Source organism: Elaeis guineensis, chromosome 10 (genome assembly GCF_000442705.2).
Source record: "Elaeis guineensis isolate ETL-2024a chromosome 10, EG11, whole genome shotgun sequence".
Lineage (NCBI taxonomy): Eukaryota > Viridiplantae > Streptophyta > Magnoliopsida > Arecales > Arecaceae > Elaeis > Elaeis guineensis.
Genome location: NC_026002.2, coordinates 4,092,060 through 4,164,148, shown reverse-complemented (window position 1 = coordinate 4,164,148; position 72,089 = coordinate 4,092,060). Strand labels below are relative to the sequence as shown.

Below are 72,089 nucleotides of genomic sequence, written 5' to 3'. Positions count from 1 at the left end.
TGATGAGATCATCCGAATCGTGCTCAACTCAATTAGTCCTGTGACTCCTCACTAGGACTACCCTGGCCAAGGTTTTGCTAAATTGAAACACGACTGTACACAGCTCCTGAACTGGAGTGGTCAATCCCATCTTGACACACGCACCGACAAGTCAAGTACTTGACTACACCCAGCAGCCTTCCATCACTGAATTAAAAATTCAGGTAGTCCAGTGCCTAAGTGTAGTGAGTTGCCTGCAAGTCACCGTGGCGGTCTCAGGTCGGAGGGACAGTTATACCCATATCCCATCGGAGCAAATCTTGACAGCAGAAATAGCTTCGGAGTCGGTCACGTTCGGTACAGATGTACCATTACATCTCACCTGTATGCCATACCAGTGTCTCCACACTCCTTGATTATGAGGACAACCAACCCATATGGCACACAACGACCTATGCTCGATAAACGTTGTCGTCCTTGGTAACAACGTATCATTTGGTCGCGAACAGGTTTAAGGACTAAGCGACAAATCCTCCTTTGTCGAGTCTAAATAGTCCTAAGGACTTCACCACAACACAGGAGTTCATTAGAAGATGAAATATTTTTGATGAAAAAATACCAAAATAATTTTTATTTATTTATAATTCATGTACTAATACAAAACGAGCACAACCGTCAACAGGCTGACGATTGGCTTTGGGACACTATTCCCAACAGCTTCACCACTCCTCAAAAATCCAATATGTCTAGAATTAATTTGAGTTAACCTTCGATTTACCTTATAATCATTTAGACAACTTTCAAACCAACCTTTCTTTGAAAAAAAATAACATCAAAATCAGCAAAGTTATCATGTCCTTTATCCATATAGGTTTAGCATTCTAATATCATCGAATATACCCAACATAATATATCAATACCTCCCACTTCATTCTAGGATCAATCCTGCTAATTGAAATCCAAGATATAACTCGTCAATTCTATTATAGACATCATATGCTACTTATGCATAAATTTCATCATAATACCTATTGATTCGAAACCAAATTATTGAATCCTTTCTTTTATATCTATCATGTTCCTCATGATCTTGGTCTCAAGTTCAAATATCACTAAAGTCACAATCTCGAATAATGATAACCTTAAGCTCAAATACCACTTAAATCATATTCTCTGGTGATCATAACCTAAACTTTATATCATTCTATCATGTCCTTAATGATCATAATCTTAAGCTCTGATATTATCCATTATACTCCACTCTGTCACATCCTATTGATCATGCATAAAATTTTGATATCACTTCATAATCTCAATGATCTTAAACCTAAGCTCTATTATTATTCTATCATATTCTAATCACTTATATCATAATCCCAATTGATCATAACATAAGCTCTGATATCATAAAATGTCACGCCCCAAATTCGAGACATAACACGGCCATACTACTGAGAGATGGAGCCCACGATAACACGAAGCCCATCCATCATAATCATCTAAAATCCATCAAATAAAAGATTCAATTTCTTTATTCATCAGATAATTAAACCAATATTGATTCAGAGCATCTAAATCCAAAATCAAATACAAATCCATATCTCAAAATCCATAATTATTTACTATAAGTTCGTGATCATCATATATCTAAACCTCATCTATAAAATTTTCAAGCTTGCATCGCAGATCTCCAAATCTGAATTCCTTTTGCCAGTTTTAATCTTATTCTTCTGTTCAAACAAAAAGAAAATAAAAAGAATATGAGCTACACTAGCCCAGTAAGTAAAACTTGCGCTTCTTTATCGGATCAAGCATAAGTTTTTCATGATAATGTAATATTTAAAAAATAATAGATAATATAAAATAAAGTATTTCATAGAGCATATAATAAAATGAGTCATAAATTAATCATGTATGCATAAAATCATGTATATTTCACAATCATGAATCATAAATCATTTTTGTTATGTATTCATATCAAGTTTCAAAATATTGCTCCCAGATATTCGTACTAAGATCACTATTATACTCGTGACAGGATCATATTTCTTAATCGACAAAGTTTTTATTTCGTGTGCCAACTTTATACTCGTTGATGGGATCATGTTTCGTGTGGATGCTAGCTCCGGATATCGACCTTCCCGAAAAATTCATTCATAGCTATTCGAGAGCCTTTGAAATTCTTATATCTTTTTCTTAAAACATACATATATATAAATAAAAAATAATAAAATTCATGCTTCATAATATGTTATTTTCATGAGACATATTCATGAAATCAATGTTCATAACAAAATATACTTTTTCATATCACATATGCTGATCCTTATTTTCTGAAAAATATGATTTCATCAACAATAATCTTTGCATGAAAATATGATTATTTAAAAATAAATAAGGAGCGTAAGATCCACTTACCTCATTCATCTTAGATCTTCAGACTTCGTTAGAAGAATCAGCTAATCCTATTTAAAATATCAAATCATCATCAATTTTTGTTTCATGAATATAATAAGATTAAATCATAAGGAAAGATGACTATTGATCAGATGTGTCGGACCATCCAGATACCAGGGTAATTCAGGGTCTCTGATCTAAGGGTCAGATTTAAGTGACTTCATCAAGAAATTGTGAAGCACAGATTAGATCAAGATCAATCAATAGAGTTCATTAATAATGAATTTGAAAGATACTTGATATGATCAAATGAGGTTGACATATAGCACGGATATCCAAGTAATTTTGGATCATCTTGTTAGAGTCAATATGAGCCCCTAAAAGATGAAGGCATGACTCAGTACAAGATTTATAAACCTTCTTAGAGAGAAAAAGTCGGTTATGAGAGAGAAAATAGAAAGAGAAAGTGGAGAGAGAATCTTTGTATCCTTCAAAAATGGTAATCATGATTGAAATCATCAGAGGTCATATCAAGGTAACTTAATATAGATTAACCATGATCGATGTTATCAATTTCGAATAGGGATCGGATCGGAATCCAATCTACTGCATGAATTTCAGAGCAATCTCAGGTCATCATATTTTCATCACAAGTTTATCCTAAGGTCTATGATGCAATCAGAGAGAGAGAATGATCCTAGAGAGATAAAATTCATAAAAAAAAAAGATAAAAGGTCTAGAAAGAGAAAATAAAGAGAATTTAGAGAGAGAAACTGGAGAGAGAGGATAAAGAGAGGAGAGAGAAAAGAGAGAGAAAATTCTCTCTTTTCTTTTTTTCTATTTTTTTCTTTTTCTTTTCTTTTTCTTTTCTTTTTCTTTTTCCTTCCTTTTTCTTTTCTTTTCTTCCCGTGGTCTTCCCTGGCCGAAACAGGGAACCGACACGTCCCCTCCCTTTGATCGGCCGTCCAGGCCACAGTCGACACGGCGAAGGCCGGCGGCAGGAGGCAACCCTCTCGAGTTCGGAGAAGCCAAGGTCGGTGGTCAGCAGTGATCATCGACGTCGAAAAATCAAAGAGAAGAAGAGATCAAACAGGGGGTCCCTTCTTCGATGAAATCCGACGACACCCATCGCCGACAGTTGTGCACAGAGGCACAGGAAAAAGAAGAGAGGAAGAGGAAGAGGAAGAATGGCTTACCTCAGCCTTTGATGACCCCGTCCGCGAGAAATTGCGACGAGCACGAATCGAGGGGCCGCATCTTTAATCGAAGAAATTGGAGAGGAAATACCGGTGATCGTCGATGATTGCTATGTCCTCTCACAGAGGAGAGGAGGGGGGTTCTTATAGGGCTCATCCTAAGGTCCTTCAATGGTCCTAGGACTCCGATTTTCAATCGAAATTGGGAAAGAAGAAGACTCCGATCGAGAGTCTTCTTCCCCTTTTTTTTTTTCTAGATGGGATTAATGGGCTTTAGGCCCAACAGGCCGGGTTATCACAGTAGCAGATGTGCACGTTATTGCACGAGATGAAGGTTTAAAAAAAGATACTGAAAATTTGTTCCTTACACTGTACAGAACAAGGGGGAGCTTAAAAAACAAAAATCTGTTCTCTCTCTCTCTCTCTCTATTTATTATTGTTATTATGGTCGTCATTGTCATTGTTATCTTTTATATATATATATATATATATATATATTTTTTTTTATATATATATATATATATATATAGTGTTGTCGGAGGCTTTTAGAGTCAAAACTGCTGAGAGTTTTCATCATTACATAACTTAGATGTATTTGTAAATTAATGATCATATTAATTTGATGGTAGCTTAATTTCCCGTTTCAACTAATGCAACATCTACTATGATCAAACTTATAAACTCCATGAAACACTTCAAAAGTCAAATATGACCCGTAGACCCCAACAAGATTCTTCTAATGTCTATTCTTGATCCTCAATTTAATGTTACTTTGTTTCCATAATGCTGCATTATCTCCACTCGAAGAAAAATATAATGTTATATTATCTTTTGCCAGTCATACAACCTTCCTTGGGAACTTTTGATTTAACGACCACACTATTCTTGTTAACAGGGGTTTATGGGCTGGAATAACTGGCTTATTCTGTACCTATTCCACCATTTATGGTGTTTGGACGGAATAGGACGGAATAACTGGCTTATTCTGTCCCTATTCTGTCGCTAAGCAGTCCCCACATACTTGCAATGAGCAACCTAATATTTAAGAAAATTGGAATGTCCATTTTAGAGGTGAAAATGGTCATGGAACAACCTAGGCTTGTCAGGCTGCCTGGGTTGCGACATTCCAGGGCCTGGCTCATGGCAACGAAGTTGAAAGAGTTAAAGTTGAACATGGCCATCTTCGGTTAGCATTTGCTATTAAACCAAAATTGTGGTCATCTGCAATAAAAAAATTTTTAAAAAAAAACCTACACTAAAGTGGTTTTTTATGGATATCTATGCCTTGGATTTAATTTTTACCAAGGATGATTAAAATATTAACTGAATATCATTTAACCAAACTTGGAAGATTATCTGCAAAAACTACAAAATAGTTGTTTATGAATATCTATGCCATCGATTCGATTTTACCAAGAATGATTAAAACATGACCTAACAAATGTTCATGCATCAAAGGGACCATTTCTTATTTTGTGCCAAAGCCTTTTTTTTTTTTTTTTTTTTAATTTGATAGTTAACCAAGAAGTTGTAAAAAAGAAATGGAGAGTTAACCAAAAACATCTGACATAAAGAACATTGCTTGAATGCTATTGCAGGTTTTTAGGATGGGGTTTGGGCTGTTTTTTTTCGTGACGTGAACTATTGGATAGTATCTTACATAGCTTAAAGCACTCTTGTTTGTTTCTTCCATCTATCCGCAGAGCTCTTGAAGTGGCATTGTATAATTTCCATGGCTGATGTCATGAAAGAAGATGAATTATTCTTTCACACCAAAGATACAACATAATCCGTTCAGGTTGAAGCCCCCAAAATGCATTTGAGTTTAGATGGAATAAAATGTTCCAATGCTACTAAATATTTCCTCTGCTCTCTCTCACCATCTGTGATGTGATTTCAAGTCTTCCAACAATAGGCTTTTACCACATCCATCTTTCCAACAATTGCTCCTTTCTACTGCTGCCTCCACTGTTCTTACCAATGCATAAATAATTTTTTTCTGCCTCTTTTTATCAATGGACAAAGACACCTAAAGCTAGAGTTTGTTTTAGAAATTTTTGCCAAAAAAATATAGACCATTTCAAAAGAAGCAACATTTCCTACTTGTTCTGAAACCTAATGCAACCTAAGGTCTTCGTTTCCAGTCTTAATTATCAACAATAAAATTATCCCATCATTTTCTGAACGTAATAGTAATAATTCAAATTCCAACTTGTGTCCAGCCACAATAAGCCATCCTTCTGACCCATTAACTATCTTGCTAAATGCTATTGCTGCAAACGACTAATCTCAAAATCAAACTAGTTATCAATCATGTAGCATTAGATATTTTTATGTATTTTTTCTGCAACTCACAACCTATCCACATGTTTAATCCTCATGAGTCTTAAAATAGAAACCTCGGGAAAAGAGGACAGTATATGCAATCTCCTTTAGGAGCAAGTTATCTATATTAAATTAACAAAATTTGTTAAATAAAACGTTACTGATCATAATTTGGTCATTTGTGGGCAAACTGCTACCATCAAAGCTAATACTTCCAATCCGAACACGCATTTGGATCATTTGACAGATAGTCCTTTTTGACATAACAAGTACCATTTCAGCATACCATGGATACAGTGTCACCACTTATTCAAAATTTTCAATTCTTTATCTTCAATACCAACCTGCATCACATTATCTCCTACCAAAATATTTCCATGTAATCACAACCCACATGTGTTGCCTCCTAAAGCGCAAACAAAAAAGGTTACGACTTGTTCTTCTTATTCTTTTATATTTTACTTTTTCTTCTATAAGATTAGACCTATAGGCAATAGATTATATGATGAGCAGTAATTATCTACCAAACATTTTGGACCGCTCAAACACTAGAAGTGGCGACATCACTTGTACAATCACTAAAAACTTTACCAGCTCGACAAACTAGCACTTTCTCAAGTCTTTCTCAAGACTAAACTTCAAAAATTTAATTAATAAACTTTATCACATAAAATATTAAGGATCCTACGTTGCTAAATTGCACTCAAGTCCTGCTAACATGATAGTTTATATCGGGCATGCATTTTGAACTTGATAAATCCCTTCTTTGGACTTGTCAGCTTCCACATTATCATAACACCATTGCTACAAATTATTTGATGGCCGCAAATTATTGGGTGAATTTATCTTGAGAACCAAATATAATCATCGACAAACAGCATCATCATCATCATAATAATATAAAGAATAGAAGAATCATATGTGTCCTTAGATGCAATTTGCTTTCTTACAATCAACCATTATAGAGTGAAATGATCTTTTCATTTTGAAAACTTCATCAATTCCTATTTACCAAAACGAAAACTTCATCAATTCCCATGTGCAATTGTCTAACACCTAGATTAATTTTGTTCTATAGGTTCAAAAAGAAAGTAACCAAGGGGGCTAACTCTATGGCCTTTGCTACCAAACGACGAGTACCGCCTTGAAGCCAACAGGGTTTGGATGCCGAGAGACAGAGCCTAAGACCACGGGTGTCAGCTTAGATCCTTCGGATAAATCATTCCGGACGATTGTGTCGGCTACCGACCCGGCCTGTGGACCACTCAAATGGAACTCCTTTCAGACATTCCACGTGTCACCTTATTCCGTCGTACATCGTCAGAAACGTTCTTATGGGTCCCGCAGAAAACGGAGCATTACCATGCGGTCCCGTTATACAGGGTCCACGTTTAGGTCTGAGGAACAAGAGAAAGGTGGGGGACAAGGCGGGACCCACCACCGGGAACACAAAAGAAAGCAGGAACAGAATAAAGGAGCACGGGCCCATTCCTTACACCTCTCATTATGGCAATTCGTGCCATCCAGCACGAATCACGAGGCATCCCATCTGGGAACGCATCCACAGCAAGCCACCAGCCATCCATCCACTGCGGAGACGTGGCGTCCCGAAGCAAGTGTACTCCGAGGAGCCCTGTGATGTGGAGCCTACGGTTGAGATTTGACGGCACTCGAGCGGGGCTCGCCGTCTGTCAAATGTGACAGACGGCGGGCCCCGCTCGAGTGGACCACGGTTTGTCCATGTCTACATTAGTCTCCACCATAATCGGGTGGCTCTCGCTACGTGCAAAAGATCAGATCGAAGATCGGACGGTCCAGGTTGTGAAAAGCTCCTCGATGTCATAACCGGGCTAGCAGAGGAACAGTGGTGGAAAACCGATTGAGATGCTGCCACGTCACTTTTCCGGGGCCGTAGGCCACCAATTCAAAAGCGGGGCCCACCGCTAGAGAAATTTTTTGAAAAGGCAGGCAGGACAACGGCGCTTTGGGGACAACCAAAGATTTTAAAGCCCATCTTGTCGTGCGCTTGATTTGGGACCACGGAATCGATGGTCCACAATTAAAGGGTCCCCAAGGGCCAAGGTTACCTTGATTATCATTACAGTCATATGATGGGTGGGCTTTGGGGAGAGCTTTCGCTTTTGGGCTTTTGTAAAAGGCCGACACGAATCGTCTGATTTAATGGCCGGGATTATGAGACAGCGATGGGGTCCACAGGACAATGACGGCCGAAGAAGGGCTGTCGTTGGCTGGATTTTGTGCTGGACCATCGAATGGTACGAGTTTTCTGGAGCCGTTGGGGAACCCGGGTACAGGTCTGTTGAAGAGAAGGAAGGGCAGTTGTTAATTTGGAACATGCAAGGAAAAGGCCAGAATAGGCTGGTATTGCTGCTTGGAAACAAAGCAACACATAAAGAAGAACATTTTATTTTGTTAAATAATATTTTTAAAAAATGTAAGAGAGGAGCAGGAAAAAAATCTCGATTATTAAATATGATAGGATTTAAACTATGTAGTTGATTTTGTATAAAAATACTACTTAATCATCATTCTATAGAAAAAGAATAGATTAGCTTTCTAGGAAAATGATTCGTGTTTAAGGATCGCCGGTAATTTACCTCTGAATTAGACGAGTAATACATACAGAGCGCTTATTACATATTTAATTACTGAACAACACATCCTATATATATATTTTTAATATCAAATAGGCATTTGTCTAAACTATCATCTATGCATGTCATACTTAGACTTAGGGATGAAATTATTCAGGGGTTTCTAAATATGTATTGTTTTGCAATGAAAATCAGCCCAACATCTTCTCGTAAAGTTGATAACTCAATAAATTTTTATACAAAATTCATATTATAAAACATAATTTTTTCTGTCAATGTTTAAGTATTAATTAGCACAAGCTTTTACAATTCTTAGGGCACGAAAGACGCCTCCAATCTACCTCTACTAGCTACTATAGAAAATTTTACATGTACAATGTTGTCCAATTAAAGAGAAGACCAAATGCTATCCCGTTTTAAAAAATTGATATAAATGAAGAGCCAATTAGTTTACCTTGTTGATAAATTTTTTTGATGATTTTACAAAATACTTAAGTTCAAAACTCAACTTCTTTGAGGTTTAAGAGATTAGGCGTATTTTGAGAAGGGATACCCCATATGGTGTAGCTCATAGTCTATGTGTCTCATTCATCTAATATACTTGTGTATATATCTCATTAAACCTTCTAATATATTTAACAATATCAAATTTAACAATAGATCAGTCAAATTGAAGAATCATATCATTGAACATCTACAACTACAAAAATATCTAGAACTTAAAATCATACTGAAAATCTCTAACCTATGCATCAAGAGATTGTGACAAAGAAAGGTACCAATTTCATTAAATGCTAAAATACATGATAGAATATATAAATTGAAAATCAACTTTATTGGTCATAATCTAAACATCTTAAAATATGGGTATGTTTAAATTCACTAATTTTGATGATTAGATCCTAGTAAATTTTCATGCTTCTTTGATGCTTGTATTAGAGACCATCTTAATACATAAAGTTTGTTTTTTACATTTTTTTTGTAATATAGGTTATGTTCAATGGTATAAAGTTTAAATTGAATGATCCACCATTAATTTTGAATTGTTTAATCTTTTAACTTTTCATACAAAATCAATTAGATGAGTTCATAGCTCACCGCATCTTGATTTTTTTGGTTTCACAGTGGTACCATAGCTTCATAGAATGATTATTAACTAAGGTGACTCAATGCAGATTAGCATGATTTGAACTCAAGTTCCAAACCATCGTGGGTGTGTCCTAAGTTGGTTTTATCCTTTCTTTAAAGGAGGTCATGATCTAGGATAGTGTTAGACGTGCTCATGATGCTAGGCGCACAGTGCTCTCATGGAGCCAATTAAATCAGATCTAGTGCCTATAAAAAGCTATTAGACCAAGAGGCCTTTATATCGTCCTTTAATGCTCCTACCCATATTTACCATAGTCTCAAGTGAATGTGCAATGACTTACCTTCAAAGGTGCTTTTACAATAATGTTATTGTTAATCAAGTTAAAGTGATAGAAAATGGTACAAGAATGTATATCAAACTTAATAGCTTTTTTATTGTAGGCTTGATCATGCTCTACAGAGATTGAAACTAGGACAAGATAACAACCAAATTAACTAAAAGGGAGCTTGGATCATCTTGGAAGGGGATCTAGCAACAACAGTAGCTTGGATCATTAGAGAAAGCTCTTCCTTACATACGGCAGTTCAAAATATCAAAGCAATAACAACTAGATTTTGAAGCTTCTTGTGTAACCACGTATTAAGAGAACCCAACGAGGTCTCTAATTTCCTGGCAAAGGAAACCTCTACTACTCAAAGATAGATTATTATAGGGTTTTTACATGTATATCCTCCTAAACATTCAAATTTACATAAATATTCTTTCAAAATTGATATCTGCATATATACCCGCATAAAATAACTTTTTTTTTTTGCATACGTACTCATATCATCTAACACCATTAAAAATTAACGGTTTAAAATTAAAATGACTAAAATATTCTTATGGATAGATGTGCAAAAAAAAAAATTATGAGGATATATATGTAAATAGTAATTTTATGAGAATATTCACATAAATTTAAATATTTAGAAGGATATACACACAATAAACCCTTAACATAAATACACCTCTCTTCGTTTATTAATTCTTTTCTTATTCTAATAAAAAAAATTAATATATATAATTAAAATAATAAATTTACTTAATTTATTAATTTATATAGATGAAATAATTTTTTTATCAAATGATAGATCAAAATTATTTTATCTAAAAATTAAATAGATCATAACCATCCATGTTTCCTCTAATGTATAATAATATACTTCTAAGAAAAATATCTAAATCTGATTTTAGATGAATAGCTTGTACATTTGCATAGAATAGATATAATTATAGATTTAGACATTATATAATAATAAAAATTTATAATCTTATTATATTTTATTTTAAAAATTTTTATCAAAAATATCTTTGTAAAGTGTATAAGGTATATTATGTTATTATAAGATAGTCATAATTATCTTATCTTGCATAAAAATAAAATATAATATAGTATTCTAATATATAAAATATTATATAATATCATCATCGTATTGTTATATTATGTAATATATTACTACATTATAGAATAAGAGGGTCTGAATCCATCTAGATAAAATAGATAAAAATTAAATTAAATTTTTTTACATGTATATCCTTCTAAGCATTCAAATTTACATGAATACCCTCATAAAATTGCTATTTATATATATATCCTTATAATTTTTTTTACATATCTATCCATAAAGATATTTTAATCATTTAAATTTTAAATCATTAATTTTTTAATGATATTAAATAATATAGGTACACATGCAAAAAAAATTTAAAAAAAAAGATATACATACAAAACCAGTATTTTATGAGGGTATACATACAAATATCAATTTTGAAAGGATATTTACATAAATTTAAATATTTAGGAAGGTATACATGCAAAAAATCCATTATTATAATTAGTCATTTATACCTCTAGCCCTTGGTCTTTTGGTGATGGTAGATGCTTCTAATACTGTTTTTCATTGTTTCTAAGCCATGTTGTCCTTTCAACAAAAGAAAAAGATATAAAGAAAAATTTAACTCAGCTTCTAGAAATCTTAATTGTTAACACTATGTTAAATAAATATTAGTCCCAAAAACATAAACAAATAGGAGATTGGACAATAAGAGGTAGACTAATTGACTATATTTGAGTGGATCTCCACATGAATTCAATTAGATTTATATCAAACTTTTATATAGATTCTATTTTAATAATCCAAATCATTGGATATGATCTATTACTTCTAAACTACTTATACACCAATAATTATATAATTTGAAGGCTCTTAGCTTATAAATTAAATGATTAAAAAATTTGACAGTCTAAATAATATAAAAATATATATCTTTTTGACCACTTGATATATAGGCGATGGATCTTTAAATCATAAGATTTTTTATATGGAGATAATTTAAAAATATTAGATCACGTCTAATGACTTGGCTCATTAACGTGGAATCCTATCTCTAACCTAGAGTTAACTAGATTTGAATGGACATCTACTCAAGTGTAGTCAAGTCTACTTAAGACAATAATGTATATTAGATCTAACAATTGTTAACTCCTCAAGTTTAGTCTTAAATAAACTTTTGGAACTAGTGATAAATGATTAATTGATTAGCAATCATCCTCTCCAAAGATAATAACTCATTGGCAAGGGCAGAAGAATATCAACATTTGAAAGAATTTGTAACACTAATTAAAGATAACACAATGGAAGATATATTTTATCATTTCTAATTAATATAGAGCTGTAGAATTCATAACTAAGTTATAATTAATAATTTTGAACATATAATTTATACCTAAATTATCATTGAAGATTTGGCTCATAAGACATCATTAATTAAGTACATAAATAAAAAATAGCTCCCTAGAAATTACCTTAGCATTGTGGTGAATGTGTATAGCTTGCATGGGCTAATAACGCAAACAGCAAAAGTGTCAGTTATAGAGACCACTTGTGTGGCTCCTACAATCCATCATGGAAATTCATAATAAAACTATAATTTTGAATATATAACTTTATGACTTTTTATATCTCTGACATTATAATAGAAATTTTTTTTAGTATCTTATAATAAGTGTTGTGGCCAAGGATTTATGGTTTGGTATGTGAGGTATTATCCGCTTTAACCCATAGATCTTATAGTTTTGTCCTTTAAAAGGCACCTCACATGGAAAAGATGGTCCCTTCCTATATACATCAAGATTTCTCTTGATTCATAACCAATGTGGGACTAATGATGCTCTCCCTTCTAACTATACATAACCCCCAGTCAAGAAAGAGCATGTGCATGGATAGAAAGTGTCCTCCTTCTTATTTTTACTACAGACTATATACGGACGGAGGAGCCCTATATTGTATGGATAGTGCCCTTCCTAGGGCACTACTATGGTGGCCAAGGGCTCATAGCTTGACATGTAAGATATTGTCCACTCTGATCCATAAGCTCTACAGTTTTGTCCTTCAAAAAGTACTTTACGTAGGAAGGATAATCCCTATCTATATAAATCAGAATTTCTCTTAACTCACAACTAATATGAGACTAATGATGTCCTTCTTTCACCCTTCTACACAATAAGAACTTTTTGCATAGGACTCTCTCCCTCTTGACTTCACTTAATATTTTTTTAAATAACCCTTATAAGATGGACTCCACCGACAATTTTTCTCCATTGTTTTAAAAAATAAATCCATTTGCCTTTCCTTTTATTATTTTGGCTTAGCTTCCTTTTATCCACTCTACTTTTTCATTGAAGACATGCAATTGCACAAGCGAAATACTGATATATGTTGACCAACTAAAATAGTTCTTAAGCAAACTAAAACACTTCAAATATTTTTCAAACTCAAAGTATTAAAAATCAGTGCTCCTTTAATCTCAAAATAACTAAAGATATTTTCTATTTTGATCCAAAAATAATCTCAAAACACTTTTAAACCATTTTCGTAATGACTAAACTAGTTGACCCAATATACGAAACTTGTAAAGTGGAAGTCAACTTTGAAGTAAACACTCGTACATCCAAAAAAAAGAAAATACTATTTAAATCATACCTATGGATGCATTCAAATAACAAAATGTCACACCTGTGGAAAAGTACTCAACTCATGTGAATCTCGATATCACTTGGAATTCTTGGTTGCCAAGCAATGCCCACAAGAAGATCAAATCATAATCCTCTTAACCATACCATTTGAGCCAAGTCCTGCATACTCTCAAAAAGTGTCGTGATTGAATGATTAAAAAAAAATTATCATGTGTCCGAGAACTTCAAAATCGTCTTATCTTGAGGAATTGAGACATGACTTGCACTTTAGGATATAATAAGTGACAAACCATCGTGCAGGAGTAGTTGGTGGCTGCTATTGCAAAAATTTTAGTAATTTTAGAATATTGGAACTTTAGGCATGCTAAAGTAAGTTAGGAGGTGGATCTGCAAGAGAACTCCAACTTATAAGTTTGTTGTGCAAACAATTATATATTACATTTATAAATATTTTAGGAAAATACTTCAAGGCACCTGTTATATGCTCAAAAAATGTTTATCAAGTCCACGGCTGCTGATTTGGTAACTTCATAATCAGCCAATGGCAAAAGAAGTGCTGATTTGGCAATTACTCCTGCAAGTTATACCAATATCTCCCAATATCTCATGTGGAAAGAGAATTGTTTGTTCCTATAGCATTGCTGAACTTTTTATCTCTCATGTGGTAACAAACTAATCTCCAATGTTCTTATCCTATAGAGATTAAACAAAAAAAAAAAAAAAAGAAAAGAAAACTTGAGTAGGCCTCAAAGGCAGAGAACAAGTTGACATTATCCAAGTCCGATGAAATGCATGACATCACTAAGCTTTGCTCATGTCCTGGGGCTTTTCTTTTGTTTTCCGTTCTTCCTCCTCCTCTCCTTCTTCTTCTTTGGCATCACCTCTATCTCCCTCTATCAAAAATTTTTCTGAAATGTTAGAATTGGTGTTGCTGGTTTCCTTACCTAAATTTTACATAAATAGCAGTGGAATATCAAACCTTACTCCCCTACCAGCTATAACCTACATAACTGCTTCTTGAGATGATGGAATTGTCCTTCATAATTTCTGCAACTACAATATTCCTTTGTCTGCTATCAGCTATGAAGAGTGGCAGGTTCAAAATTAGAAGCATTTTAGCATCAGACAACGAGGACCACCGAACCAAACTCTTGAACTAGCCAAGTCATTTTGTCAACTCATTGTGGGTCCATGACCCACTGATTATTTCTGGGGTGTCCCCTACGTTACTGGATTATTGTTTATGATGTGGAGCCCGTCCCTTGAATATAAAACACATCATGGCAACAATAGCAATAATTTAACCCCTCCACCCAAAAATGTAACAACTTTATTTATCGCAGTAAAAATCAGGAAAAAAAAAAAGGAAAGATCACCCTCCAAAAGGATTTTCTACCACAATGAGAAAAAGAAGGATAAAAGGTATCAGCATAGCGAATCACGAGAAAGAACCAACCAACCACCTTTCTTTTGGTGGTTCTTTTGACTGAGTGCTCCTCAATCATCCAAGAGGCCAAACCTTTTTCCAAAGGCTTCCTATTTAAGCACACACCCCCATGGAGACAGCATGTGGGAGAGACAGCAGCAGGCTTGGTCTAGAGACATGATGGCCTTGGACAACCGTTTTCTTTTCCCATTCCAACCCTCCTTGGATTGGGATCTACAAACCTTTGAACTTGGAGATCACCATGAATTCATACCTCTGGGTACACACAACAATACTCCCTTATCCCTTCTACCTCTTTCCATGGTATCCTTCGTTGCTTAGTTTTACCTTGGTTTAATTTTTTGAGCTTGAGTTGTGCTTTGGTGATAGCTATGGAGTCTCCTATGTCATCGGAGGCCTCCACCGGGTATTTGCAAGATGCGGTGGCCGCCTGGAGTGATGGGTGCAAGCGGAGACGAATGACTTCAAATTGTGATGATGATCCGATCTCGATGACAAATGACCTCCAAGATCTTCTTCAAGTATTCCTTTTTTTTTTTAGTGGGGGCGGTGTGGGCGGGGAATTATCGTGCTCTTAATCATCACCAGAATTGTAATGTCTTGATGTAGTTAATTATTCTTTCTTTTTTATGTTTCTTGATAACTTTTTTGTTTGTAGGAGTTTTGGGATTCAAATTGCCATGTAGATCCCTTGGATGATTTGAATTACATGCTTCAAGATAACAGTACTGTCTCAGGTAAATCTAAGGGCTTTTCCTGTATGTCAATCTACACCTACTTCATAGGGTGCTCCCCTCTAGTGAACCTTGCTAGCACAATGACCATCTTTGCAAGTTATTCGGTTCAAAGTGCAGTAACTTAAGGAAGGTGTGGGGGAGAGGAAGGGGTGGGGGGAGGAAGGGAGAGAGAGAGAGAGAGAGAGAGAGAATTCGCCATGCGTTAGTTCCATGGGCCACGACTTGTGGGCCCCACTAGCTACTAACTGTTGTATGTTTGGGCCCAACACCATATCGTAGCTTGCACTGATAGCTTAAAGCCTTAACCATAATTGGCACATAAACTTGTACTGAATTAATTTGTAATATTAATACTAGCCTGAGTGCCTTACTTTTTAAATTGTAGTTGTGATTACTGTATAATTGCTAGGATGATTAGAGTCAAAAGTGTTAACCATTGGAGGTTCTTTATCTATTGTTTACAGAAGATCTTCTGAATTCCTCCATGCCCATGAAAGAACCCAGCACACAAGAAGCAATTGCATCACAACACCAACAGGAGCCCCACTCTTCTCTTTCCTCTCAAGAGGAACCCTTATCAACAGACACAAGTGAGAAAGTTACCAAGGAATCAAGAGACACCAAGGCTTCTCATCCTTCCCTTAGACTGATCAAAAGTTTCTCTCTCAAAGGTAGTGATAACTCACAACCAAGAGCATGCATCATCCTTTCTCTCATTTCTTACCAAAATTTCTCATTGACATGGTAAGTGATCTCTAGAAACCGAGAGCTGGCGTGGTAAGAAGAAGAAGGAGGCAATGGGGGTGGTGTATCCCTTTGCAGTGGTGAAGCCAGGAGGGATGGAGGGGGACGTGACGCTCGACGACATCAACGCAAGGATTCTCATGCGCCCGGCCCGCCCTGTGCGCCATCCCGTCGGGGAGTTCGCCGGCGGTCCATGCGTGTCGGCCGACGGGCCAGGCCTTTCTGGGAAGGCAGTGGTGAGCCTCACAAGGATCCACACTAAAGGGAGGGGAACTATCACTATCATAAGAACAAAAGGATGAAGGTTTTAGAGTTTGCTCTTGGTACAAGATCAACAAGGCTAAAGTAATTCTGTATGTATAGCTATCGCATCCTTGTAAATGTAACGTTTCTACTGGTAATATATATAGTATATATTTGCTCAGTGGTAATAGACATTTTAAACAATATTGTATAGTTATAAATCAAACTCATTTGGCTAAATACCAGTTTCATGGTAACCATATATATATGCACTAAGGGAGTCCAGTTAAGCCAGGCAAAGTATATAGTGACTTTTTCATGAGAGCCCACACTAGTCTAACCTCCATTTTCTTCATGCGTTACTCCTACTCATGTTAACGCAGGGTTTAAGTACCGTAAATTTTAAAAGACTAGAAAGAACTTAAAAGAACTCGAAGGTAAAAAGAGAGACCTCTTGGGGGCTCACTTCCTGTTGGAGTTCAATGGTAATGTTCTCCCACTGGCCTTTGTTCTCATATATATTACAAGTTTGGGAGAACAAAGCGTCTTGAATCTGATTACCTAGTGATGGGAAGTTGATGGAAGTAAGAAATGACGCCAAGAAGAAATCTTTAGAAAAAAAAATAAAATCGAAGGGACTGAACCCCTTGGAAGATGGATTGGCAAACAATGTTTTACATGTTATATATATATATATAATATATATATATATATATTAGATTTGACATAAAGCAAATTAGATCTATTGGACAAGAAATAATAAAACCCAAATGTCTTATCTAGCCTAAAAAGTTCGAACTTAACGTGAAGCTAATGAGCAATTACCTCTTCTTTTCCGAGGACAAGGGTGGGAATGTGGGAGTAGTGAATAATAATTAATTAGTTCACTCAAACATCTAAAGGAGGGACGCCGCCGCTGGCCTATGGTGCAACTTGTACGTTGGAGCTAGGCAGGTTTGTATCTTTCATGCGGCAGAAGGATTTATCTTTATTCACAAGCATCCATCTTTGGATCATACATCATGCATATCTCAAAAGCACTCCAACCTTCGTCGTTCATCCATCTGCACGATAATTAAGGGACCAGTGGATGATTCAACGATGGATTTATATGAACGAAACGTGAATCTTTTTCATGTGATAGATACACTCCCAATCTATTGCATAAGCAACCTAGATGTAGATATTTCTTCATCGAGTTATATATTCTAGAAGTAACAAACCACCTAATGATATATATATACCATGCATGCTCACTTGTTTATATTTAAGACAATTGTTCTTGAATTGCATTCTTACACCAATATTCTTGCATGATAAGAACATTACAAAGCTTCGAGTGACACTGCAAAATTTTCAAATCAAAGTGAACGTCAGAAAGTTGCCTTACCTGACAATGCGACTATGGGTTGGCAGGAAGCCAAGGCACCCAAGTCAATTCATCAACTGTTGTTTATAGTGATGAACAGTACTGTAAAAAAAAAAAAAAAAAAATCCACTCAAGCCATCTAACAAAGAAATGAGGGGAATGGCTATCCCATACGGGGAGTTGGTGCCAAAAGTTGGACCCTGCCATCCTCCCCAAAGTCAAATTGATTTGAACTAAAACGGGAATGACCCGGCCCGTTCCATCCTTTCCGCCCTCTCTCTCTCTCTCTCTCTCTTCCTTTCCTGCGTGTCTTGACCTTCCCCACCAACGAATCGTAGTTACCGTTGCATGCACTCGTTCCGACCGTAACCCCACACACTGGCCTGATGGATGTGTGAAAGGTGGTGGGAGTTTCATGGAAACTGATGATGGCAGTGGCCCCCACGTTGCATGTGGGCGCATGCACGAGCCAACCAACAAGGCGTGGTGGAATGGGCCCCACCGACGTGGCAGGTGATCATCGCTCTGACCGTCTGATCCCGATTTGATAGATTATTGCTGCTATAAAAATTTGGCTGCCCAACGACAACGATGCTTCGAAGAAATGAGAACTAAATAGAATTGTATACTAATTTTCCTGTCAAACTTTTTAAGATATTATAAGATAGTTGGCCCCTTTGCTTGGCTTTTCCTAACCTTTGTACCAAAAAAAAAAAAAAAAACTCATGTCTATTAATTATGTGGGTCACGCCCTACGTTCACTAACCATCCACCATGCATGCATCTTGCTGTACTAATCTAGGCTTACCTCTGCATGTTAAAGGTAACATAATCTTTGGCCTCGCACTGGGATACAAAGCTTGAGTCAATAGTCATGCGTAGATAAACATGATTGTCGCATCAAATTTAGCATAGGAATAATGATTCATCAAATGTCTAGAATATGGGCCCTTCCATCACAATAGCAATACCTTAGAGTAGGTACTTCTTTAAAAAAATAATAATTAATATATGGTATGCATGTGCTAAGTCTAAATAATAATTAGAAAAATAGTGCAGAATAAAGTGAGTATATCCTGTAAAATAGAATTACTATCTAATATCATTTATTATCTTTAGTTACGTTTGAAGCTAAATTTGAAAGGGAAAAGAGAGCAACTCCCTTGCGGTTGTCGAGCTGCAGCTGTCCAAGATTTTTAGTTATGGTTTGGATTGGAGCTAATTCAGGGAAGCAAAAGATGAGGCTTAGCAAAATATAAAAGCACTCATGGCATATGTCCAAATAAAAATTGCGGAAGTTGGCAGGTTTGATGTAGATACAAATTATAGTTTCAACTAAACTTAGAGAGATAATATACAAGAGATTAATGCTTGTATCGTGATCTAAATTGACCCTATTAGATCAAATGCTAGAGCAAATTGCTATGCATATTTTACTAATGTTGCTCAAAGAGCTATTACCTCATGGATGTGCTTGACTCCAATTTGAGCTGTAGCATATATGGATATGGTATACCAGACAACTTTACTTTCCCTTCAAAATTTATCATTGCTGCTGATGGTTTATAAGTTGCATTTAGCTAGCATAACTTCATATGGAACGCACCCACCAAACTTCAAGTTTTATTATTGTTTAAGAAAAAATAACTTAAATGGACTAATTTTTTATTAATATTTTGTAATTGCTTCAATATATTATTAACAAAAATACTAATATCATCATATTAGCTGGCTGGCAAAAAGTAACAGCAAATCTCCAAGCAACATGCAATTCTTTATTCTTTTTTTTTTTTTATTTTTTTCATCTTGCTTTAAATAGATATTATGAGACCTAATCTTTTTTGAATTGGTAGGGGCTAAGGCCATTTAACTTGGATAATATTGGAAGGTCAAATATTCATTTTAAGAACAACTTTAGTCCAAATATTATTTTAGCATTAACTTAACTTTTTACAATCCCTAAAACGGACATCTTTGGTACTTTTGTCTTCGCCACCCACTACTATCATGGTGAGGCCAGAATCTAGGTTGAAAAAATAATACTTAATCATAAGCCAAAATATCAAGGTATATAAAATAATATAATTAGAGTGAACTCTTCCGCTTAGTTTTTCCTGTTTGTCCAAATCTTTAGACATTTTCTTTGACGAAAATCTTCTTAGATTATATGGGAGGTAAAATATTCATCTTAAGAACAACTTTAGTTAAAATATTATTTTAGCATTAGCAACTTTTTATAATCCCCAAAACTGACATCTTTTGTGCTTTTGTCTTGTCACGCACTACCATCATGGTGAGGCCGGAATCTAGATTGAAAAAAAAAAAAAATACTCAATCATATGCCAAAATATTGAGGTACGTAAAATAATGTAATTAGAGTGAACTTTTCCACATTTTTCCAGTTTGTTTGATACTTCAGATATGTTTTTTTTTTTTTGATAACACTTCAGATATGTTCTTTGACGAAAACGTTAATGCTTTCAATCACCTTGATATGTTGCTTAAAAAGACAAGTACCTACATGCAATCTAATTCACCTAAAAATAATGCTGTGATGAACACTTAATGAGACTACAAACATCCAAAAGCTTAAAAACAAATAACTTCCACTCATCAACGAGGACTGCTACAATGCTTGGCAATCGAAGATTTGTGTCAGTCTCTCTCTCCCTCTTCCAAATCTTTCCAGAAGTAACCACACGTGCTAAGTAGCCAGGAGAAATCCAAAACATCATCTTTTGAAATCAAGCATGCACTCTTCTTTTTCAAATGCGTTGAAGATTTGGCACGATATGCTTGCAGAAAAAAAGGCAAACCAAAGCTCTTGGTAGCTCCCACGTACCACTGACACAGTCTCGGAGCTCGGACAAGGCCATGCCCACACTTCCAACTCCAGTTGTGAGAGCCCTAAGCTTGCCAACTTGTCCAAAACTATCCATGCAAGGACTTAAGTGGGTGAATGATTAGCCTCGCCGTACTAGCTATCGCTGTGCGTGCTAGTGGAAAATAAAAGTATATACTGTAGCACAAGGTATGGGTCATGCGGCCATAGGACATAAGGACGCATGACGCGAGAGATCCGCCTTGTGGAAGTCCCTCTCTTCTCCCATTGGTGTCACAGGAATTCTCATTTTTTATCAACCAGAGAACAAAAAAATAAAAATAAAAGGAGCAGCTCTAGCCTGTGACCTCATGGGTGTAGTGACACAGGATCTGGCGTCTGCTCTGATTATTTTGTTCGAGGCCTTGGGGTATGGGTGAGTTGGGACAGTGGCTATATATGCTTTATTTAATAAAGTGTGGAAGTCTCAACTCTATGGCCCTGAATTAGCGGTCGGCATGCTAGCCCCTATGTACCAGTGCATCCTTTTCAGCTGTTGATAGCCAAAAGAGAGTGGTCTATATTCACCTGATGAATAGTTCAAAAGGTATAATGGTACGTACAAGAACACTACCTGTGCGGAACAATTTGATTGTGTTCAAAATGTTTGGGTGTCACTAAGTACTTTTGTAAGTTATATTATATCTATACATTTTAACGTGATATAATGAGACATCATTAAAAATAACACTAAAAATATGTAGGAAAGGAGATTAAAATACATTATCTATAGTTTATTAACCCACAGTATCCTCAGCATTTCTCCCGATGGTCAGAGGTGATACGTTGCTCATTTCTGTGATAGACAAATGTCACTTGAGCCACACAGCCATCCATTTCCCAGATGAATCATAGCCGTCCGCCTCCGAGATGGGCAAGGTCTCACCCATCCAAGCATGCACCATTCTCTACAATATAAAGCATACACCGCAAAGGATCTGAACTCTTTATTGACGCCATATTGAGCAAGCATATCCTAGCCGTTTTGATAATTCTTCAGTAGTTTTACATGCAATCAAGTTAAAGGTACAAAATTTTTTTAATAAAAAAAGGATCTTTTCTGCAGGCAGAGACCCTAGATTGCTCGCTACAATTTATGCACTAGCATAATGGTATATTCTGTATTTATCACAGACTAGCAAATTACTGCATGACTCTAGTTATTTATTTGAGCTAACGAAATCAACTCCTGATTTAGAAATTGCATCATAAGTTTTCATAAAAGAAATAAAACAAGACCCTTCAATCTACAAGCAAAAGATGGTGCACAAAAATACCTGATCCAAAAATGAATGAGGATAAAAAATGTTGAGGACCTTGTGCAACCTATCAGCATAGAATTTCTATGGTTAATGGTGGTAAGATTTATTACTTATAATCATGACAAGGAGTCATGGGGCTGCACTTATTTATTCAATAACTTAGGTATCAGGTATCACTCTCTGTCCACAAACATCCACCAAGATAAACCAAGATTATCACACCTCAAGCAACATGTTCATATTCCTGCAGGACATAAAGAAAACAATCTTCCAAAGTACCGACAAGAATAAGGGTTCACTTTGTCCTCTTCAGCTCCTGATTCTTCACTCATCACTTTAAATATCTTCAGCATGACAAGCCTTTTCATCCAGCACAGAAAATATCTCCCTCTCGGAGTACTGTTTCGGATTTCATTCAGAGTCGGTCCTTTTCTTTATAAGCTTGAAATAAGGAGATCAGGGTGATACATCCTTCATGATAACTGTGAAATACTGCCAGACCTGTTAGCATAGCTGTTGGAGTACACCTATCAAAAGTCCTTGATGGTTCAAAATTGTATTTCATTCAGAGTCGGTCCTTTTCTTTATAAGCTTGAAATAAGGAGATCAGGGTGATACATCCTTCATGATAACTGTGAAATACTGCCAGACCTGTTAGCATAGCTGTTGGAGTACACCTATCAAAAGTCCTTGATGGTTCAAATAAACCTTATCCACTGCAGTTTCCTAATTCAGTAAAAAGTTAACATACATGCGATACAATTGGAGGAAACAAAACCATGACTTCACAAAATACAAACAGTCATGGATTCCGAAAATATGGACACTTAAGAAACAATGCTGTGGAGATGCTCAGTGGCATTCCTTCAGGAAGAAATTTCACTTGTGTAGCTGATAGATGTCATCATTTGCTGAAATGACCTGCCAAGTCCCAATACCTTTATGTTACCTGCTTTAGTTTTTTGGATCTTCAGTGGAATAAGAGACTGGTAAATAATGCCTTCAAAAAGTTGTATTTGAATAAACTGATATCAATGAGCATTACCCTAGCTGTCTTCAACCGTGTAACAGGATCCCTGATGACAAAAGCTTGCCGGACATGCTGGTGCCTGCTAACGGTGATGGGTGGCAGGTATGAGTTGGGAAATAAAAGAATGCTACTAACTTGATAAAAGAAACTCACAGTTTCATAACTAGCACAGAAATTTCAAGCCATTATTAGGAGCTGTTTTCGGTAGACCTGGGTTAATTGACAACTGAAAAACCACTATTTTGGATTCCTATAATTGGAAGACCTCTGAAAATCATTGTTTTGGTGTCTGAGAGTAATTGATCTTTTAGTCAATATGAATCACAAGATTAGGGAGAAAACATCTCAACTTCTTTCTTGTTATAAGTTATGTTCATTTCCAAAATACTTGCATCGTTCTTTGTTTTGCCTCCATACGTGTGCATCAGAATATACTTCAAGTGCACTAATGTTGTAAAAACCTCCTCAACTAGAATGGAAAGAACTTACATTGACATCAGCAGCCTCAAGATATGAGCAAGTTGTGAGACTTCAACAACTCCTAGCTGATAATGGGAGAAATTGGTTTCATACTTTCAAAGAGACATTGACACTAACTTAGCTGCTAGTACAACTTCAAGGATTACTTCATGATGATGGCCAGGATAGAAGCTACATTGGGTACTCTTTCCATGCGTGTGCTTTGGTGCTGGTACTTATCAGTCTCACCGGACAGCTATATCAGTGTGTGGTTTGAAAATTGGTTTCAGTTTCAGTTTTGGTTGGAGCAAATGAGTTTTCAGTTTCAGTATTTCTGCTCTGGTTTTTGGCAGTTTGAACAGAAAATTGTTAGAAATTCAGAAATGTCAAATAGAAATTTAAAAACACAGAAGAAAAATAAAACAAATCAAGAATAATGGAGGCATTTCATGGGGTCAGGTCATAATAGTTCGTAATGAAGTATGAACAGCTACTCCAAGTGTCTTTTTGCCCATGCACATGACAGCCTTAGAGATTGCAGTGAATAGGTTTTATTATTTCACAAGCTTGGACAGTCGTAACTTACTTTCACACTTTGTGCACTAGCATCTTGAGCAACTATACCAAGTTGTGTTGTAAAACTATACATCCTCTAATTTATTTTCACGCAATCAAGATTTACTTTAAAGAAAATATACTACAATTTCATGTACATGAAACATATATATTATTTAGTACATCAAAAATTTCCTTAGTTTTATGCTTGTGTCATATATTTTGAATCAATTTTTTTTACATGAGATGTTGGGTATTTAACAGCCAAACATATTTTTTGGACATGGCATAAAATTTTAGCCTCCATGTCTGTCATGCAACTTTGGCGGAGATATGCCATGCAAAATTTCAAGGAAAATCAAAATAATAATGATATGAGTGATTTCCTTCAGTTTGAAAAGTGGGGAGATATTGCAAACAAGATACTGTAAATTCATGTTAGCAATTTGCTTGTCCTAAAATTAAGGCAATCAAAGTACTTTTAGCTGAAGAATCAAAGAATGCCCCTAACTTTGCTAATTACTAATGTGGGCAAATCTAGAATAGCTGGATTCTTGAAGTATCAGGCTAGTGACAAGAGAATGCTAGCTCATGTTCTTCAGAGAGATTTAATTTTCCAAACCTGTTATTTGCTTCCAAAGAATTGTTTGTTTAAGGATATCAAATGCAAACAATATCAAGAGGCAGAAGTAGTTGTTATTGAAGAAGTTGAAAAATAGAACTTGGAAAACAGAAAGACTTAAAATTCTCAAATGATAATGATCCATCATAATGTCTGGGAGGTCAGCAAAACAGTAGTTTAGGCAGTTAATTGCAGATGAATTATTTCTTATTTAAGACTTTGTTTGTTGCAGGAATGGAAGATTAATACGTCAGTGTCAAGAAATTTATCAAAATTTACACGTAAATTAGAATAATACTACTTCCAATTCTGAAATCTTCTGATTCAGATTGTTCCATTGTCCTTCTGCTTCAATCTTGTTGATTTTTCTTAAAAAGCTTTGTTCTTGTCGATGAATTGTCATATAAGGTGTATAATCTAATTCTTAAAAGATCAACTTCTTTCGGTAAGTCGATAGCTGTGTGGAGATGGATAGTTTAGCTGTATGTAACAGTTACATTTTTTTTACTATTAGCTGCAGGCATCAACCACATCTATTATTTGACGACTCCTTGCTGCTGTCTTACAATTTATGGTGTGGAAATCTGCATCATGTGTTCAATATTAGCATATTCAAAATTAGCTTTTGTTTTGCAGAATATAAACAATGTAATTAAATATGAAAAAACTAATTCAAGAGAACAAAGTTTCCTATATCTGGTTAATGATGATATTCAAGAAAATTTGATATATAAAAAGCAACAAAGTTGTTTTCTAAAACTAAATTACTGGCAAGTAAGATTACCTGAAGAGCTTAAATCAAGAAAATCTAATTCAGCAGAACAAGGAACCAATGCTGCTGGAGATGTGACATAGCCTCTTAGGGCATTCTGCTCCATTAAAACTCCTTCCAATAGAATAAAAATGAAATATTTCTGTGCTTTTATAATTTCACCATTCATGTAAAAGTTCATTGTTGACTTTTCAGCAAGAACACCTCTGAATTTTTGAATTAGTATTCTTCCAAAAACTTGAGGGAGCAAGATTTTGGCTATCATTACTACGCCCTCCTTTGAACAGAATATTGTAAAAAAATAAAAATAATAAACGTATAATAATAATCAAGTCCAAAATTTGTAAGGCCATGGCATGCAATATATCATTTACTCAATGAAAATTTAGAAAGCAACAGAAATTCTAGTATGTTTAAGTGACCTAATGGGCAGTGAATATGTCACAAGATGCAACTCAAATCATGCATGTACAGAAATATATTACAAACTTACGGGTATAACAATAAAGACATGATAATGCAAATGTTTTTTTTCTACAAGAGGGCATAAGCATTTACATAATCAGAAAGCCCTTACTCTGCAAAGTGGAAGAACAAATAATATCTGAATGGATTAAAACTAAAGAACAAAATAGGGAAAACAACAAGATACCATTATAAAGTCATAAACGAATTAGTTGTCTTTCTGCTAGAAAGATCATTAGTGAGAGCTTGCTTAATAAAACTGGAAGCAAATGCAAGCCATGATTTATTTACAAGTGACCTACTCAACCAATAGGAAAGAAGGAAGAAGAGAAACCATACACAAGGGAGTTGGCTCAGGGGGTGTGGGGGTCATTTTTGTTGCACACATGATGATGCGAGAGACTTTCTGAATCCCTTTGGGGCTATGGCCCCCTGTTCCTCTTTGTTGTACTCGACACTGTTTCCACTCATAACACAGAAAGTGGACTATCTTAGTTTGTGACAAAGAAGGAACTAGTACATTATGTGTCTGCAAAATGACTACTAGTTTTCAAGAAATGTTCGATTAAGGTTGCTATTTAGAGTAAACATAATGTGGGATTCAACCTTCCTAGAAGAATTCGTGGTCATCTTACCATGAGATGACAGCAATTGTAGTTCCCTCTGATAAATAGAGATAGTCATGCTACTTGACCATTGTCAAACATAGATTGACAGCTGGTTGGATGACAGAATGTACTGGGAATTTATGTTGTTTGTTAAGCAAATGGTCCGAAAGCAGCTCATCTAATGTCTACCATAATAAGAGTTTACTCAATGTGTAGCACAATAAAGCCCACTCAGTTAGTAATAAAGCTGAGCTTGAGCCTGAGAATTGAGCTTGAAATAGTTTCCCACTGAACTTGAGAAGGTTCAGCTAGATTAAACCCTCTACACACACAGAAGCATGGACATGAACCCACATATGTATTCATCAATAAAAACTAACATTCATTATTAATTTATTTGTTTAATATCAATGTCAATATATTGGGAGAAATATTTACTAATAAATGAACAATCAGACATTGGATTGAGATTTAATGACTACGAAAAGCTTAGTGTCAGAATAAGAGAGAGAGAGAGAGAGAGAGAGAGAGATCAATGAACACATGAATACACACAATGAGTGAATATGCGCAGGAGCACATGCATGGATGTACATACATAATGTATTATATACGTTAAGTACATAGATATGTTGATCGCTGTCGTAGGCGGTCAAGAATAAAAACCAACTCAAACTATATAGATAGAGTAAGTAGGGATTGTTTCACGGAGATCTAGGGCGATTACCTCTTTTTTTTTAAGAAGAAAGAGAATTGATTGTAGAAGGATTAAAAGAAATAAAATAGCAAGAATTCAATTAAAAGTGTAATCAATGAAAAAAATAAGTCAGAGAAATAATCCAGAAATTCTGAATCCACCATGCAAATTAGATTTATTTTCTTCTTTTTTTATGTTGCAATATTATTTCTTGTGATTAAGATATTAGCATAGCTTATCTCTAAGGGGTAAGGACTGTATCAGTAGATTAAAGCTCGTCCTGTTGGAGTATAAACTATCTAAATTTAATTACAAGATATAAGATTCAATCTAACATACTACGATCTATCTCTCCAAAGCACGTACCGTATCCAGAGATCACGGCACGTCAATAGAGGATATAGGCCGTGTAGGCTGGATCAATATCTCAAAAGAAAATAAAAAGATATGAAATAAAAGCATAATTTTATTGCATAAAAATTAAATACAAAGGAAGAAAATAAAAATCGTTTACAGGCTTCATCGTATTCCTGGATTGAAGGGATTTAGCCATGCATCAAGCTCTCTAGCTCCATAATCTCTCAATAATTGATCCCTAAAGCTCTTTGAATTTTTTTTTATTTTTTTCTTGCTTTTTCTCTAATTTTTTCTCTTCTCAAGGTTATTCCCGATCCCCTATTTATAGATAAATTTTTCATAATTTTTTGGTAGGAAAAGGAGTCATAAAACCCTTAGAAAACGTATTGATCTCTTAGGAATATTCCTGACCGTCGGATCTGGATTGGACCGCTCAAATCAGCCCAAAAATCAGCCTTTTACTCCTTATCAGGGTCGGATTCGATTCTGACCGTCCGATCTGGATTCGGATTGGTTCTGGACTGTAGATCGCGTCATATATCTTCTTTTATAAACCGACAGCAAATGTGGACCGTCGGATCTGGGTCGGATGGATGTTAGCCGTTGGATCGCACAAAAGAGACTTCCACCGCCCATAGACCGTGCCTGTGGACTGCGTATTATTTCTGGTGGACCGCTCCTGGCTCTGTGGACCGACCGACTGGTCTACCATGCACCGGAGGCTATTTTTAAGATTTTTTAGATATTTTGGCTCTATTTTTGCTCCGATTTTCATCTGAAAAATTGAAAAAAATATGCATTAAATTTCTCAAATTTTTTTTTCATTTTGGTGCTTAAATTGCTCAATTAAATTAACATATTATTTTTCATAAATATATCTAATTTCATATTTTTTTTAAAATTACTTATTTTTCAAAAAATTTAATAAATTCATGAAATTAGGTTTTTAAGAAGATGTTAACACCATAAATTATCAAAAATACCTATAATAAATATAAAAATATACCACTTATCACACCTCCAATTTAAACTTTGCTCGTCCTCGAGTAAAGAAAGAATTTAGATTTAAGTACAGTTTAACTTAAAGTCTCAAATTTTACCAAATAATTTTAAAAAGACCACTGATATACAGTAGAGCGTGAGTGAGGTATGTCATTGGAGTATTAATACTAATCAATATAAGAATTAAACTAAGAACACTAAATTTTTTTTTGAATTTTTTCTAAATTATTCCTACCTTTATCTCCAAATCATTAACCTCATATGGACAAGTATATTGTTACTTCCGTCTTTCATTTATTGTTATTTTTTTTTTTTTTTTAACGTTGTATCGCTATTAAGTGTCTTAACCCCTTAAGCTTTCTGTTTAACCATATAGCAAGTTTTCAGCCAATGACTCCCAAACCAGATGGCTTTAGGACACTAGGTATAGAATATCCCTCGGACCTATTTACTCGAATTAAACAGGCTACGAGTTAAAACTAGCTTTACAACAAAGTTTCTTTGCCCTTCATACCTTTTGACGCGAAACTCAATGCTTGCTTAGGCAAAGAGGCCCGATTACTCAGCATGAAGTACTTGAAAATTTTTTTTTCTTTTAAATATGAAGAAACGTATAGTTACCCTACACAAGTCCATAAGAAGTAAACTCTTCTTTGATGCTGGTAAAAAATTTAGAAATGCTCAAAGAAAACTATTTAAGTTCTAAATTTAACTCCTTATTGAGTTTTCTTAATACTTGATCCCTCAATATCTCACAAACTCTCTAATTTGTACATCAATTTTTTTAAAAAATATTTGATTTAACTCAATTCTTAAATATAATCAGGTGCTTAATGCTAAATACTAACTTACTTGAGGACTTAAATTTTTTTTTTTTATTCTTCCCCCCAACTTAATCGACATTGTCTTCAATGGAGTAAAATAAAGGGTGCATAAAAAGAGAAAGAAAAGGAGAGATATCACCTGATCCAGAAGCTTTTTTCAAAATTGATGCTTCCCCTATCTTAGCCAATATTACTTTCAAATCCGTACAAAGCAAGTCTTGATTAACCTAACATAATGCAAAAGAAAATAAAAGCAAAAACTGAAAACTGGGTTGCCTTCCACAAAGCACTAAGTTTTAAGTCTTCAGCCAGACCAAATTATTGACAGCTCTTCCATACAGAGTGGTCCTTTATTCCTAAAAAAAATTAAGATTAGTTAAAACAAAATAAAAAAAATTTGGGTTGCCTCCAAAAAATACTAAGTTTAACATCTTCAGTCAGACGCTAAAAGAATGTCTATCCTATTTCTGCCCGAATCTTAACATAAGTCTGTAATTCTCTACGTGATTCAGGCTCTTTCTCAAGATATTTTCTACTTGGGACCATTATATGACTCATTCTTCTGATAACTAACAATTCTTCCTTTATAATTAGATCTAGGTATAACTTAAGTACTAGTCGGAGTTTTAAGAGATCTAGATCTATATACTCGATGTGCTGAGGAAGTATTTCTGGATCTCCTATTGTTGCCTCTTTCTTTTTAAGCAGAGGTTCAATCAGTATCATGAGGGGTTCAACAATTAATTTTCGATTTAGCTGAGTGTAATAGTCACTAGGTGTGGATACCTCATTATTATCAACTTCGGATATCTCCTCCAGTTCTTCAGACCTAAATGTTCTCAACTGATTGAACTGGTCTTTAAGTTCTAGACCATTCTGAGCTCTAGGATCATCCTCTAGTTAGCTTGATAATTTACCCTCTTCTAATTTACTAACTGCTATAGTTGATTGGCCCAATTGTTTAAATAATTGGTCAGTAGTTTGCATGAAATTATTGAGGGTATTTTTAATGTTTGAGGTTGATTGCACTAAGATATTTAGACTCTTTTCTAATGTGTTGACTCCTTCCTCAGGATCTAAACCTGATTGATCATTCAGTGTTTGGTTGAGCCTTAGATAGGGTTGATAAAAATTATGGGCTCCTTATGTTTCATCTTGTGACCATGTAAAATTGGGATGATTTTCCGACTCTGGATTATAGATTGGTGCATAAGGTTCATTTATGTAGCTTTCATTGAATGCACTCTCCTGTATGAGCTCAGTTTGGATTGGGTTCATCAAATAAGGACACTCCTCCACAACATGATCTAGTACATCACATCCAATGCACATGGGTGCTAGCACTTGATTAAATTGGATATTCTTTTGAATTCTAAGGCTTCAATTCTATTGGTCAAAGTTGCAACTCTAGTGTCTTCAAACTCTCTTGAATAAAGGTATGCATTTTCAATTTCAGTGAATGCAGGATGCATGTTAATAATTTAAGAACCAATTGTAAAATTGTTAGTTGATGATCTAATTCTAGACGGTTGAACAGAACTAATCGAATAACATAGGTCCAGCAGGGTTCTAGGTTGTCTATTGGAATCCATTTCTTCCTCAGTAACCTTATAGGCTTGTAGGCTTTAGATTGTGTCTGGCAATCATCGTTTTGTCCCAGTAGAATTTTTTTTAATTTTTTAATTTTTTAATTTTTTAATTTTTAATTTTAATATATGAGAAAAAAAGAGAAGAAGAAGAGTTCTAGAGATGAGATTCCTAAGAAGTCCTAAATCTAGAGACGATAGAGAAGAATGTTTTTATTAGGATTAAAGTTTGTAGGTTAGTAATCACATTATACAATCAATCCTAGCTAAGGATAATCATAGATCTAGACAGCTCCTAACTACCAAGGTCACCTTTGAGCACTCCAGATAAAAAACTAGCCACTCAACTGCAAGTAAGTGTAAGGTTGGTGGGGGTCCCTCCGTTGCTTTTCTTAGATACCAACTGAATTGGTCAGGTAAGCGAACGAAACCAATTAAATAACACCTTCCTTCAGGACGTAGTCTTGAACCACTTTCCTAGACATCAGTCAAATGACTAATCCTAATCCGATCTTACTCTTAGTATCCCTTATCCTATTGAGCTCGAAAGTCCTTAAGGTCAACGTCTAATTGATTTTAAGTTAAGTTTAGATCAATGCAATATGCAGGATGGTGGCTTGTGGGCCAAGGAAGGGTAATGAAATCCCCACTTTATCTTTTTAGGGTTTGTGCTCTTAACATATTTTATGGAATTATGCAATGCAAGAAAAAAAGATGATCAGATTTGGTAGTTAGTCAAAAGTAAATTGATTTGTTTCACTTTTTAGATTTTGTGATTAAGTATCTAATTCTCTAAGTAGATTATGAGGTGTCAATGTAGAATTTTTTTTTTTGAAAGAAAATAAGTTTGACTAAGAAACTAGGTCAGTTAAAAAGTAATTAAAAAAAAATTAAAAAAAAAATTTAAATAATCATGTCTAGATCTCCGACAACGGCGTCAAAATTTGATCGCTATCGTAGGCGATCAAGAATAAAAATCAACTCAAACTATATAGATAGGGTGAGTATAGATCGTTTCCACGGAGATCTAGGACGATTACCTCTTTTTTTTTTAAGAAGAAAGAGAATTGATTGTAGAAGGATTAAAAGAAATAAAATAGCAAGAATTCAATTAAAAGTGTAATCAATGAAAGAAAATAAGTCAGAGAAATAATCCAGAAATTCTGAATCCACCATGCAAATTAGATTTTTTTTTTTATATTACAATATTATTTCTTATGATTAAGATATTAGCATAGCTTATCTCTAAGGGATACGGACTGTATCAGTAGATCACAGCTCATCTTTTTGGAGTATAAACTATCTAAACTTAATTACAAGATATAAGATTCAATCTAACATACTACGATCTATCTCTCCAAAGCACGTACCGTATCCAGGGATCACGGCACGTCAATAGAGGGTATAGGCTGTGTAGGCTGGATCAATACCTCAAAAGAAAATAAAAAGATATGAAATAAAAGTATAATTTTATTGCATAAAAATTAAATACAAAAAGAAGAAAATAAAAACCGTTTACAGGCTTCATCGTATTCTTGGATTGAAGAATTTAGCCACGCATCAAGCTCTCTAGCTCCATAATCTCCCAATAATTGATCCCTAAAGCTCTTTGATTTTTTTTTCTATTTTTTCCTTGCTTTTTCTCTGATTTTTTCTCTTCCTCAAGCTTATTCCCGGATCTCCTATTTATAGATGAATTTTTCATAATTTTTTGGTAGAAAAAAGAATCCTAAAATCTTTAGAAAAGTATTGATCTCCTAAGAATATTGCTGACCGTCGGATCTGGATTGGACCACTCAGATAAGTCCAAAAATCAGCCTTTTACTCCTTATCAGGTCGGATTCGATTCTGACTATCCGATCTGAATTCAGATTGGTTCTGAGCCGTCAGATCGCGCCATATATCTTCTCTTATAAACCGGTAGCAAACGTGGACCGTCGGATCTGGGTCGGGATGGATGTCAGCCGTTGGATCGTGCAAAAGAGGCTTCCACCGCCCGTAGACTGTGCTTGTGGACCGCGTATTGTTTCTGGTGGACCGTGCCCTGCTCTGTGGACCGACCGACTGGTCCACCATGCATCAGAGGCTATTTTTAAGATTTTTTAGGATATTTTGCTTCCGTTTTTACTCCGATTTTTATCTGAAAAATTAAAAAAAATATGCATTATATTTTTCAAAAATTTTCTTCATTTTGGTACTTAAATTGCTCAATTAAATTAACATCTTATTTTTTATAAATATATCTAATTTCATATTTTTTTTAAAATTACTTATTTTTCAAAAAAATTTAATAAATTCATGAAATTAGTTTTTAAGAAGATGTTAACACCATAAATTACTAAAAATATCTATAATAAATATAAAAATATACCACTTATCATATGTGCATGCATAGAAATATGTATAGAAATACATTACCCTCAAAGGGTTATTAGGTAGTTGCCAATTTCTTTTCTCTTACTTTATTGGGACAAAGATGACCAATCCCTTGAATAATTAAATCCCCAAAAATTTGAATCTGGCTAAAAATTGGTTTAGTTGAAGTTCAAGTGGGTGAACTTGTGATGTGTCACAATGATAGAGAGCCCATTTTTGGTAGGGTCCAAAACCTAGCCAAACTGAGAACCCAATCAACATATACAAATCCAATTATGTGATCAATATTGTCACATTTACTTTTGCAGTACACAAATCTGGCTCAGTATGTACAAATCCACAATGATAGATCAGTATATTTCAACAATTGATATGCAAACATGATTTTCAAATCAATATATTTCAATACATCAATATACAAATTTCTAGGTTCATGCAGAAGTTTCCAAAACTTAAATTAATTGGAATAATTTTAGTAAAATCTCGTGAATATGAAAAATGCATGGATACCATGGATATTCAAAGGCTAACAATACAATAGATTCATGCTTAATCCAATTTTTAAAAGTACATAAAACAGACATGCAATAGATTCATGCTTGTCAAGGTATTTTACAATAATTAATACAAAGTATATTTCCAACTCTCTCTCTCTCTCTCTCTCTCTCTCTCTCTCTCTTCTTCTCTCTATATATATATATATATATACACACACACTTACTTTCTCGCGCTAATCAAACATCTTGGAAATTCGCGAACACTTCAAAATCAACTTAAAACAAGATGATTGAGAGTTAACGCAACCTTTCCATCTATTTCCAAAAATTCCCAAATTTTGCAGATTAATTGATCGATGAGTTAACAATTTCCAGTTAAAATTTCAGATTAAAATACTCACCCAATTTCATGTTATAATTTTTGGATTAGAATAGGGCAGCACCTGTTACCATGAGATCACCTCCAAAACAAACAAAAGCCTTATTCTTCCCTAATCGGCGGCTGCCCACTATTTCTAAAATTTCAGAAAATAAATCTTACCCTAAACCATTTAAGATTTAGCCCTCTAACGTCAAAAATCTAATGTAAAAAAAAGATTCGGTCTTACCTTGATGATGGCTTCAATAACTTAGCTTTTCCTCCGTCTTATTCTCGTCCAAAGCACCCACCAGCGACGTCGAGGCGGCGACTGACGAGGCTCGGTTGAGAGAAGGAGAAGAGGGAGACAGTAGGAGGAGGCGGAGAATGAGTAAAGAGAGAAATAGAGGGGATAGGAGGCGCCAGTGTGGAGTGGTCGGAGAGCAGAGAGGCGGCAGGGGAAAAGGGAGCGGGAGAGAGAGCGTGGGATGGAGGCGGCGACGGGCACAGGTTGCGGGGAGAGAGGAGGCGGTGGCGGGGGGGGGGGGGGGGGGAGAGAGGGAGGCGGTGGCGAGGGAGGCGGAGGCGGTCGCGGATGGGGGGTGAAAGTACGGATGTTATCAACCCATTGTCGTATCCGAGTAATTCGAATGTGGATAAAGATTTAATCTATATCTATATTTATATTTATTAAATAAAATAAATATAAATATAAATAGATAATCATCTGATTCGTATCCCAATATTTGGTTAGGTATATAATTTTATATAATATTTATTAATTTAAAAAAATATAATTATGTAAATAACTTATTAATTTAAATTATCATTTATTTAATAATATTTTTAATTTTATAGTCATAAAAATTGATTATTTAAATTATATTTATAATTATATATTATATTATATATTTTTTTTTTTTTTTTTTTTTTTTTTTTTTTTTTTTTTTTTTTTTTTTTTTTTTTTTTTTTTTTATATTATATATTATATATATTATATATATATATATAATATATATATATATATATATAAATATAAAATTTATTTATATTTATTGTTTAAATATAAATATAAATTTATAATATATTTTATATTTATATTTATGTTTATTAAAATAATATATATATATATATATATGGATATGCTGGTATCTAATTCGGTTCCAGCCCTAACCACGGTACTTTTGAAGCTAGAAACACAGGGTTCGCTTGCAGGCAGGCCCGATTGCGTCTGGACCAAGCTCTGGATCCAGGCCAGAGCGTCGTAGAAATGTCCGTGCAGTAGCCAAGGCGGTTCGCTTGCAGGCGGGCCCGATTGTATCCGGGCCAGGCCCTGGATCTGGGCCAGAGCATCATTGGAACCTCCCTGCAGTTGACACTAGTAAGTTATATACGAGATTTGGTCAAAACCAAACATTCGCAAAGCACATGTCGAGAGATTGGCCTCGTTGAAGGGTGATTATATCTATGGCCCATGCCAAGCTGCTAGTTAATCCTTTAATTTTTTTTTTTTCCCGATACAAAAGGGGTCAAAGGCCAGAATAAAAACACAAACAAAAATAGAAAAATTCGTGAAAAAAACTGAAACTCCAGCCTTATTAGCCTATACCAGAGCTCTTATTCTTTCAGTTAATATAGTAGCCTAGGTGAATCCAGAAGAAATATCAAGAGCTGCTGAGGCACAAGCATGCTGATTTGCCTCCTTGAAAGATAAGTAGGCATTTTACTCACATGGGTCCAAGAGTTCAAGTGCTGGCCCATGGGCCGCAGTCCATGCCGAGCTGCTTATTATATTTCGTTGTTAAATATTTTTAATTTAAATCGGTGAACCAGACCTCTGGCTGACCGACTTCCCAATAGGACCAGGTAGAAACCGCCGATTTGGGGAAGAACCGGTCGGCTGCCCTAGTTTCCTCAAAGACTTCTTTGCCCCCAATTTTGAACCGAAATAGTTAAGGATGAGGGGTACTTTGGTCAAAAAAATAGAAATAACATCCCCATTCGACCCCCTTTCTCTTCCTCCGCACGCCCTTTCTTCTCTTCTCTAATCTCTTCCGGCTTTTTCCTTTCCTTCCTCCGGCGGCCGGCGAGCACGGCGCTGGCAGAGCGGGCGGCGGCGGCGTTCCTCTCTCCAGGAGGCACGAGTTACTCTTTCTCGCCTTCCCCTCTCTTTATCTCTCTCGCTCCCCATCTCACGGGCTCGCCTCGGTCCTCTGTGCCCTGTGGCTGCTGCGCTGCCCGCCGCAGTGGCCAGGCCTGCCAAGGCGTACGGCGGGCCGTCTCCCTCTCCCTTCTTTCGTCTTCTCCCCATTTAATTTGTGGTACTGCTGGAGTCTTGGAGATATTAAATCTAAATGACTGTTAATTTAATTAGTGATTTCTCTCGAGATGGTCGATGATTATATGATGTTAATGCTGCAATTGAGAGTAGTTTAGTTGTGTAAATTGTAGATTTAATGATTTCTGTTTATTTTTATCTGGATGTTTTTTGATTTTTTTTAAATTTTATTTGGTTTAAGTCGTGAGCCGAAGGAAGCTGTGGAAAAAGAAGAGGAGGAACCATGAATGCCCCGGATCGTTACGAACGCTTTGTTGTCCCCGAAGGCACGAAGAAGTAGTAATCCTTCCCTCTTCCCCCACCTCTCTTTCTCTCTATTTCCACCCATCATTTCATATATCTTCCTTCTATTACTTGTTTTTTTCGTATACATTTTATGCAATAAGCTTTTCCCCCAAATGAAAACAGGGTATCCTATGAGAGAGACACCAAGATTGTCAATGCCGCTTCCTTCACCATTGAGAGGGAAGACCACACCATTGGCAACATCCTTAGAATGTATATTTCGCTTTGTAATCCCCCTCCGTGTTTCTTTTACCCTTTAAAGATTGTAAATACTTTACGCTGTCATTCTTTTTCAATTGGGGCATGCTATGTATCCCAGGCAGTTGCATAGGGATCCAAATGTGCTTTTCGCTGGTTACAAGCTTCCGCATCCACTGCAATACAAGATCGTTGTCAGGGTGGGTGAATCTTCTGCATGGCATGAGTCTAGGGTTTAGGGTTTTTGATAATTTAGTGTGTTCTGATTTTTAGTTGGGCTTGCATTAGATACACACCACAAGCCAGTCATCACCAACCCAGGCATACTCTCAGGCCATTGAGGATCTTGACAAGGAGCTGCTTCATCTGAAGAAAGCGTTTGAGGTATGATATCTTCTTCAACTTTCTTTTTGAATGGGTTTAGATTTATTTCTTGCTCAAGATTTAGGGTATTATATCTATTTTATGAATATTGCTGTTCTACTTTTCTATTAAAGATTGCTTTAGAATTTGGAACTGAAGAAAGCTACTATTTGCTGTAGTGATCCTATTTCATTTCATAGCATTAGTATAACAGTGGTGTGTACCTATCTAACTTAAAGTATAGATGGAATTATTTTTTAAAAGAAAATTGCTAAAGTTGCCATAGGGTTTTGCTAATGATTTTCTTTTACTTTCTTGTCCCATACTGTAATTCTGGCACTGCTACTCATTAGGTCTTCGGCTTATTTGTGCCTTTGGGATGAACACATCTTCCCACATCAAAAGTCATCCTCTTCTCCCTTCATGTGGACTCTTTTTAGTTGAGGAGAATTTTGGAGGATTGCTCTTTGGTTTTATGAGCTTACCTGCAATTGATAAGGTAGATTTCCCTATTTACCAACCAGTTATTTGATCTCGTGGTGAGATATTCTCTGGCCTAGATTTGCCTTGGCAAAAAAAAGGTGCCAACTTTGGATAGTTGATGCTAGGTTAACAAGCAGTTGTAAAATTTGTTTGGTCTATTGAGCCTTTTCAACTTTAAGTCATGCTATGCAGCGAAGTCTATGTTTGATGAGACAAGGCTTGGGTCATCATGATGATTTCCACTACATTGATAAGGTGTAGTATTTCATATGACATAATTGAGAAGAATGGAAAAAAAAATTTGCAAGTCTTCCATTTTAGGAGGTATGATTGATCATCACTTGTAATATGACTGTTATATTGTTTGCTATTTAAGCCTAGTGGAAACTTGTTAGGGAATTTTTGTTGGTTGAAACTAGAAAGAAAGTGGATGGAAAAAAAAAAACTCTGTGTTACATTTTATCAGGGTGACATGCTTGGAGGATGATATGGAACAAAACATCTTCTGATAATAATTTGGAGAGAAATGATGACTCTCTTCTTGTATGCAACTCACCAAGCATGGTTTTGTCTGAGGAAATATTCTTTTATTCTTTTGCTGATTGAACTGCTTAAGTGGTCCATTAATTAAGGGAACCCCCCCCCCTCCCCCAACAAAAAAAAAAAAAAATCATTTAGGAAAGTCTTGCTTTAGCATTTGATTGGACCTTCGTCACATTAATGAAAAGTATTCAAAAGAGTTGTTTACATGGTAGATTTGAGTGTCAATTTTAATTTGGCTCTCTTGAACTTCCCTTAACTTCCTTTTGTGTAGAGATGGAAGCATTTGGTGGTTTGAACTGCTGAAAAAAATATTGTTTTGAAATGAAACTTGGGAATCGTAGGTGCTCAAGATACTTAAGTAGGATTGAGTTTTGTATGAGAATGACATACAAAACCTTATAAGCTTGAAATATATCCTTTGTTTGAATGATAACTGAAAATCTTACCATGGATCTTTTAGAAGATATTCTTGTGAATGGTTTCATATATAGACAAAGGGAGATCTACTTTTTTTTCCAGTACTTTTATTTTGTGCAAGAAATGCAGTGGGAATGATACACGCTGGTTTTGAACCTGGAACTTCTCTTTAGTGCAAGTGCTAAGTATAGGGATACCAACCAGTGGGCCCAAGTCCAATTGGCTAAATAGGGAGAACTTAACATGATATGCAAATATTTTTTCGCTATTGAACATGATGCCTGTTATTGACTTGGTTCAATAATATATGTTTTCTAACTCCTCCTCTCTTTAAAAACAACTTATAGATCTCTAGAGATTATATTGGCCCTCTAACTTCAAAGCCCCCACTTCTTGAAAAACACCTCCTGTTTACCATTTACAGGATTTTTTTTTTTTTTGCATTTTCAGTATATGTGTCCTTTTTTCTAAAAAACATAAATCTATGCAACAAATTCAATCTTTTAATTATTAATTGGTCATATAGATCGCACTATGCTGCTAATTCATATCCAAGGCCTATTTTGATTAGGGATTGTGTTAAAGGTCTTCCACACCAAGTTCTTATGGTGTTCTGCTTCATTTTCCTTTTATGCTTTTGTTCAAAACCTCATTATAAATGCTTCCTTTTGGTTTAAACTGCAAATATCCAGTCCATCTCATGCAGTTCTGTCACATTTCATCCTCTATTGTGCTAGTTGTAACCTTTCTTTTATATTTGAGTCTCTACCTTTAGTTCCTAGTTTTATCAGGCATTCACCAGAATATATTTGCATCTGCAGTGTTTGTCGTCATGCTCATCATCCAATGTTCTGATGTCTTCTTATTTGTATTAAACAATCATATAAAACTATATATCCACTTTGCCATTCTACTATACTCTGCATATCAAACTTGGGATAATGGATATTTTGGGAAGTATATAAGGCTTTTAAATTGGTGTTTGGTTGGCAGTTTCAGTGGGAAAAGGGGGTTAGTTCAGTCTATCAAGGAGACCTTTTGGTCAACTGTTTAGCGGCCTCGGACATGTACACAAAATTTTATTGGAAAAAAGGCTATTTGCCTTCCTTTCTTCCTCTTATTTCATCTTATATTTCACTTCTCTATTCTTTTCTCGCTCCTCTTATTTTCTTCTTTTTCTTCTTCTACTTCTCTTTTCGTCTTATGTGTTTCATCTTTTATTTTTCTTTTTTCTTTTTTCTTTGCTTTCACTTTCTCTTTGTTGCCACAACCAAAATACTGCTGTGTCTGATCTGAATAGTGCAACTGTAATCTCTCCCCTCTACTTTAGTTGAGGGCTTCAAATTGACTGTTCCCTACAAGATCTTAGGCTAAGAATCAATTGCTGTAATAAAATTTAGAGTACTGCAGATCCTACTCCATTAGCTATTATTTATTCAAGTAACCTTTAGGCATGTACCAGACTACATGATTATAGTCACATTATAGTTCATTCTGTGTGCTATATTTTGGTTCAGCAAATGTTGAAGCACCAAATCTAAGATCTTTGTATTATAATTTTCAAAATAAAGCTTATGTCTTACCTGGTCTTGTTAAGCTATAGATCATCTTCTTGAGTATCAGCAGTTCAGCACTTAACACATCTGTAACAATTATAAATTGATTAGAGCTTAATGATGACTCACAGCAAATGACTACTGCATATTAAGAACTTGCCCACTTATTAGTGGTTTGTAGTTTGTACTCTAGTAACATGTAAGCACATCATCTAACATTCTTAATAAACATTTTGGTATGCAATTTTTCATGCTGACCACATAAGCTCTTTTTGGTATTCAACACAAATTTATAAAAACTGAATGCAGATTTATATTCACACTCTTTTATTTTTAACTCCAAGAATCACCCAGAAAATTATTCTACTGGTTGATATTCCTTGCAATAAGCTAAATCAATTTTCTGATTCTCCTTCTTGATGCTCAAGCTATGTGTTCTACCCTATTTTGTAGCATTCTTCCCTTTTATGCTACAATGCGTGGCACTTGATGCAGGCCCAGATGATTGGTTGCTTGTTGATGATGAATAACAGAAGTTCAAATTCATTTCCACTCTATTTCTACTTCAAAGATATCCAATAGTATAAAAAAGCCAATTCTAGCTCTCTCATTCTTTGTTCTTCTACATGAATGTGTTCAAATGCTTGAACTCAATTATGGGTATGTTTGGATGCATGAATATTCATAAAGTGTTTGAACTGAAATTTGTCATAATTGCGTCCGAAGAAACTCCAGTCTCAGACTTGATAATCCAGCGAACGTCCACTGCTGTGGATGGGATGATGTTGGGGTATCATGAAGGGGCTTGTTCATTTCAATGGAATTCATGTCTGTTGAAGTCAAAGTTTTCAATAGGGACAGGTCGGTGAGCAGAGGATTACATTAATGTGCCATGTCATTTCCTAAAAGTTGACCTCAACCTCCAACACCCCTCCCCTTTGGCCAGAAGTCAAAAATTTGTTTTGTGGGAGAAGTAGAACTTAGTTTAGCACTTTGGTGTACTTCCTTTGAAACAAACATATGAAAGTTGACATGTGTAATGATGACCTGTCAAGATTCGGGGCCTGGCTCTGCCAAGTCCCAAGGGTGACTGCAATTATGATTGATGAATGGCATGAAATCACTTTAATTAATCATTTGTGGAAGCATAGTGTTCTCAAATCAAACTTCAACTTGTGCAATTATAACATAAGTGGCCATTGAATGAATGGAGCAAGCTAAAATTTCACCCAAATCAATTTTTTATAGCCCAAAGCCTTGAAGTGAAAAATGAAGTTTACTACACGTTCCATTCTTATAATATACAAAACAGTTCATTTTAGAGAATTATTATATATGTACGCTACAAAACCATCTCCCTACTCCACTAATATAGTCACTTGTATATGTACAAGCCTTAACATACAGAGAAGGATCCAACTCTTTCTTGTCTATTAGTAGCTTCACTATGTACACCTTAACCTTGCTAGTAGCCTATTGCCGATCACTGTCCACTCTGTAACATATCATAATTCAATGATGGGCTACATAGCTTAGCAAGTGCCTAGATACAGTGAACAATATAAAATTAAGAAAAATATGATGATAAAAGTAATAAGGATCAATATTTATAGAAACTTGAATAACTAAGAAACAATGTCTTATAAAAGTAATAAAAATAAGTGCTTCTACCAATATAGTTTTTTTTTTTTTTTGATAAGACGGTCGTTTCATATAACTCTAGTATGAGTACAACCCAAGAAATCAGAAAAGAGAATATTCCGAAAGCATAACGGCAAAAGAGAGACATCACTCTAAACTTAATATGATTCATTTTGAAAACATTATAGCACACTTAATAAGTTGTTCAATAAAGATGGGCCCCTTGGATAGTTAAACATTCAAGCGAAGCCTACGGTTTCAGCATTTGTAGTAATTAGAAAATTGAACCCAGGGTTGTCAATCTTCGGCATCCTATTGTGGTGCATATAAGATTTGGGCTACTTAAAGTTTTCAAGCTTTATTTCCACATTCGAAGTTGGTTTTGGGACCTGTTTGTGCAAATAAATCAGACTGTCAAACCACTTTCTTAAGTTTTTGGTCTATGACTAAATTTTTGGAAGCATCAAAGTGACAGTGTGCACTTGGCACATAATAAGTTTCCCAAAGTGATTCTTTAGGCACATTATCAGGTAGCAAGAGTAGTCATAAAGTGGCCAAGTTAATTTTAGCAGAACTTGCCAAGAACTGTTAGTACAGTTGACTGACTTCTCACCTCTAGGAGCTTGCCCTTTTGGAGGTCCAAGGTTCTGGGTATTGCTCCAAAATGTTTGAACTTGTCATCAAAACCTGAACAGAGCTAGCTGGTGACTTTGTTTTAACCAAAATAAATTTGAATGTGCAAAAGAAAAATAATGAATCGTGTTACCTTGATGTTCTCCACATCAATATTTATTGTCTCTTCCCAGTTTTGTTATACTCTCTCTGCACATGTGCATTTTTTGAGATGTCTCATCAACAATAACAAGTTTTGATGCCATTTAGGATGGACTTATTTATGTTTGGTATTTTACAAGTCAATTTAGACAGATGTTTTAGAAATAAGTCATCATATAAATACTTTCCTTGGCCCTTGTCCTATTGCCCAGATTGGTCTTTGTTGCCTTATGTATTGAAGGCAATTTTTTCTCGTAGAACCTTCTAAAATTTATGTTCCATTTGCCAAGCTGTACTCTTCAGGTCAGAAATGAATCTTGCCTCACTTACTTTTGGTTTGCAGGATGAAAAGAACAGACTTGAAGGAAAGCCTTACTACTAGCCTGGGCTGCGGTCACTGGTATTTTTGTGGTCATGTGGCCTGTTATGTAGTGAATTAGCTGGTTATATTGTAAGCACTGAGCAGGTGCTTTTTGTTCAATTTCCTTGGACCAGAAGTTAAAAACCTCTACAGAGTCACTTTTGTGTGATTGTGTCTGAACCTTAAACCAATAGCCTTTCTGGCCTTTATGCATCAGGATTACAAGCTTCTAACTGCGACTCCCTGAACTGAAAGATGGGATAATTTTGGACTGGGGTTACAAGTTACAACCAGAAATGAGCTTCCATAAACAGATTGAATCAAATCTGCATGTCTCGAATTTCTGCATTGGGTTATAATCTAAATTGGGCTAAAAATGACGAGATTAGGATCACATATGAACTTGATTGCGTTTAAATCTGTACTGGGCCGGATCTGACAATTGGACTAACCTTGGATCAAAACATCGTTGGGTTCCAACCTAACGCAGATTGAGATCTGGATTCGGATCTGAGATGGGCTGGGGGCAAATCTGAGAATCGAACCTGGATTCTTGGCTGGATTGGTCTTAAATCTGGCAGGCGGGGATATGTTCTTAAAATCAGGACTGGACCGGATCGCCCTTGTAGGTATGTTGGGCGCGGATTCGACGGGATTGTAATATGGAGAAATCTTTCGACTATAGGATAGGTAGGATTTAATAGGCTCAGGATTCTCTAAGATGTACTGCTTGAATATCGTGATGCACTGTTTAAATATTGTGCAGCATTCAATAGCTGTCATCAGAAAGTAGATGGCTATTAAACAAGATATGCTGTGTATGATATAGAAGACTCTGTTGTTTTGTTTGATGATCGTCCATCTGTGGATGGGAGTATCGCAGTAGTTTTATTCTCAATTTAATAAAAAGATCGATTTAAACTCAAAATTGAAATGGTGATTTTGTTATCTTAAAAAAATATAATTTATTCAAATTTTAAGTTTGTTTTAAAAGTTTTGACATTCAAACGGGAACTGAGTAAATTCTTAGCACAGTTATTTCTTACACATCAAAAAAAAAAAAAAAAAAACTTTCCGCAGAAGAATGCGAGAGTCTCGCACTTGTTGAAAAGATATTGCTGTCTCTGCCGTTGGAGCCGCCCATGGCCGGGGCTGCGAAGCTAAGCAAATTCTTTGTGCACCGTAGGCGGTATAGAAAATTTGACGTGAAGTTCGATTGATCTATATAGTCACAATTTTTAATATGTATTTAATATTTATAGATCAATTTTTTTATTTAAAAATTTTATATCATAAAAATATTTTTATTTTTTGATAAAATTATGATATTTTATGTTCATATTATGATATTCTACATTCAGAAAGTCATAATTTTTATTTACAAGATCTTATAATATGATGCAATATGTCGTAATATGCATAGAATGTCATAATTTTTTTAAAGAATTGATATTTTTATTATTTAAAATTTTTAAATGAAAAAATCGATCTATAGATATTAAATACGTGTTAGAAGATGGTCGGACAAAAATATTCTTCTGGATCATATTATGACATTCTAGATTATAATACGTCACAGAATATCATAATTTTTTTTAAAAAATAAAAATATTTTTGATATATAAAATATTTAAATAAAAAAATTGATCTATAAATATTAAATATATATTAAAAATTAATATCTATACAAATCAATCAGGACGAAACGGTGTATTTTATGTCGGAATTTTTACATCCCCTTAGTGCATAAAGAATTTCTCCGCGAAGCTAAATGGGATCCCATTCTTACCGAGGGCAAGTAACTCGAGTTGGTGGTGGTCCCGCTCTCTTGAACTATTCGAGACAGTCTCTTTCAATCTCCAATGGCCCATTTGAAGTCTGCAAACGGAAACAGCCAAAAGGCAACAGGGTCACATGTCCCTCTACTGCAGGAAAAAAAACATTCAAGCATATTAAATTGAAGGAAAAGACAATCTAGTTTCTACCATGCGAGGGTTTATCTGCCTGTGTCCTGCCGGATAGATGGGTCCATGCTTGTCACCTGTATTACCCACCTTAGACTAAAATTGTTTGTAACTTTATATATCACCACCTATGCACCTAAAGTTGAAATCCAGCTGCCAAGGGCGAAAGGAGGTTCTTTCTACCAAAGAATTAATTAGAAGTTTCAAATCAGCTAATGCAGCTAAAGGCTAATTAGCTTTCAAATTAACAGCTAAGAAGGAAATAATCATTAGATGCTCAAATTTCAGTTCAACCATCATAACATTTGATGTACATCATTCATAGGCCAACTAATAGAGTTGGAAAACTCAAGTTGTACACGTGTGGGTCTAAAAACACAGCAGACTCCAGATATGGTAAATCTAGAGAAAAAAAAAAAGAATTGAACATGGCAATGCATCAACATCTAATTTTTCAATTAAGTGATGCATGTATCACACTATTTAACTAGAACATAACTTAGCAAATTAATCCACCTTGATCTGAGGGAAAAAAAAAAAAAACAAATTAGGTCCATTTGTTTGAGCTTATACAAATCCACCATACACTAATTAAGAAAACCTTCCGTTTAAATCAAAATCTCCAACTCAATATTCTATCCTAAAGAATTAAAAAAATTCCACTCAAAATACAATTCTCTTTTGATTTATTTAAGAATTAGAACCAGCCATTCCCTTCATCCTTTATTTTCCAAACATGTACATTGCTCATGCTGATACGAGTGCCAGCACCCTCTTGATCTTCAACGTCTATAAATTGTAACGACGTGCCATGTCTCAGTGCACCACCGATATCAATATTTTGATTTTTTTTTTTTTTAATTCTAAGTATCGCTCGTTCATTATCAACGTTTTTGATTTATTGTATTAAACTAGCATATTAGTTTTTTTTTTTTTTTTTGTAAAGAAGCATATTAGTTAAATAATGAGCATATAACCCATGCAATATGTTGGGTACCCTTTTTTTTTTTTTTCCAACCATTCTTGAAATAGTATATATATATAACAAATTACAATAAAAAAAATTCAATGATTAATTTTTTACTATGTATTAAGCAAGAAATTTTAATGATGGCCAAATAAATTTTTTTGTCATTAATACGGATACGAGGAAAAAAGAATTTTGCCTGATTTAAATTTTTATATAAAAGTCTTTTTTACTTAATATCAGACCTCACGGGATGCATGGGATTTTTTCTTTTTTTTTTCAAATTATTTTGAAATATAAAATAATAAAATAAAAAATTTTAAATTTTTTTTTTTTTTTATATACTAGGCAATAAACTTTAGCGATAGAATAGCAAAAACTCTCTTCATTAATACAAGTATATTAATAATAGTGTCCACATGATGAATAAAGAATCCTACACAAACTAAACAAAAATCCAATTACTAATGCATGCTTCATTAATACAGTTGTCCATTTGGTGAATGCACACATATGTGCAAGCTAAAAATTTAATAGTTAATATTGGCATTATTAATATTGATGGGAAGAAGAATGAATTATGCACAAGTCTTCATGCATAAATTTTATCATTAATATCGATCCAATATTGCATACAATCTTCGCTCTTTCTTCAAAGTGAAAACTTCGATTCTTATTATTGATCTAATATGAAGCAAGCAATATAATTTTTTTTTCAATAGTATTAAAATTATAATATAATAGCAATAAAATTTTTATTTCACTTTAGTAATAAATTTTGACATGATAGTGTATAATATCCATGATGCACCATACTGTATGGTGTATTGCATGTAGCATTCATAATAAAATAGATAATTGCATGCATCTGCATGCGATGTACATTGCATGGTTTGTATCCATGCATCCTCATCTATCATGTGATAGATGTGTGCATGATATACTGCAAAAGACCCATGCTCATAAAATTTAAAGATAGTCTACCACATATTAAACAATAGATTTTAACGATGCAAGCATATAATTATCTTTTCATTTTTTTAAAATATAATATATATTATAATAAATTATAAAAAATAAAAATAAATAAATAATAAATTTTGATGATGACTAAGTATATTAATATTAATATTATTAATTTACGATACATAATAAATTTTAATAATGTCATTATCAGGTGTCTGAATGATCTGAACCTTCATTTTGAATTTATATAATAGAAAACTAAAATATAACAATGACACATTCATTGCATGTGACCAAGAGCCATGATGATGGACTCGTCCAATGGCTTCAATTGTTTAACATTCGTTAAAAAAAAAAAAATTCAAAAGACCAAATAGTTAATGAGTCTCTTAACCTTAAAAAATAAATAATATAACGGTGCAGCGGTGCAACTATATACCCTCATGTTATTATTATTCCTCCGCAATGCTTTGTCCGGAGAGTGCAGGCTTAATCCACGAGATGCCGTGCAGCTGTCGCCGCTCCGGCCATCCCCCTCTCGTCCTCCGCCGCTAATGGCGTCCCAATCCGCCGCTCTGGAGACTCCACCACCTCCCATTGCTGCCACAGGCGAAGGACGCTTCGTTCGTCCCCTCCTCCTCCGCCGCGAGCCAACCCCTCCCTCGATCTGTGAGTCCTCCTAGCTTTCTTTGCTATTCTCTCTCTCCGTTCGAAATCCTTCACTCTTCCTTCTGTTTCTGGCTCGAATTCGCTTCTGAATTCGAGGGATTTGAGCCACATTGCGGACTTTCCCGAGCTTCCGATCCCGAGTCGGAATGGCCGTCTGACTCCTGTCCTCTGGTTTTGGAACTGCCGGGTTTAGGTATTTTGTGGGGGGGCATCGTGTTCTCGATGCTACGGTTAGGGTTTGGCGGCCGAAGCTGCTGAGAAATCTCTGTTTTTGTCGAAATTTTCTGATTTAAGGAGCTTGTTTTGCACTTATTTGAGGATAAATTCGATAGATAACGGCAAAAAAAGGTTTTTTGTTTAATTTTATTTTCTCGTTTTGGGGTCCTTCTTCGTTGATTTCCAGGAGATGGCGAACTCGGTCGACGTGGTGTTGGATTTTTTGAGGAGAAATCGGTTTACAAAGGCTGAAGCTGCTCTGCGAGGAGAACTCAGTAGCCGGCCGGATCTGAACGGGTCCCTACAAGAATGCCTTTCGATAGAGAAGGAAGAAGCGAGAGAAGCTAGCATAGCAGCTGCCAATGCAAGGAAAGTTGGTGCTGCTATGCATTCGGGAGACAGTTCTAAGGAGCTCATCATTAAGGAGGTTGAAGTAAGGAGTATTGGAAATGGGTCTGGAAGCAAGAAGGGTGTTGTTCTTGATCAGGGTATTGACTCATCAGATTTGTACCCTTGGAACTATTGCTCGATTGATGGTCCTGCTGATCCGTTCTCAAAGGATACCGACAAGATCGCGAACAACTTCTCTGATCTCCTGATATCTGGTCGGAGAAAGTACTGGTCAGGTCCAATGGTGTCAGACAAGAGGGATGTTGCTGTTGGAACGGAGCCGGAATTTTTTATGGAGCATAGGAGTTCTTGCATCAGGGGCACGGGTAAATCAAAGGTTGAAGTAGAGCCTGTCATCCATCAGATGAGTGAATATGGAGCCAGTGGTTCTTACTCCAAGGATAATTTGCTGGATAACTCATGGCTGAAATGTGAGGTGACGTCGAAGGACTGTTCTGTGAAAACAATGTTTCCTTTTTCTGGTCGGGATGCGCCAACAAGCTTTGATGGTAGTCTAGTTGTAGTGATGATGGAAAAGAGAGGAGGAAGAAAGCAGAAAGCAATGATATCCATGAAGTAGCAAATGAACAGCTAGATAATGTGAGTAGGACTTTCCAGTCTGGGAAGTCTCAAGAAAGATCAGAGCAAAAGTTTATCAGTAGCTTTAACTTATCACTTGATGTGCGGAATCAAAAGGAAGAGCTGCCCCGGCTGCCTCCTGTTAAGCTCAAGTCTGAGGATAAGCCAGTACCTATTAATTGGGAGGAAAAGTCTGATCATCATGGATTGGGCATAAAGCCTCTTGGTGCAGATAACACCTTCTCGATGGGCTCTTTTCTTGATGTGCCTGTTGGCCAAGAGATTAACCTTTCAGGTCCAGTGTTAGTTAAATTTTTGATAGTCATTGTTTAGACATATTATGTGATATAACTAATGCCTTTTTTTTTTTTGTAAAATTTTTCATGTTCTTCCAATACTGGATGAATCTATCAATGTTTGCATTTTTTCTTTACCATCTTTGGTTTGTTGAGTGCAAAAGAATTTTTATCATCAAATGCTGCTTACCTCTGCTGGACTTGATCTATGTTTTTGTTCCTTTTTTAATTCCTTATGAAAATAACTAGAAGTTGACTTGATGCACCATGGGAAATCCCTAAACGGGATGGTACTATAGGAAATCAAACTCGAAGTCTCAACTTTGAGGTCAGATATGTTATCATCACTCTTCCTATGAGCTATTTACCTGGATGCTCTATTAAGAAAAGTTTCTAAGTTATGGAACCACTTTTGGAGAACGTTATGAATATTTTCTCTGTGGAATTGCCTTATGATCATTTGGACAAAGCACTACATAAGCTAAGCAGCTATAGGGAACTAAAACCATTAGTGGAGAGATGTCTGACAAATTGTGCTTTGTGGAACTGTCCTTTGATCATCTAGACAATGAACCATGTAAACTAGGCTGCTGTACATTCAGTGTTCTTATACTTTTAGCATTACAAGATAAATGTATGGTTAAGTGGACTAGGAATTAGTGTTCTTGGTGCTGTGGCTTTCTTAGGGAAGTTGTCAGTTGGAAAGAAGGTTCAGTGTCAATGGATCATCCATAGGATTGTGAATATGTGGTCTTAGAAAATTAAATTCTTTGGTTGATTAGGACCTTTTTTTTCCTTTCAAACATTCCAACTTAAATAAAAAAACTGGATCAGGAATGCTTTGGAAGCCTTTTATATAGTGCTGGATGAGATGTGGTAATTGTACTATGATGATTGTTGTTTGAACGAAGAAAAAAATTGTTATAGAATCTTCCATCTTTCTTCATCTTCATCTTCTATTTCTTTACCTCCTTTCTTCTTAGTTGAACTCATGTCATATAGTCTTTAAGGATACATCAATTTGGTATCATCATCAACCTTGCTTGTCTGATCAATTATATAATCTACTTCTGAACAGTGTTTTCCACCAAGGCAGCCAAATCCAGGGGAATTTGAAGGTGAGCTATTCAGGAGAGGCCATGAGCCCATGATGCCATTTGAGATAGATTCTCTGTTCACTTAGATTAACTAGTTCATGCCTTTAAAAAAAGTTGATGCTAACCCCTTATCTCTAAGAAATTTGTATGCACCTTTGGGAACCCGTGTGGGTGTGTAATTAGTCCCACATTGGTTATTCGCTAGGAAAAACTTGGGTACTTATACAAGGCAAAGAATCCAAATAATACCTTCCGGCTAGCTTTTTTAGGTGAGGTCCTAGGTTGTTACATCATCTATCTCGGTTATTCCAGTGGAGGCTTTTGAAAGAAGCTTTTATCTCGATCAAATAAAAACTTCTATGACATCCAGGATTTAGTCCATGAATCTGCCAGCCATTGGTCTTACTATTCTGCAGAAGTTATAAATCCTATGGTAGAAGTTCCATCAACTGAAAATTGAACAGCTGAAATTGCTTTGGTAGAAGAATTGAGGATTTTGATGAATCAGTTCTTGAAGCTTTGGCTGTGGATTCATGATAGTAGTTGCTGCAACATCTAACCATTAAGAGGCAGATTGTTGAGATCATGTATACTCAGTATGACAATCTGTTGCCAGATTTAACAGTTGCTGATGATGACCTCTTCTCCATCTTTGAGAATTTCAGTAGTGATGGTGACAGTTTCATGCATGGTTAGGTGTCCAAAGATATTATTTATGCATAGCTTGTATCTCTGATTCTCCATCAAAAAGGTTTATATAAAACTTGTTTTCTTTTTCTTTTTTCTTTTTTCTTTTTTTTTTTTTGGCCATAGGATAGTCTTTCATACAAATGCAAGTGACTTGGGAGATATCATTGTTGCACGTCTTTATGATTCCATTACATACACACCATAGATACATAGATACGTACATTTGCCTTATGCTTACAGAGTAGCATGTGACAACAGGTGAAAAGCAACCTGTCAGTACTAGTTGGCTTTCCATAAGCCAAGGAATTACTGAAGATACTTCTGATTTAGTATCTGGTTTTGCTACTGTTGGTGATGAATCAGTTGACTATCCAAATGAATATTGGGATTCTGATGAATATGATGATGATGATGATGTTGGCTACACAAGACAACCAATAGAAGATGAAACTTGGTTTCTATCTCATGAAATTGACTATCCATGTGACGATGAAAAAGGAACAGGACATGGTAGTGCTCCTGATCAGCTGGATCGACTTCCAATGAAGGATGAAGATGATGAGCAATCTTTTGCTGAAGAAGACTCCTACTTCTCAGGGGGGCAGTATCTCCATACAAAAAATGTAGAACAAGTTGCTGCTTTGGAGGATCCCATGGCATACGTGACATCTGACATGTATGGTAGAACAGCTGAAAATGATTTAATAGCTCAGTATGATGGGCAATTGATGGATGTCGAAGAACTTAACTTAATGCGTGCAGAACCAGTTTGGCAGGGCTTTGTTACCAAAAGTGATGAACTGATTATGTTAGAAAATGGGAAAGTTCTGAATGAGTACGAGCAGCCTAAGCCTAATGATCTCTGCATAGATGATGATCAGCTTGGTTCCGTCAGATCCATTGGTGTGGGCATTAATAGTGATGCTGCTGATATCGGCAGTGAAGTCCGTGACAGTTTGGTTGGAGGAAGTAGCGAAGGAGACATAGAATACTTTCATGATCATGACGTTGGTATGGGTGGTATCAGACAGTCTCAGCCTGGCACAAATAAGAGTTATTTATTTCAGAAAAAGATGGACAAAATGAAGAAAACTAAACAAAAGTCGGATATATATGTCATGGCTCTTGAAAAGGGCTTTTTCCCGATGGGCATGGATTATAGAGATGGTGGATTTTCTTTTCGACCGCCTTCAGGAACTAGAGATATGTTGTGCCCTGATTCTGCTAATACTCTATGGTCAACCAAGGGTAATGCTGTTGATGGTGATGATGATGAACCTGCCATTGGCACGAGTACTGATGATATGCTTGCCACATGGAGACAGAAAAGCAGTGATTGTTCACCAACAAAGAGCTCCAAGAATGAAAAAATTGCTGATGCTATAAGATCAAGAAACTCAATTGTGTCATCAGTATCAAGCTATGCTAATGCTGAGAGGGAGGATGGTAAGAAAGGTCATTATGAGAAAGCAATTGATGCAATAGAAGAAGAACAAGAGACTGGAACAACACTGGAGGATGAAGAAGCAGCTGCAGTACAGGAGCAAGTAAGACAGATCAAATCTCAGGAAGAGGAATTTGAAACCTTTGACCTCAAAATTGTGCATAGAAAAAACAGGCATGCTATCTTCATCTCCTGATTTCTATTTTGTCTAATTGTTTTCTCAGTACTTTTCTGAATCTGTGTGATGATTGTGTGTTCTAACTACTTTTCTCTAACTTGTTTGACTAACTGGTTGGATCTTTTTCCTTTTTCCTTTCTTGTTTGGTATCTGATCATTATTCCTGTTTCCAATTTATCAGAACTGGTTTTGAGGAGGATAAAAGTTTCCATGTTGTGCTGAATTCAGTGATTGCGGGGCGTTATCATGTTACCGAATACCTGGGATCTGCTGCATTCAGCAAAGCTATTCAAGCGCATGACTTGCACACTGGCATGGATGTATGTGTGAAAATTATAAAGAACAACAAAGATTTTTTTGATCAAAGCCTTGATGAAATTAAACTTCTAAAATTTGTCAACAAGAATGATCCTGCTGACAAGTACCATATTTTGCGCCTTTATGATTACTTCTATTATCGGGTGAGTAAATCTTCTTTTGATCGGTATTCTTAGTCACTATTTCTTGTGATTGTTTCTAAAATTTAGATCAGCCAGTCTTTGATGTTATTTTCGTGACTATCCATATCATTCATTAGTTGGTTTTCAGTGCATTTTTCATCTCAAGGTTGTAAGTCTACTTTTGGATTTTTACTTTTTCCTTCTTGTTCTTTTCACTTTCTTCATGGCAGCCTTCAAACATGTTATATGAGTAAAACATTCCATTACCAGTCATGCTAGTCTAATTGAAGGGTGGCTAGTATGTGCATACCTACCATAAGCTGGTATGTTAGGGGCTGGGTTGCACTGGTGTTGGACGAATCAAGCCTGTTTCATGTTGTATTGCACATTGAGGCTTATTGACGTTGTACTGCTCAGTGTACTTTTTGGCTCATATCATATTGAGGCATTTCAAGGCATACCACAGCCATATTGAGGATTATGTTATAGCAGCTGACCATCAATATGGTACCTATCCTTGAGATTTGAATCTCTATTGTTCATATATTGATAGATAGCTAATTCTTTTTATAATATTTCCATTATTTGTTCATTTAAATTGCACAAAGGTGACCCCATTTCAAACTTTTGGATGTTCAAGTGTTAGACCAGGTGTCCAGGTAACACCTATCTTGAAGCCCATAGGGTCTTACACTTTGGAAATATGTGATAGAGATAATTGTTATCCAGAAAATTCAAGGGAGGCTTTTATTTGGTCATCACATTCTAACAGACTCAATAAAGAAGAAACATAGTTCAATTGAAGGTGGCCCACCAGTTCCCCAATATGACATAGTCATAGCACATTATAGAGAGATTCATTTGTTAGAGAAATTTGTTTGGGAGAGATTCATCAAAGCTTATTATCATGCTGTGTTTGTTGTTGGATTTCAATGATTCCATTTATCTCCTTTTCTCATCTGACCGCACATGTAGTAGCAGAGTAGTAAAGTGGGTTTTCATGAGTTGTTTGAGTTTATAATAGCAGATCTGATGTTTGCCTTTTTATCTCTCCGTAATAATAACTTTGCTGCAATGCATTTACAGATTCACTTACCTGGGGAGTTGCCTTCTTTTTGTCTTCACATGAACTCTAACACTTCTATGTTGTGCATTCAATATAAGTTTCGTTTCCATTTTTGCTTTTGTTTCCCCTTGTCAAGCACGTCTTTGGATGTTTTGACTTCCAAAATCACAACTTTTTTACATTTTTGGTGATAAAGATGGTTTGTGTGTTTTAGAATTTGTTTGGTTGATAACTACAGGGAAAACAAGTTATAAAATGGAATGGTAGGGAAAACTCTTAAAGTGGAGGCTGTTCTCTACTTGAAGCTTGCTGACCTGATATTTTCCTATATGATAAACCTAAAGGTCTGCTTGTTCAATTCCTTTGATTGAATCATGCCAAATCAGAAAGTTGAAATGTGAGATCATGAGATATTTGGGGATTACCATAATAGAAATAATTTTAGAACTAGACTTGAGTTTCTGGATGTTCCAGGACTGATGACCATGGGTTGGGTATGTTGAGCCAAAAAACAGGTGCACTATATGTTTGCAAAAATATTTGATTTTTTACTTTCAATATTCCATAACCATTCATAAAGGGATCATGTTTTTCCTGACATCAACTTGTATTTATAATCTACTAGTTTAACAGTGTTTATTAATATTTTTGGTTAGGCTTATAAAGGAAGTATAAACATCTATTATTATTTTAATAGATGGGCAGTGTATGCTATTCATTAAAAGATAAATTTATTTATTTATTTTATAAAATTGACTTGTATCAAAATTCCTCTTTGCTATGAGTGTTTAAATGGATTTAGAATAAGCACAATAACTAAACTTCTCATTTCTTTATAGATGTCTGGATAATCATACTGTCATTAGGATTTTGTCTTGTGTTACATTGAGCATCTTTGTTGTGAGGTCCAGTCATACCTAATAAATTTTGAAATATTTTGGTGAGCTCAAATAAATTTTGTTTTCTTTCTTGAATCTCAGGCTCCCTTTTCATCTTATCTCCCTCTTCACATCTCTTCTTCTTGAATTCTGCAGATGCCTTCTCTTGGTTAAACCATTTTTACTTTAGTTTAACTGGAACATTTCCTCCATTCTGTTAGGTCACTAATTGGATTAATGGCCCAGTTGTTCACAAGATATTTTTTTCCAGTGTTCTTCATTTTGTAAATTTTGATTTCTTTTATAGTGAGTTGTTGAAATTATGGCTCCCAGTTTTTTCCTTTCCTCTATGATTTCATATACTTTACATGACTATTTGTATCACTGACATTATGATATCGTTCTTATTTATGAAATGCTCCATTTTTTTTCACTCTTGGAACATATTGTCCTCTAAATCCATGAAAAGCTTTTCTCCTCAAGTAAGTTAATAGAACTATTGCTAATAAATTGTTTGTCATGGACTAAAACCAATTTTTTATGTTCAAAATATGTGTTTTTGTTTTTGTTTTTTTTTTTCTGTGTTGGCTTTTTTTTTTTTTGATTTTTTTCTGAACGTTGCAGGAGCACTTGTTGATAGTTTGTGAACTTCTCAAGGCCAATTTATATGAGTTCCACAAGTTCAATAGAGAGGCTGGAGGGGAGGTTTATTTCACAATGCCAAGGCTGCAGGTTGTCCATGACAAGTTTTTTTGTCAGAGATTAAAACCCTTAGTTTACAATATTCCCCCCAAATCTGCTAATACTCCTTCAATATTTGTATCTGCAGTCAATTACCATTCAGTGTTTGGAGGCACTTCAATTTCTACATGGCCTTGGTCTTATCCATTGTGATTTGAAGCCTGAGAATATTTTGATAAAAAGCTATAGTAGGTGTGAAGTGAAGGTCATTGACCTTGGTAGTAGTTGCTTCCGAACTGATCACCTATGTTCTTATGTACAGTCCCGATCTTATCGTGCACCTGAAGTCATCTTAGGCCTTCCATATGATGAAAAGATTGACATATGGTCGCTTGGATGCATCTTGGCTGAACTTTGTACTGGAAATGTAAGTTTTAGTAGTCCTATGTGTTTTCTGATGATTAGCTCTTTGCTGTATTGACCTTTTAGATTAATAAGATCAATTTTGGGGATTAAATATCAGAATGTTCTACATCAAGTTTTCACTTTTTCTCATGTCATTTTGAGGATTAAATTTTCTTGTTAAAGAATGGTGGAAATTGAATCTGCTGGAACAAGATTTCCAGTTATCCACAATGTCAGATCCTACCCTTTAAAAAAAGGATGTTACTTTTAAATCTTTCTTATTTTTCATCAATGTTTCTTTAAGTGCCATAACAGATATCATGGATTTTTTTTTTGGAAGGATATTTTTTCGAAAAAGGATAAGAAAGGTGATATTTGGGGGGATATTTGCAATGAAATATATATCTAGATTCAATAGTTTCAAGCAAATTTTTCCCTTTTAAACTTTCTGCAATCTCCATGCATGTCATTTGCGACTCCTGAGAAAGAACAAATTGATTGTTTAATTTTGCACAGGTTCTCTTTACAAATGATTCTCCTGCAACTTTACTCGCCCGTGTTATTGGTATCATAGGCTCCATTGATCAAGTTATGCTTGCTAAGGGACGGGATACATACAAATATTTCACAAAAAGCTATATGTTGTATGAAAGAAATCAGGTATGATTACTTTTATTTTTCTTCAAGTTTGTAATAATGAATACACAATTCTATTTTTTCTTAACATTTTCTCTGAATAGGTTTGATGTAAAATTGTTATTATGATTCTTTAGCATGCAAACATCTACATTTATGTGTTAGTATTCTTGTCTTCTTGGCCAATGATATTATAGAATTGCTCCATTTAAAAGAGCCCCTAAAAGGAGATTCAACTGACATAATACTGTCTCTATTTGAAGGGACTTCACTTCTCACCATTGCATGATGGCATTTTAAAGAGGCTTTCCATTTGTATACTTTCTTGGTGATACTTGGCATTGCATATTATGAACTATGGATTTACAAAAGCAGTGAAACCAGGATTTTTCCACATGTAACCAGTTGATGCATTTCAACTTCATGGGTCATTTTTAAGGGGCCATGAACCCTCTTTTATTAATGCTATGACCGCTCTTTGTAATGCTTTGGCATCTATAGAGCATTCTGCAACATGTTTATGTGGAAGTTCTATGCTTCTCTTGCAATCTAAACCAAAATTATCTTGCACCATTTGCACTTCATCGTTCTGGAATAATGTGAATGATTGTTACCAAATCTTTGTTGTTTTAGACACACTGAATCTGTCTTGCTTGGATTTTTTTAGCTCCATAGGAGCAGTAACCTTAGGAGTTTTGCATTAGGATAATGTTATGTTTATATTTCACAAGCATTCTGCTTTAATTCTTTCAGGAAACCAATAGGCTGGAGTACTTGTTTCCAAAGAGGACATCAATACGGCACCGGCTGCCCATGGGTGACCAAGGCTTTATCGATTTTGTTGCTTATCTTCTTGAGATAAATCCTGAGAAGCGGCCAACAGCATCAGAAGCACTGAAACATCCTTGGCTATCTTATCCATACGAGCCCATATCATCCTGAGGCAAATCCCTGGACGTGTAACCATATCATCATGAGGCAAATCCCTGGATGTATAGCCTATGTGAGCTACCTTCCAAGCAGTACTCCTGCAGGAAATGCTCTCACTTGCATCACTAATTCATGCCTGCATCACGGTATGTCGTAACTGCAGACCTGTAGATTTCTACGATGGCTAAAACAATCCACTGTTATCAGATGGTTGGGGCGTCTTTGCTGCTTAAACATTTCGCCTCTTAAAAAATGGTGCTTCAATTTGTGATTGCCCCCCAGTGCGGCGTGCTATTGTACTCTTCATTTTTCTGTTCTAAGGTGTAGTGCATGTAGAAATGCAGTGATTAATTCCTTTATGAATAGGGGAAGTTTCCTGTTGTATATGATGTGATTATGGTCAAGGCTTTATGCTATATTTTACTGGTTATTTCCTGGAAACAGTGCTTCAGTTCTGTTCAGAAATTTTTTAGATATTTATTAGACATTTTGTTTGGGACTTTGTTGTGATGCTGGTTTTGCATATTAATCAGCGCCATTATGTGACCGTACTTTTGGCCATGCCCAGGTTGTTGAGAAACGATGGAATATGAGCCCTTTTAATTGTGTTAATTCTCTAGGTAGAGCCACCGTGAGATGATGAAACCATCAGCATCTCTGTCTCAATGAGATTCCCTGTGTGGCAATCAAAATAACTAATGGTTCTATCAAAGAAGATAGAAGAATGCAGGTAGTTGGAATGTGAAAGCAACATCATGTCCTTACATCAGTAGGTATCGCAGATGTTTGTGAGGCAAAGATGACTGGCTTCATGTCCTCATCATTATTTGCTGACTTGTAACAACCCAGGGCTACAGCTAATATATATATATATATATATATATGTTATTTGAAATTTTTTGATTCTGTACAATTATTCGAGATTTATCTAGGATAGTGGGATTCAACACTTGCTTGGATGGATTCTTGTATACATCGTTGTTTGAACTCGGACATTTCTCTCAAAATAAAGACTCAAATTTATTCATTATAAATGTCATAAATTCAATTATAAATATTATAATTAGCTTATGATTAACTCAAATTGTTTCATATTATAATATCTTCTAATCTATATGGGTTAAAGATCGCATTCATCGTGATATTATTTATAATAATTTAAAAATTTATCTAAAAGCATTAGTTTGAAGGTGTTATTGGTTCTATACAATTATTCTAGATCTAGCTAGTATAGTCTTATAAACGATAGGTAGGAATGACTTCTTCTGCACAGCGGTAGTGTAATCAAAAGCATCAACAGGACACCTGCGACTCTTACACCAGCCACGTGGCCCACAACGCACCCGGCTCAAACCTTATGCGTTGCTTTCCGGTTCGATTGGAAATTGACCGGCCACCAACTGGCCATCACTTTTTGGCACCGGTTCCATCGAGCCGGCTTGACGGCGTCCAATCCAGCTAAATGCGCTTCGCTCGCTCGCTCGCTCTTGAAGGCACGCGGGGCCCATTCAAAGGGGAAAAAAAACCTTTTTTTTTTGCGTTATCTTTTTAGTCGAGCTCCCCATTGCTGCCGATCTTTTTCTCTTCATACGCGTCAACGGACAGAGCGGAGCACAAGGACAAAGAGGGGAGGAGGAAGAGATGGGGAAGAAAAAGGCGATGGATTTGGCGGCGGTGGCAGCGGTGACGACTCTCTTGCTTTGTTTGGGGATCACCGGAGTGGCGGCCGACGCGTCCGATCACCGGTACAAGGCCGGGGAGGCTGTCCCTCTCTACGCCAACAAGGTCGGCCCCTTCCACAACCCAAGGTAGGTTTTCATCTCTTCCCACTTTTGTTATTTTTTTTTCTGTTTTCTGTTTTATTTTTGGCTGAATCGACCTCTTCTGACACTGGATCTCTTCTCGTCCTTTTCGGATCTGCGAGATTTCTAGGTTCTAGATGCCCAGTCGGATTCGGTACGGTTCGGCCGTTTATTTTTTGTATATTGAAGAAAATTAGGTGATTTGATTTCATCTAGGTTAGATCCGTCGGATTTGGATTAATTCGGGGATTTTAATGTGGGGGAACATCGCTTCTCGTTCGTAATGATGGAGTTGGCAGTTGTTGTACCACTCCGTGGTGTATATGGGTGGATGAATGCTCAAAATTTATAAATTTTTAGGTGTAAAAGTTTGATAATTATCTGATTAGTTCGTAAATTATATTGGGAATTTGTGATTTAGACATTGTTAGTCCACTAAGAATAGGATAAATTTCCATAAAAAAGGTTTCTTTCCCCAAATGTTACTCAGATCTAGTAGGTCTTGTTTGATTGTAATCAGAATATGTGAAGTTATTGCAGAGTTTGGGATTGTATCGATTGACCATTATGGCAAGATGTACTTGTTGGACACCCTTCCCTTCAACCTCCATTGTTTCTTCTGACTTAGGTTCGATATTAAATGTTATGTTTTCTAACTGCACTCATGTGTTCTGTCTTTCAGTGAGACGTATCGGTACTTTGATCTCCCATTTTGCCCTCCAGGTCTGGTTACTCCCCACGTTTCATGCTACCTTGTTTTATCTTTCTCAAGCTTCATAGTATGTATTTTTTCTTTTATGAACCATCTGTTGTAACAGAACATATGAAGGAGAAATCAGAAGCTCTTGGTGAAGTGCTGAATGGGGACCGCCTGGTCGATGCTCCATACAAGCTTGACTTCCGTGTCGACCTGGACTCCAAAGCAGTATGCAAGAAGAAGCTGACGATAGAAGAAGTGGCACAATTCAGGAGTGCAGTCCTTAAGGACTACTACTTCCAGATGTACTATGATGACCTGCCTATTTGGGGATTCATTGGGAAGGTTGACAGGGAAGGCAAGACCGACGAGGATGAGTACAAGTACTATCTTTACAGACATATCCACTTTGACATCCTATATAATGGTGACCGTGTGATCGAGATCAATGTGCACACTGATCCCAATGCATTGGCTGATGTCACTACGGACAAGGAAATTGAGGTGGAGTTCTTGTATTCGGTGAAGTGGAAGGAGACAAGCACACCCTTTGAGAACAGGATGGAAAAGTATTCACAGTCTTCATCACTGCCACACCATTTGGAAATTCATTGGTTCTCAATAATTAACTCATGCGTTACGGTTCTTTTACTGACTGGATTCCTCGCCACGATTCTTATGAGGGTGCTAAAGAATGATTTTGTCAAGTGAGAATTTTTTTCAGTTCTTTATTTCATTTTATATTATTCTATTTATTTTATTTTTCCCATGTTTAGTTCATGCATGATAATTAGCACATGGGAAATGAGATATAGAAGTTATACAAAAATCATCAAAACACTAAAAGCTATAGAATTAGATCTGAGATAGAATTCATAAAACCTTTTTTTTCTTGAATTAAAAGAAAGATTAACAACTCTACTAAAATTAACTAAACTTGATTTATGTGTTCATTTTTTGAGCATTGACATATTGTTGCAACATCTCTTTGGAGCACTTTTATTAGCCTTGTTATGTTTCGTCATGCATGTTACGGACCATGTACAATTAATTGGAGTGTGAGGTTAACAGTTCTATGTACCAACTTAATTGGATGTGAGATTAACAGTTTTAAAAACTGAATAAATTTTTGGATTTTATTATTGTTCCTCTTGTCAATTTAGCTGTCGAAGACAAATGTGATATCTCAGTATATGTTGGAGGCTGTTGTCGATTGTTTGGAAATTTTTTATATGCATATACAGGTAGCAATTGTTGGAAATGGCAATTGATTTCATAGTATATTGCAGCTGTAGATTATCATAATATTGTAGTTATTAGTCCTGAGTCTTATTGTAAGTACAACGTGCCACTCTGCATGTTTTCCCCTGACAGCAATTAATATGTGCTGAAGTTACCATAGTGGCTTATGAGCCATGATAACAGCAAAATATGCTAGAACAATAAGTATATTATATGGATATACATCGATAAACATTGTGCAACATTATCTAGATCGTCATTATGTTGAAATGATATGTATTAAAAAATCAGATTGTTGTATAAAGAGGTTTAATGCAGAATCTTTACCTAAATTTTTAAATCTTTGTTTCTTAAACTTTTTGAAGTTAGGCACCCATTAGAACTTACTATCTGGCATATTGTTCCTATTACCTGTTGTGTTGTTTAAAAAGTAATAGTTACGAATCTTTGATGGCCTAAAAGTCCCATGCAAGAAGAATGAGAGCTTCTATAAAGCTATTAATTGTTAACTATATAAAGACTGAGAACGACAAAAACATATTAACAAATTGTATTAATCGCAATCCATTCGGTGCTAGTAAATGCAATACCTTACTATATCATATGGCCCAATACAAACTTGATATAGGCTCAGTTGAGACAGCATGTTGCCTAATGCATATGTCTATGCAACATGGAGTTGCCCATGCAGGTGGACTATTAGCTTGTAGTGCTACAATTTGGAAGATCTGGTGCTGCCTAAAATCTAAATCTATCTGTTTTATAGTAATTTCTGAGCCTTTAAAAATCAAGTTCTCCATTGGATTTTTGGAACAAGATTTGGTTTGTAGGAGGTGTTGCGCTGATCATGATGGTGTGTTTCTGTGCATGTGGAGAAAGAAAACTATGGATTAATTTGTATGCTCTCTTTATATGCTCTAATGACGACAATTGATTTTATCGTTGCATTGATTAACCCTCTGTTAATCTTTCTTCTGCATTTAAAGGTATGCTCATGATGAGGAATCAGCTGAAGACCAGGAAGAGACTGGATGGAAATATATTCATGGGGATGTCTTTAGGTTCCCAAAGCATAAGTCACTCTTTGCTGCATGTATTGGTTCAGGCACTCAGCTATTTGCCCTGTAAGCTTCTAACATAAATCTTGTATTGTTTTATTTTGTTACTCTGAATTCATTGAAATCATGGTTTTTAGCAAACAGTGATTTGTTTATCCTGCATCTTTCTTATTCTTTCGTTTCTTGGCATGCTTGGCAGTGCAATTTTCATATTTATTCTTGCTTTAGTTGGGGTATTCTACCCTTACAATCGAGGTGCTCTTTTCACTGCACTTGTTGTCATCTACGCACTTACATCTGGCATAGCTGGTTATATTTCTACATCTTTCTATTTTCAGCTCGAAGGAACAAACTGGGTACGTACTTAATATTTCTTTTTAATTTTATCTATTCATGTTTCATTTTTTCCCTTCATGCATTAATCTTAGCACTTGATTGCTTTCAAACGTTTGCAACATATCCAAAAATATGTATGATATAAATGGAGGTATCCATGTCCACTATATTCACATTTCTGTTTGCAGGTAAGAAATTTGCTGATGACAGGATTCCTGTTTTGTGGGCCTCTATTCCTGACATTCTGCTTTCTCAACACTGTGGCCATTATATATAGTGCTACTGCAGCACTCCCATTTGGCACAATTTTGGTAATTCTTCTCATTTGGATGCTAGTAACTTTTCCTTTGCTTGTTCTGGGTGGGGTTGCTGGCAAGAACAGCAAGGTGGAGTTCCAGGCTCCGTGTCGCACTACCAAGTATCCTCGAGAGATCCCACCTCTACCCTGGTACCGAGCAACCATTCCGCAGATGGCAATGGCTGGTTTTCTACCCTTTAGTGCCATTTATATTGAACTTTACTACATATTTGCAAGTATCTGGGGCCACAGAATTTACACAATCTACAGCATCCTCTTTATAGTCTTTATCATTCTTCTTATCGTCACTGCCTTCATAACCGTGGCATTGACCTACTTTCAACTTGCTGCTGAGGATCATGAATGGTGGTGGAGGTAAGCCAGATGTGTTTCTCTTATATGTTGATTTGATAGGAATTTCACTGACATGAGCACATGATGATGCCAGCCAAAAGAAAAAAAAAAAAGAAAATATTTAATAGGTATTCCATATTATCCTGTTAGTTGTCCCTGCTTTGAGGTTCCTTTACATATGTTTCTGATGGTCTTCCAGATCCTCCTAGGCCTGTTATTTATATAACTTCTTGGTATATATGAGGTATTCGATGTTTTTTTTTTTTAATAAATAAATATCACTTTTTGGTGTCTATTGTCTAGGAACTTAGTTTGCACATGCTTAAATTTTGCATGTATCCTATAAGGGAAATGCCGATGGATGCTGCCATGAATGCCTTCATAGTAGTGATATGAACTCAAGTTAACAAGGTCTGTATCTATCAGATACACACATCCAAAACCCTCTCCCCCAAGTTCAACTTGTTTTTCTATCACAATCTGTATGTGTTGATCATGTAGTTTACTCATTTCTGTTGCTACTACTGAGGAAAGATAATCTAATAATAATTGAGGTTGAGATCTTGTTTGTAACAGTAAATGGTTCGGAGGTTTTGGATCTTGCATCGAACTTTTGAGTGTGGGATCACCGGTTAACTATTTGCATCTCCTCATGTTCATCACCGCCTATGTGTTCGGTCCCCTCTTTTTATGGAGAAAAGTGATGTAATGGATGGTAGATCTGGGATTCCCCAGAAAAAATTGTTCATGGTCATTTATGGTGTGCATGAGAGGAAAAGGAAGGTCAGGGGATGGAGCTAGAGCTATCTTGGCTTTTGGGTTACCTAAACCATACAGTTTCGGCACTTTTGAATTTGAAACATCTAGCCTATCTGAAGCCTATCCTACTTAAATATGTTTGTTAGTTAAAGTGAAGGGTATATAGTGTATGCATATGGATGTAATGAGGCATCCTGTATGAAAATTCCTTTTTTTTAAAAAAAAAATTGTTTAATGCCATGGTTTGCTGTGCCGCCTGATATAGAGCATATCATACCATACCGATATGCCATACCGTCCCATACTGACACTATCATACCGTACCGAACCGTGTACGGACACTATAATAAGATTTTACCGGTTCGAGATCCGGTATTGAGACAACGAACCTTGTTTCACGCTTTCTTTTCCATGAACTCTTATTTGTTAGAAGCTAATGCTTTTCTCTGCAGTTTTATTATGTGTTAAATACTACTTTATAAATGCTTGTTGAATTCATTAGATGCTAAATTTCAACTCCAACAATGTAAGTTTGTGGAATGTTCAGGTTAAAATTAGACATGCATTCAGATTACAGTTGACACGTTGGTTAAACTCATAGAAGCTCTCTAATTTATGTTGTAGATAATGGGCTTATGAGTCTGATCTGTGCATAAAGATTTAGATTTAAAATCAGATTGATGCTTGCTTAAACTGGATTGCTTAAGACTTGCTTGTTACAGGTATTCTAGTGCAATAAAATGGACATTCAATTATAAGAAATCTGAAGGAGAACAAAAAGACGAGAAATGCTCCACTAATTCATAAATTTTAATGCTGCTTATTTGTTGAAATGTTCAAATTGAATGTTCAATATGTGACTGGAGGCTTGAACATTGGAAACATGTCACGAGCATTTCTATGCATCTGAGACTACGAAATTTCAGTTGTTCTATATCATAAGTGGTGAAGGCTATGAAATAGCTGAAAAGATGGTATAATTGCTTCAAACGAGGGGATTAATTGCTAGCTAGCAAGGTAGAAATGGTTAACAGGAGCCTTCATGGTGGGCTTTGATGAACCAATATGTTAAGATTAGGGGATCTAGTTTAAATAAGTTTATCCAAGCTAATTGAAATTTCGGTATAAAGCATATGTTCAAATGAGGGTAAGGGAGTGATGGATTTCTAGACGCTAAGGCAAATTTGGAAACCTTAAATTGGCAAATCCCGATTCACATGCTTCATCGATAAACTGGAAACTTATGTGTAAAGCAGAACGAGTAAACTTATGGTGATAAATGGAACATGTTTAGTTGGATATTATTAGCTTGGCTCTGTTACCACGTGCCAGTTTCATTTCATTCTTTTTCCCTTCCAATATTTCCAAATTTTGTCTTTTCATTGAACCACTGAAAGTTCTGTTGAGATTACATTAAAGCGGAACCCTTTGGGGTGATTCAGTTTTTCTTTTGCTTGTTATTGGGTGAATGAATGCCATCTTTGTTATTAAAAAGTTGATACTCCATCCTTTCATTCATGCAATCTATTTCTGAACAAATTCGTTTTCTGATTTGTGGGAAAATGTTACTGCAAAGAATGCGGTTTATCTGTAAGTTTCCAGCCGGATTTGGGAGGCTATCAGTTAATGTAGCAACTGCTTCCTGATCCTGTATTCCAGTCCTCTCCTTTGCACGTGTGACTTTAATGAATATATTATAGGACACCATCCACCCTGACATTGCTGATTACGTGCACCATAAATTGAAAATCCAAAATGTTTTCTGTTAGCTCAACCGATACGTAGATCAAGAGACTTACCACAGTTATCTCATGTTATGATGGAACATAAATCCTGGGCTTCATTAAGTGCACTTGCCTTTAAATAGTATGGAGTTGGCTAACCATATCACCTATAGTTCACCAACAGAATATGGAGTGTTGTTATTCTTTCATGGCCCATGCTGTAGGGCTGTCTTAGAAGTTTTGTGAAAGCTGAGCCTGACAGTATCCAATATGGGTTTTAGTTTTTTGGAACAACAACATTGTTAAATTCATAGGTAGTTCTTACGTCTTATTTCCATGCAGCATTGCGTAATGATATCCTTACTCTAGAAAAGATTTAGTTAAACTTAGCAATTATGCATGTAAACGGCCTTTTTTGGAAGCATATACATATCCTTATATTATTTTCAACTCAACAAACACACGCATACTGCCTCTTAACTGCTTCTCTTTTCTGTATTATTTTAGATGTGTCCAAAAATGATGGTGCAACAAAATACTGTAACGAGTAAAACTAAAGCCAAGTGTGTCATACTTTGCCACAAAAAAAAAAAGGACAAAAATCAGCAGTTCTGATTGCTTATTTTGTACAACACATTTAATGTTTTTCAATTGAAATTATATCTTTTTGATGATGCATGAATTTGGAAGCGCAATGAATATATTATGTCATTGCTATGCAGTGTCTTTGCTTTCAGAATTTGAACTTGGCACAAACTAGTTGGTGCACCTTGCTGCTGATTGCATGGAGCTTCTCTAAATTAGAGATGCATCTCCACAAATCTTTTATGTGCATGTGTTTGAACTTTGAAACCTTGCGTATGCTTGTTCTGGTGCAGGGCATTCCTTTGCGGAGGATCCACTGGTTTGTTCATATATGGGTACTGCTTGTACTACTACTATGCTCGGTCAGATATGTCAGGTTTCATGCAAACTTCATTCTTCTTCGGTACATGGCCTGCATCTGCTATGGTTTCTTCCTTATGCTTGGGACCATCGGTTTCCGTGCTTCCTTGTTGTTCGTCCGTCATATATATCGATCAATCAAGTGTGAATAATCAGTCATCCCTGGATCTTGTTGGGTATGTTCCTTTTCTTTTGCTTTATATAAGCTTTTCCACAGAGAGTAAAATGGTTGCTATTTGTGAAAGGTGGTTGGACTTTACATATGAACTTGGAGCAGCAGCTGGATTTAGGGCGGGATCATCATTTCCTGACATGGGGCTGAGCCTTCTAGTTTTTCATTTTGGTGGAATTAATTATAATTAGGTTCCTTTTGTATTCTGCTCCCTATAAATCTCTAGATATTCTGTGTAGAAATTTGTAGCATCACACGTGCCTACATATTCAAGAAAACAACTATTTTTTCTCACTCCTTGAATCTGAAAGAATGAGTATTTTCCTGTACGCCTGAAGCACTTGAGCTGACATTGACGAATAGGGTGTCGCATCATTTTTTTTCTAAAACATTTTCTTTTGATTCATAACTCTCTAATTCAAGGTCATTCATAGAAGAGTATATGACAAAAAGACAGCTCAGTATATATGGGGCTCTAGGAGTTTGAGAGGATCAGATGTGCATAGCTTTATTGGCTATTTTAATATTTGGAATCTGTGATATCTAGATCATAATAGAACAGTCTTATTGTTGCGCTAAAGCTTGTTCGCTAACCATAGAAAAGTGTGCTAACCAATTTTTTGATGATTCATAAAGTAGAAATTTGTTCAGAAAGAGTTCTGAATCCTCTTGAACTTGATAGATTCTTTGAACCTATGCGCCTTAAATGAGTTGAGAAAGAGGTTTTGGTGGGGTTGGACAAATGATTCCTCTCGCCCTGTTCTTTATTCTTTCCTCTTTCTACACTTTTTCCTCTTACTAACCGAACGGGAAACAGAACGAGGGACTGGATCTTTTGCTTTCTTTTTGTCTGCATTTCTCTCAATCTAAGCAGGGTATTAGTTTCATTTGTCTTCTATATTTTACACAATGGTGAATTTTTTGGATGATAATTCATTGTATAATTTGTTCACTTGGCGGCAGACAATATTTTTCGTTGCATTTGGTTGGCTTGGACAGAAGACGACCATATGAAGAACTCCATTAGAGTTATGATGCTACTATTATTGAATGAGGATGCTGGAAGATTTTGATCGAACATTGTGATGTTTGGATCTTTCAATATCTAACCATTAAGATTTTGGACACCTTGTCCAGCACCAAGCATGAATTAGTAAAAGTAATTTGAAACCTAATTTATTTTGCATGGAACTAGGGGGGTCAATGGGCCAAACATGAGCTTAGGTCAAGCCCGGCTAATTTTGTAATCTAAGTTAAGCTTGAGCTTGCTCGTTTAAATTCAAGCTGAACTCGAGCTGCTTACAAACAGCTTGTTTAAGAGGCTCGATAAGATCTTATGAATTTAGAAGGCTTCATATATATTATTTAATTTAATCATCTTGATTATACCTTAATTTTTATAATTAAAACATATTTTATTCTGTATAAATTATATTAATTTATATTCAATGAAAAACCTTATAGAGAGAGAGTAATAAGAGTAATATATAATATATAAATAGCTTAGGTATTCGTAACTCATAAGTCATAATTTGTAGATAATATCTTCAGAAAGAGGATTAAGACGTCTGAATCCCTTTATATAAATCAATTACCATAACATATTAATGGAATTAAAAAATAAAATGCAAAATTTTATTTAATTTCTAATCCTCTCCATCCTTTAATCTACCATATATCCTCCCTCTACCCTGTTGCAGTGCTCAGCGTTCAGCACTCCAGCTAGAAGGGCTCAGGCTTTGTCCCAGCCTGGCTTGGTCTCAAGTTCTGTGATTTGGGATCTCAATAGCAAACGTTCTCCATGCGACTCTGCGTGAATGTCAAATCAAATGCACGACATAGATTGCAGACTAATTGCACAATAGGTCTACAAGTCTATCCTTTTATTATTATTATTATTATTATTATTATTATTATTATTATTATTATTATTATTATTATTATTATTATTATTATTATTATTATTATTATTATTATTATTATTATTTTATTTTATTTTTCTTATTATTTTTAGAATAAGAACCGATAAGCCTTGAGTTTAAGATTCGAACCTAAATCATAAACATCCAATGACTCAACCAACTAAATTAATTGGTACCCTTAATCTACAGTTTTAAGATTGTACATTGTTGTCTTGTGTCAAACAAAATATACCTTTGGTGTTCATTACATGGGATAACTTAGCTGATGTTTTGATTGTTGACCGACCAATTTGGCAGCGCTCTTAGGTCATGTTTGGAAACCCAACAAGAAGACAGCCATATGGATTGTCTTCTAAGTTTCAATTTTCCCTGGTCACCAATCAAGTTTTGCATGTGGGACATTTTGAAGTATGGAACTCATCATTACTCGTTGACGCAGTGGAAGAGAGCTGTATCTATTGCAGGCTAAGTGCTTGGATGGTGACGTTTGTTTCATGATGTTAACAAATTACGCTAGACATGCATGATTCAATAACAATTTTCTCTACGTAAAAGGAACTTGTGCTCAGATGCTGGCACAAACCATTTACAGGAGACACGAGTTACACCATTTCTCATCAACGTGTGAATTGAATGGGAGGCCATTTTCACTAGAATATGAATGTTGTTCATGTTCATGTTGTGTCATTGGCATAATTTAGAGTCTCTCGTAAATACTAAAGGACAATTATGGAAGTCTTAACACTGATTTAGTGTATTGCTTCTTTAAGATATGATTTTGCATTGAGCCAGGGTGGTATAATTGAAGCATTCATTGAATTCTTTAAAGACTCCTTCAATGGTGTGATTGATACTTCTCTCTCTTTACTTGAATACGTTATTTGGTGATTCAATGCATAACCTGCAAGACCTGATCAATGAGGTTACATCTGAAGAAATTAGAGCAGCTATTCTTGATTCTGGGAAGCAAAATAAATCTCTAGGCCTGATGGTTTCTCATTTTCTCTTCGTGCGTTTCTTATCATTTCGAAAGTTTTAGCTTCCTGACCGAGATCTTATATGGATAATCTCATCAATATTGCTTAGACTGGTTTTATCAAAGGTCGGTCTATTATTTCTCAAGAGGTTATCTAAGTCACCTATGGAGGCCTTTTTTGTAATGCTCAATTTTAAGCAAGTCGTTGACAAGCTTGATTGCGAGTTTTTATCATTGAAAGTAATTTCTTGGACCAAAGCCATGATGACGAACCAGCAAAGTGGTGGTCATTGCAAACGTGTAGAGGAATTGGAGCAAGGAGATCCCATCTCCACCATCCTATTTATCATAGCTCACAAGCTCTTGATAGGAGTCATTAGAGGCATTGACGTAATGAAAAAAATTGTAACTCTACATTAGGCTGATGACAATTTTTTTGCGACATGAGGAGGAGCAAATCAGAACTTTTAGATAATCTTATATCATTTTGAGCTCATTTTTCGGCTTGGTTAATTTCGGCAAAAGCTCCATTACATTTTGTTGGTGATAACAAGGATTTTGCTACTAAGCATGTGCCGTATGGTGGCTTTAACTTACCAGTGAGACTAGTTAAATCTCAGGCTTTATCTAATTGAGTGCACGTCAACTTGACCATGCAAATAATTTTCAAGCATCGACATGGGGCGTGTGATTGTACCAGGTCCATCTAGTACCAGGATCATGTGGGTGGTGCCCATGCTAAAAGCTAGGCATTTGGGGTTTACACGCTGATTAGCACTTTTAGAAACCGGATATTGTTATTAGAAACCTCAGTACCGGTGGTAAGATCGGTGAAATATGATCCGATCTATCAATCCGGCTTATGTTTGACTCGCTATAAATAGATTTAGATTTAGGCTAAATGGATTCAGATCATAAACAGATCAATTCATTTAATCTATTTAATATTTAGATTATATTTGAATTTTAGATAATCTGATCTATCTAACCTGTTTAATATTCATGTCGGATTGAGTCAAATGACCTTTTTAATCTATTTAAAATCTGTTTAATTTATTTTTGATCCATTTAACCCGACCTGTTTAATCCGTTAAAAAATTATTTAACATGTTTAATCTATTTAATCTAATTTGATCTGTTTAATAAATGGATTAAGAAGATCTCATTGAATTACCTGTTTAATAAATAAGTTCGGTTCAGATCTAAATTTTTAACTTGTTTAATAAACAGATTGGATTTGGATTGATGATTTTTTGACCCGACCCGACTCGACCTAGTTGCCACCCTTAATTAGTGGTTTTAAGCAGTTATTTGGAGGTAGTTTCTTGTAGTTTTAGACAATTACTTAGTTTAGAAAAAGATCAATACTACAATCAGGATATTTGCAACATTTCTAGCAACCAACTGTTGCTGTAACCGCAACGAAGTTCTATGAGTCCTTTAAGAAACTCTTGTATCTTGATTTTTTGGCATGACAATTGTTTCACTTTGAAGAATGACTATATTGTATTTAAGTTATCTCCATGTAATTAGTCTTTATTGCTTTGTTTCACCATCCATGAAACTACTATCCCTTTTTGTTTTCTTTCTTTGTCATGTTCTCATCTCATTAAAAATGCTAAGTCCTTTACTAAGGCAAAATTGATCCTTGTATCTTTATCAACTTATCTCTATTGATTGACTAGACCAATCTGAAAGGCCACCAACCCAATCAACCAACTAAATCAATAATAATCTTTCTTCATGTCTAATTTGATCATGAGAAGTTTGCGGAAAGAAATACTACTTGAGCTAGGACATTTCTGCTGGTATCTTGAATTTGAATAAAAGCACCATGCTCTA

At 35.5% G+C, this 72,089-nt stretch overlaps 4 protein-coding genes and 1 long non-coding RNA gene across 10 annotated transcripts; 4 read left to right on the top strand and 1 right to left on the bottom strand.

The window, feature by feature from the left end:
* The first annotated feature begins 15,171 nt into the window (after positions 1 to 15,171).
* LOC105053141 (uncharacterized) lies at positions 15,172 to 17,018 on the top strand. The gene is made up of 5 exons (XM_073244853.1): positions 15,172 to 15,326; positions 15,437 to 15,588; positions 15,726 to 15,804; positions 16,269 to 16,475; positions 16,564 to 17,018. The coding sequence occupies exons 1-5, from the start codon at positions 15,188 to 15,190 to the stop codon at positions 16,848 to 16,850; spliced, it is 864 nt and encodes a 287-aa protein (XP_073100954.1). The 5' UTR covers positions 15,172 to 15,187; the 3' UTR covers positions 16,851 to 17,018.
* Positions 17,019 to 22,405: 5,387 nt separating this feature from the next.
* On the bottom strand, positions 22,406 to 35,002 carry LOC105053142 (uncharacterized). 2 transcript variants are annotated; one of them, XR_012134824.1, is made up of 3 exons: positions 34,762 to 35,002; positions 26,546 to 26,672; positions 22,406 to 23,412 (listed from the first exon to the last, which is right to left on the bottom strand). It is a non-coding gene; the product is annotated as an uncharacterized lncRNA (long non-coding RNA). The 2 variants fall into 2 exon arrangements; XR_012134823.1 differs by having other exon boundaries at positions 22,517 to 23,412; positions 26,546 to 26,663.
* A 1,497-nt stretch (positions 35,003 to 36,499) lies between these two features.
* On the top strand, positions 36,500 to 43,703 carry LOC105053143 (DNA-directed RNA polymerases II, IV and V subunit 11). 5 transcript variants are annotated; one of them, XM_010934192.4, is made up of 6 exons: positions 36,500 to 36,649; positions 37,031 to 37,125; positions 37,258 to 37,347; positions 37,454 to 37,532; positions 37,621 to 37,716; positions 41,148 to 41,830. In XM_010934192.4, the coding sequence occupies exons 2-6, from the start codon at positions 37,073 to 37,075 to the stop codon at positions 41,274 to 41,276; spliced, it is 447 nt and encodes a 148-aa protein (XP_010932494.1). In that variant the 5' UTR covers positions 36,500 to 36,649; positions 37,031 to 37,072; the 3' UTR covers positions 41,277 to 41,830. The 5 variants fall into 5 exon arrangements, with proteins under 5 accessions (XP_010932494.1, XP_010932497.1, XP_010932495.1 ...); XM_010934195.3 differs by lacking the exon at positions 41,148 to 41,830 and adding an exon at positions 43,453 to 43,703 and having other exon boundaries at positions 36,503 to 36,649; XM_010934193.4 differs by having other exon boundaries at positions 36,520 to 36,655.
* Positions 43,704 to 47,854: 4,151 nt separating this feature from the next.
* Positions 47,855 to 58,450, top strand: LOC105053144 (uncharacterized). Its single transcript, XM_010934198.4, is given in 9 exon segments — positions 47,855 to 48,036; positions 48,440 to 49,154; positions 49,157 to 49,516; positions 51,563 to 52,922; positions 53,108 to 53,387; positions 55,935 to 56,042; positions 56,140 to 56,418; positions 56,913 to 57,056; positions 57,786 to 58,450. Coding segments are annotated over 8 exon segments (3,432 nt in total). The 5' UTR covers positions 47,855 to 48,036; positions 48,440 to 48,442; the 3' UTR covers positions 57,975 to 58,450.
* Positions 58,451 to 59,518: 1,068 nt separating this feature from the next.
* LOC105053145 (transmembrane 9 superfamily member 3) lies at positions 59,519 to 67,353 on the top strand. The gene is given in 8 exon segments (XM_010934200.4): positions 59,519 to 59,770; positions 60,447 to 60,487; positions 60,583 to 61,168; positions 62,690 to 62,827; positions 62,961 to 63,117; positions 63,286 to 63,770; positions 67,111 to 67,217; positions 67,220 to 67,353. Coding segments are annotated over 8 exon segments (1,791 nt in total). The 5' UTR covers positions 59,519 to 59,603; the 3' UTR covers positions 67,330 to 67,353.
* The last annotated feature ends 4,736 nt before the right edge of the window (positions 67,354 to 72,089 follow it).

Excerpts from the sequence above, each read along its gene's own strand:
- LOC105053141 (XM_073244853.1), top strand. The coding sequence starts at position 15,188 with ATGTGGGAGAGACAGCAGCAGGCTTGGTCTAGAGACATGATGGCCTTG. Across the intron at positions 15,589-15,725 it reads ACCTCCAAGATCTTCTTCAA|GAGTTTTGGGATTCAAATTG; the intron begins GTATTCCTTTTT and ends TTTTGTTTGTAG. Across the intron at positions 15,805-16,268 it reads AGATAACAGTACTGTCTCAG|AAGATCTTCTGAATTCCTCC; the intron begins GTAAATCTAAGG and ends TATTGTTTACAG.
- LOC105053143 (XM_010934192.4), top strand. The coding sequence starts at position 37,073 with ATGAATGCCCCGGATCGTTACGAACGCTTTGTTGTCCCCGAAGGCACG. Across the intron at positions 37,348-37,453 it reads ATTGGCAACATCCTTAGAAT|GCAGTTGCATAGGGATCCAA; the intron begins GTATATTTCGCT and ends TATGTATCCCAG. Across the intron at positions 37,717-41,147 it reads ATCTGAAGAAAGCGTTTGAG|CATTCTTCCCTTTTATGCTA; the intron begins GTATGATATCTT and ends CCTATTTTGTAG.